The 72,089-nt window shown below is 37.8% G+C and overlaps 1 protein-coding gene and 1 long non-coding RNA gene across 2 annotated transcripts; one reads left to right on the top strand and one right to left on the bottom strand.

The window, feature by feature from the left end:
• Nucleotides 1-15,606: 15,606 nt before the first annotated feature.
• Gm42171 lies at nt 15,607-17,115 on the bottom strand. The gene is made up of 3 exons (XR_880616.1): nt 17,051-17,115; nt 16,744-16,867; nt 15,607-15,661 (listed from the first exon to the last, which is right to left on the bottom strand). It is a non-coding gene; the product is annotated as a predicted gene, 42171 (long non-coding RNA).
• Nucleotides 17,116-32,028: 14,913 nt separating this feature from the next.
• Gm2030 (predicted gene 2030) lies at nt 32,029-54,874 on the top strand. The gene is made up of 9 exons (NM_001100445.2): nt 32,029-32,165; nt 33,622-33,744; nt 39,341-39,407; nt 39,947-39,981; nt 43,046-43,171; nt 43,483-43,546; nt 51,774-51,855; nt 54,283-54,381; nt 54,701-54,874. The coding sequence occupies exons 2-9, from the start codon at nt 33,648-33,650 to the stop codon at nt 54,767-54,769; spliced, it is 639 nt and encodes a 212-aa protein (NP_001093915.1). The 5' UTR covers nt 32,029-32,165; nt 33,622-33,647; the 3' UTR covers nt 54,770-54,874.
• Nucleotides 54,875-72,089: the final 17,215 nt, after the last annotated feature.

Genomic DNA, 72,089 nt, shown 5'->3' with positions numbered 1-72,089 from the left:
TCCTTCCTCTAATTCCACCATTGGGGTCTCGACTTCAGTCCAATTTCTAGGTATAAGTATCTGCAACTGAATAATTCAGCTGCTTTTTGGGCTTCTAGGAGGCCAAACAATGCTAGGCTCCTGTCTGTCAGCACACCATTGCATCAGTAATAATGTCAGTTCTTTGATCCAGCCCTTGAGAGGAATTCCAAGTTGGGTCTTTACTGGACCACCTTTCCCTTCATCTCTTCTCCATTTTTGTACTGTTACACAGGAACAATACTGGGTCAGAAATTTTAACTGTGTTTTGGTAACCCCATCCCTCTACCTGAAGCCCTGTCTATCTACTGGAGGTGGACGCTTTTTAAGTTCCCTTTCCCCACTGTTGAGCATATCACTAAGTCCTGAGAGTCTTAACTCCAAGGTCCATGGCACTTTCTAGAGGTCCATGGTACCTCGACCCCACCCTGAAACCTGCATATTTCCACTCATTCTTCTAACACTCTGGGCTTCTTTCCTGTCCCACCTAACTGATCCTGTTCCCATTTCTGTTCCATCTCCCTACTCACACCCAGGTTGCTCCTTCCCCCTGACTCCTATGATTATTTTCTTCACCCTCAAATGTTACTGAAGTATCCTCACTTGTGCCTTTCTGTTTTTAAATTTCTTAAGTTCAGTAGGTTGTATCATAGGTATTCTGTACTTTTTGGCTAATATCCACTTACTAGTGAGTATATACTATGAATGTCCTTTTGGGTCTGAGATACTTAACTCATGATTATAATTTCCATTTCTAACCATTTGCCTGAAAAACTCATGATTTCCTCATTCTTAATAGCTGAATAATATTCCATTATGTAAAGAAACCACATTTTCTGTCTCTACTCTTCTATTGAGAGACATCTGGGTTGTTTCCAGCTATTACATGTAAGGCTACTATGAACATAGTGGAGCACATGGCCCTGTGGAATGGTGGGGCATATTTTGGATATATGCCCAAATTAGTCGAACTGGTTCTTCAGGTAGAACTATTTCCAATTTTCTGAAGAAAAGCCAGATTGTTTCCCATAGTGGTTGTACCAACCTGCAATCCCACCAGCAATAAGGGAGTGTTCCTCGGGTTCTACATTCTCACCAGCATGTGCTGTCACATGAGCTCTTGTTCTTAGGCATTCTGTTTGGTTTAGGGTGGAATCTCAGGGTTGTTTTGATTTGCAGTCCCATATAACTAAGAACTTTGAACATTTCTTTAAGTGCGACTTTGACCCCATTCAGAAATACATCAAGACTATCATCCATGATGATCAAGTAGGCTTCATCCCAGGGATGCGGGATGGCTCAATATCTGAAAACCAATCCACATAATCCACCATATCAACAAATTGAAAGAAAATATTCACATGATCATCTCATAATATGATGAAAAGGCCTTCAACAAAATTCACCACCCCTTCATGTCAAAAGTTTGAGATCAGGGATATAAGGCACATACATAAACATAATCAAAGCAGTATATGGAAAGCCAATGGACAACATAAAATTAAATGTAGAGAAACTTAAAACAGTTCCACTAAATTGGAGACAAGTGAATGCACCCCACTCACTCACTATTTATTTAATATAGTATTAAACTTTCTACCCAGAGCAATAAGTTAACTGATGGAGTTCACAGAGACACAAAGTAGAAAGGAAGAGGTCAATGTATCACTATTTGCAGATAATATTATAGTAAACATAAGCAAGCTGATAAACACCTCCAGCAAAACAGCTGAATATAAAGTTATTTCAAAAATAATACATAGCCTGCCCTCCTTTGATAAATGATAAATGGGCCAACAAATAAATTAGGAAAATACAACTCTTTACAATAGACATGAACAATATAAAATATCATTGTGTAACTCTAATCGAGCATGTATAAGAACTTCAATGAGAAGAACTTCAATTCTCTGAAGAAAGAAACTGATGAACATATCAGAAATGGAAAGATCTTCAATGCTCATGGGGCAGTAGGACTAACATATTGAAAATGATCATCTGACCAAAAGCAATTTATAGATTTAATGCAATCCCTATCAAAATTCTAACACAATTCTTTCCAGACATTGAAAGAACAATTCTAAGATTCATACAGATAAAAAACCCAGGATAGCTAAAACAATCTTAACCAATAAAAGAACTTCCAGAGGTACCACCATACCTGTCCTTGATTTATAATACAGAGAAATAATATTAAAAGCTGCATTCTATTACTATAGGAACAAACTGGTGGATCAATTAAATTGAATGGACGATCCTGAGATGGCCCCACAAACCTATGGACATTTGATTTTTGAAAAAGAATATAAAAGAATACATGGAAAAAGGAGGCATCTTCAACAAATACTGCTGGTCTAATTGGATGTCTGCATGTAGAAGAATGCAAATAGATCCACATATATCATGCACAAAACTGAAGTACAAATGGACCAAAGACCTCAACATTAATCAGATACACTTTATCTCATAGAAGAGATAGTAGGAAATAGGTTCAACACATTGGTACAGGAAACAAGTGCCTGAACAGAACACCAATACTTCAGGTTCTAAGATCAAGAACTGATAAATGGGACCTCATGAAACTGGAAAGCTTCTGTAAACCAAAGGACATAGCCCATAGTACAAATCAGAAACCTACACATTATGAAAATTTTTCACTTAACGGACATCCCATAGAGGACTAATGTCCAAAATTTACCAAAAACTCAAGAAGTTAACCTCCAAAAAACCAAATAACCTAGGTGAAAAATTAGGTACAGATAATTCACAGCAGAAGAATCTTAAATGGCCAAGAAGCACTTAAAGAAATGTTCAATGTGCTTTGTCATTAGGGAAATGCAAATTAAACAATCTCTGAGATTCTATCATACTATTGGCTATCATCACAAATTCAATTGGTAATACATGTTAGTGAGGATGTGGATCAAGGGGAACATACCTCAATTGCTGGTGGAACTGCAAACTTCTGCATAAACATTGGAAATCAATTTGGTGTTTCTTAGAAAACTGTAAATATTCTATTCAAGTTCTATTCAAGAGCCAGCTATACCACTCCTGTGCATATACCCAAAAGATACTCCACTGTCCCCAAAAGGACACTTGCTCAACCATGCTCATAGCTTTATTCATAATAGCCAGAAACTGGAAACAGCCTAGATGTCCCTCAACTGACAGATGGATAAAGAAAATGTGATACATCTACACAGTGGAGTACTATAGAGCTATTAAAAACAAACACATCATGGATTTTGTAGGAAAATAGATGGAATGGAGAATATCATCCTGAGCTAGTTAACCCAGACCCCAAAGGACATGTATGGCATGTAGTCACTTATAAATTGAAATTAGTCTTAAAATACAGGATAAACTTGCTGTACTCCACAGACCCAAGGAAGCTAAACAAGAAGAAAGGACAAAGTGAGGATGCTTGAATCTCACTTAAAAAAAATCATGAGCAGGAGATGGGCAAAATTAAGTGAGTGAGAGAAAGAATGGGTAATGACATGGCAGTGTTCAGAATCCAGTGTGAGTAGGGGCAGGGTAGATTTCTAGATGACCATGAGAATGAAGGGAAAACTGAAACTTGCAGGGGTATAGAGTGTAGGGGTGTGGCATGTTGACGATGAGACTGAGACCTGGGAAAGGGAAGGTACTCAAATATCAAAGTGGATGATATTAACTGTGACTTACAATATTGTGCTATGGAATCTGAATGGTCCACATCTTGTGTCTATGTAGGAACTCCAGTGAAGCTATCGTCACACCAACACATCTTCAAACTTTGGACCTAAATTTTATTCTGTTTATGAGAAATACATTGACAAGGGATAGAAAAAACACTAATGCAATGGCAAATCAATAACTGGCCAAACTAGTGACCCATCCCATGGGCAACAAACAATCCCTGACAGCATTAATGATACAGTGATAGGACTGCAGACAGAAGCATGTTGACCTCTAGGAGGTTCTACTCAGCAGCTGACTCAGACAGACACAGAAACCCACAGCCAAATATTGAATGGAGCTTGGGTCTCTTATGGTAGTGTTGGGCAGAAAATTGAGGGCCCCAAGGGGGATAAGAGCTCCAAAGGAATACCAACACAATCAAACAACTTGGATCACTGAGGCTCTCAGATACTGAACTAGCAACCAAGGAGCATATACAGGCTGAAGCTTGGGCTCGTACACATTTGTTGCAGAGTGCAGGTCCAACATCAGTATAGATTCCATGATGTTTATTGCAAGAAAAATCAGTGATATTATCATAGACTCAGAGGGAAGAAGAGATCATGCAAATAAATTTCTTCTCCAGTGGCAGGATGGATCATTGACATCAATTGCGAATCTGGTGTCAAAAAGGGTATTTAATTAATATGATCTGCATTGAGGGCTGCATATATGCATCAAGGAATTCACTATAGTTACTTGTGTCAGGTAGGATCTCAATAATACCTATGTATACCATCTTTTTTGCTGGTAAAATCAAGTATTATTAATATTAGTATAGCATCCAATTGTAAGTAGGAACACACACATATCTGAGGTGTAAGTCAGAACACTCCACATGAAGTAGGTAGCAGTACTGTCCATGAACTTCAAGATAGATTCTTCTGGCAGTAGGGCTCACAGACATCACCAAGCTCTTGAGAGCAAAAACTGACTAGGGATATCAACATGGTTACCAAAGGCAGCAGTATTAAGTGACATCAAGATATTTTCCTATGCAACTGAGATCAATGATATAATCAATAGGGTCCAAACTGACAGCAAGAATCCCTCATCTTCTTGTGGCTAATGGCAGCCATCATCTGAGATGAACCATGTAGTTTGTTGCTAGGAGGTATGATTGGCATGTACACAGTTTCATAGGACATATAAGACCATAGACAGTAATGTCCACTCTAGTGGCAGGATAGACTTTTGACATCAAATTGGTTAGAGCTGGCAGTACACATCATATACCTAACATGGTGTCAGATGGCAGAAGTGTGGATTGATGATATCAGTATATATTTTGGTGGCATTTGGAGTAGCTTGTATTAATGTTCCAAGTGGCATCAGAGAACATGGACATCCTGGATGATCCTGGATGATCCTGGTATCAAGGATTGTGGACATACAACAATGGTATCTTTTCCCACATTAAAACAATAAAATCAATATAACATATCTTAGAACACTTCACAACATGACCTCAAGCAGCAGTATTGACCTTAAAGTTCAGAATAGACTCTGGTTCCCACAGGGCTCCTTGATATGAACAATTCCATCAGAAGCATCACAGACGATACATTTCAATATGGATGCTAGTGCAATCATTGTTTATGGACATCAAAATACTTTCTAACAGCACTTTGAATTATTGATATTAATATGGTACTGATTTCCAAAAGGGGTCACTGAAATCAAGGTTGCCTGTGGTAGCACATATCTTGGGGGGAAAAAACATGGTTACTGTTTCCAGGTGTATCTTTGACATCAGCATAGATTCAGAACCTGGGAATAGTATTAACATAAGCGTCTTCTCCATTGCCAGGATGGATGAATGATACTGTGATCAGTTCTTCTGGTTTCAGTAAAGAGCATATAAATTATTAAAAAAAACCAGGAGGGGCTATATGCATAAATCATGGACATTTCATAGATTCCTGTGCCCCATAATATCTTGAGAGGTACAATAATCACTGTCGTGATTACTGATGTCAGAAGGCAGTCAGGTACCAAGCATGAAAACCATAACTGATTGTAACACAGTACACTTAAGTAAACATGACTTAGGCAACAGTAGTTACCAAGAATTTCAAGACAGAGTCTTCTAGCAGTAGGGATAATAGATTTTAGCAAGATCTTCATAGGCAGCACAGTCTATAGATATGAACAGAGTTACATGTAGCACTATGGATGGCTATCATCATAATTTTACTATAGGTAGTTGGGAATCACTGATATCATCATGGTCCAAAGTGGCAGCACAAATCTCTACTATGATGTTTGCTATTAGGGGTAAGAATTATAGATATAGTATGGTGTCTGCTGACAAGTGTATCACTGATATTGAAAAGATTCAATTATGGACATAAATATTTTCTCTGGTGGCAGGAGAGATCAATTACATCAAATCTCTTCTTGCAACAGCAAGGATATTACCCAAAACAAGGTCTACAAAAAGAAAATACATTCATGTATCAGATATATCAGCACAGTTTTCAGCAGCAGGTAAGCTCTCAGACATCAAGCTTATCCCCAATGCCAGCTCAGAACATTCACCTCAATGTATAACTTTGTACATCAATATGAACCTTGGAATTCAGTCTGTTCTCATGCAGCAAAACAGATCATTGACATCAATAGGGTCTTCCAAGGAATAGAAACTATGGATACCATCATGTTTTCTGTGTTTAGCATATAGCAGTGAAAGCAACATAGGTTCAGGTTATAAGTCACATCAGAGGCTTGAAACAAGTTTCCAATAGGAAAACACACTACTAACCTCATTGGGATCTTGGGTAGAAGTTCTGACCATGCATTTCATAATTGATGCTTTTGTCCACAGTGATCATAGACATTACCAAGATCTTCAGAGTCAGCACATGTGGTTACAAATGGTACAATGGGAGAGTAAAATCAACATATTTATTTTAGCAAATAGGACAATTGGTATCACAATCTGGTCCAAACTGTCAGTAGGTATCATTAACATCCTGGTTGCCTCTGGCATCAAAGTTCTTGGATATACCATGGCATCTATTGCCAGGAAGAATCAGAACATCATGATTGTTTCAGAGAGCAGGGAGAACCATGAACAGAAATCACATCTATAGTGTCAGAATGGAGCATTGACTTCAAAATTATCACAGCTAAGAGTATATATATCTCATAAAGGACATTCCCACAGGTGAGAGAAGCAAGCATCACTGACATCAGTATAGATTCCAATGACAGTTGGAATCATTCATATTAATGTGGCCCTAAATGGGAGAAGGGATCAATGACAACATTGTTGCTTGTGGTATCAAAGAGTATAGACAGATCGATTTGTCTTCCAAAGATGTATATATTAGTGAACGCATGGTCCAGAGCAGGGGCTACATGCATACATCAGGGATATCAACAGAATTTCCTGTGGCCAATAGGATCTCAGATATCAATGTGATATGCAGTGCACCTCAGATCCTGTACCTCAATATGATAACCAGTGTCAGTATGGACCATAAAATATGGAATTACCTTAAACAGCAGCAGAGATCATCCTTATGATCAGGGTTTCCATCAATTTCAGTAATAGAAACAATGGAATCCATCATTATTGCTGGCCAAACCATTCATTACCCATATCAACATAGTTTCAGGTTTTAAGTACCATCCCAGGTGTCAAAAGTATCTCCAGTAGCAGCACACAGCACTTAACTCATTATGACATTAGGCAGCAATATTGATCATGAACTTTACAATTGACTCTTTGACTAAAGGATCATAGACAGGACAGAATTCAAAGTCAGACTCTTCAAAGTCAAGTCTATCTATGATACTCAACATGTTTACCAGATGCTTTATCGATAAGTAATGTCAATACTTTTAACTTGGCATTTGGGAAGTTGGGATCTCTGATGTCATTACCTGTTCCAAAGAGGCAGTAAGAATCCCTCAGGACCTGGTTGCCAGTGGCAGCTTAGAACTTGTATATAGCACCTCGTTTGTTGTCAGGAAGTATCAAGGCCATCAAAATATTTAAGAGGACATGAATGACTATGTACAGAATCCTCTTCTCTGATGACAGGATGGATCTTTGACATAAAAATTGTTGCAGCTGAAAGCATACTTCTCATAAATAACAGCAGAAAAATTTGGATAGCTGATATCAGTAGAGATTCTATAGGCAGTTGGAGACGCTCATATTTATGTTGCCCCATAAGTTAGCAGAGATTACTGTGATCACAAGTGCTTGAGGCCTGATATGTCATGAATATAAAAATGGTATCTTTTGTCACTATGTGTCCTCAGTGTAACAGAATATGAAACTGAACATGACATGGAGAAACAGTAAGACCTACATTTTCACCTTATGTTCAGATGGTCTCAGAGATCCTGGACATTAACAGTCTCATCAGAAGTATCATGGACTGTGGGTTTAAACAAGGCCACTGAAGGCAGCATAATGGATATCATCATATTTTCTGTAGGCACTTTGAATGAGAGACATTAATATAGTTCTCAGTGGTATCAGGGATCACTAATGACAAGGTGGCCAATGACAGCATGTAACGAAGGCCATGCCATGGAATCTATTGCCATTTATATGTCAATGGCATTAGCATAGATTAAAAGGGAAGAAAAATTATGATCATACACCTCTTATCAGGAGGCACTATTTATCTTGACAGCGCAATTCCAGGGGCAGTAACAACCATGTATATTACATGGTTGATAGCAGGCAGGAAGATCAACAGAATTTCTTATGGAAGATAGAATCTTAGACAGCAATCTGATCTACTGTGTCACCTCAGAACACTTACCTCAACATGACCTCTACCATCAACATGAACATTGTAAGTCAGCAGGTTCTCAAACAATAGGAGAGATTATGGCCATCAACGGGTATTTCATCAGCAATAGAAAAAAGTGGATTCCATCATTATTGCTGGTCACAGTATGCAGCACCCACATCAAGGTATTTTCAGGTTTCAGTTAGGATTACAGGCATCAAACTACTCTCCAGTAACAGCGAACAGTACTTATCTTATTATGAACTTAGGCAGCAATACTTATCATGGACTTTACAACAGATTCTTATGGTTGATTTATCATAGACATCATGTAGCTTTTCAATGACCACACAGACTATGGGTGTCAAAGTAGTTACCAGTGTCAGCATGAATCAGTAATGTCAATATATTTTCCTTGGTAGTCAGGATCACAGATGTCATCAATATTGTCCAAAGTGGGAGTAGAAATCACGCCTAATCTGTTTGTCTATGGCAGCAGGGATCTCTGATATAACATAGTGTCCATTGCCAGTAAGTACAAGGGACATAAAAATACTTTCAGAGGGTTTCGTGTAAACAAATTTCTTTTCCAGTTGCCAGGCATATCGTTACATCAAATTGCTTATGAATGGCAAGACACTTCTGAGATTTTATACAGAAGAATAGATAACAGTCATCAGTAGTAATTCCATTGGCAGTTAATGAAAGTCAGAATTTGGGCAGAAGTGTCATCAGGGATCACTGACATATTTACTGCTAGAGGCCTGAAGTATAATGGACATACAGTGGTATCTGATGCCAATATATATATATATATATATATATATATATATATATATATATATATATATATATATATACCGCATCATAACATAACTCAGAACACGTAACTCAACATGACCTAAGATAGCATTATTGAGTGAACTTCAATGAAGATTCTGACGGTCTCAGGGATTCTTCAAATTTACAGTCCCTTCAGGAGCAACACAGACAATGGATTTCAACATGGCTACTAGAGGCAGGATGCATGATTCACATCATCCACATTTCTGTGGCACCTGTGCATTAGTGAAGTCAACATGGTTCCAGTGTCAACTAGGATCACTGACAATAATTTTGCCATTGTCAACAATATTCTCAGACAATACCACGGTGTCTGTTGCCAGGTATATATTAGTGACATCAGCATTGATTCAGAGGGCATAAAAAAAATTAGGGTCATAAAATGCTTTTCCAGGAACAAGATAGATCACTGACATCACTACCTCTTTTGGTGGTAGTAAGAATATTTTACATTTCATGGATGATAGCAGGTGCTCCATGAAAGTATCAGGGACATCAACAAAATTACCTGTGGCAGGTTGGATCTCAGGCGTCAATCTGATCTCCAGTGCTACATAAGAGCACTTACCTCAACATGACACCAAGTGTCAGTATGAATTTTGGAATTCAGTATGTTCTCTAGAAAAAGCACAGATCATAGACATCACCAAGGTTTCCATAAGCAATAAGAATTGTGTTCATCATGATTTCTGGTTGCAGAATACAACACTGACCTCAACATAGCTTCAGGTTGCAAATATGTTCAGTGGCATCAAACATGTGTCCAGTAGCAGCACACAGCACTTATATCATTATGACCTTAGGCACCAGTACTGACAATGAACTTCAGAACACATTATTCTTGTTGATTTATCACAGACATCACGACATCTTCAAAGACACTGACTGAGGATCTCAACATGGTTACCACTGGCAGCATGGATGAGTGACATCAATTTCCCAATTCCCTTGGCCAGTTTCCTTAGCATTTGGGACACTGATACCAATTTGTTCCAAAGTGTTATTAGTGATCACTCACTGCCTGGTTGCCTGTGTGAGTAGGAATCTGAAATATACCATGGTATCAGTTGCCAGGGATATCAAGAGAATTTCAAAGGTAGATATTACCATGTAAAGAAACTCCCCTAGTGGCACTTTGAATCATGATATCAAAATGTTTACTGGTAGAAGGATACTTGACATAAATTCGACAGAAGCATTGATAACAGACATCAACAATGATTCCATTGGCAGTAGGAGACAATGATTTTAATGTGGTCCCGTAAGACAGAAGGTATCACTGCCATGGCTGCTGAACGCCTGAAGTATTTATAATAAGCAACAGTGTCCATTGCCACACTATATGTGACCTCCACATAATATATCTCAGAACATGTAATTCAACATGATGTGACGCAGCAGAATTTATCTAAAACTTCACCTAAGACTCAGCTAGCCTCAGGGATCATTGGCATTAACAATAATCCAAGAAGCATCATGGACTGTGTGTTTAAACATGGCTACTTGAGGCAGAATGGATGATTGATATCACCATAATTTCTACAGGAACTATGTAACAGTGATATTAACATGGTAACCAGGGACAGCAGGGATCACTGGCAACCAGGTTGCAAATGGTAGCATGGATCTAGGGCAATCCCATGGGGTGTGTAGACAGTTATATATCAATGACATCAACCTCAATTCACAGGGCAGAATAAATCATTGTCATAATTGCCTTATTTAATTGCAGGATAAATCACTGATATCCACATTATTTCAGGTGGCAGTAAGGATCTTGCACATTACATAGTCAGCATCATGCAATGTATTCATGTATCAGTGACATCATCAGAATTTGTAGTGGCTGTTAGGATCTTAGATATCAATCTGATCTCCATTACTGAGAACACTTACCTCAATATAACCTATCATTTCACTATGGGCCTTTGAATTCATCATGTTCTCATGAAACAACACAGATCATAGCCATCACCAGGGTCTCAATTAGCAACAGGAATAAAATACCCCATCATGGTTGCTGGTCATAGCAGCATCACTGATTTCAAAATAGCTTCATGTTTCCAGCAGGATCACAAGTATCAATATTTATCACATGTTAGGTATTGTGAGCTACACATATACATGAGAAATACCAACTGTTGATCCTGTTGCAGGTAGGTTTACAGATTTTAATCTGATCTCCAGAATCAGATAAGAATACTTCCCTCAAAATAAACTTGGGCATTATTGTGGACCTTGAGGTTCATTATATTTTCAAGCAGTAGCACAGATCATAGCCACCACTAGGGTTTCCATTAGCAATAGGAATAAAATCAAACTTGGACTCCATCAAAATTGCTGGTCACAGCAAACATCACTGGCATCAACATAGTTTGTTTGTTTTTTTTTGTTACAGGAAGAATCATAATAATGAAAATACCATACATGTTTCACATCAGGAGCTACATGACTGCATCAGGGACATCAACAGAACTTCCTGTAGTGAGTAGGATCTCAGACATCAATTTTCTATTTAGTGTCAGATAACAACACTTACCTGACTATGGCATTGTGTATCAGCATTTACCTTGGCATTCAGCAGTTTTTCCAGAAGCAACACTGCTCATAACCATTACCAGGGTCTCCATTAGTAATAGGATCTTCATGTAATAGATTCCATTATGCTTGCTTATCACAGGAAACAGCAATGATATCAGCATATCTTCAGCATTCAGATGTGATCACTGACATCAAAGGGAATTTCAATAACAATACACAGCTCTTTTGTCATTATAAACTTAGGCAGCAGTACTGACAATGATGTTCACAATAGACATTTATGATTGGGGCATCTCAGATGTCATGGACCTCTTCAAAGGTAACACTTGTTGCTACACCATTCCTGCTACAAACTCTGACTATAAAGCTCAAGATGGTTACCAGTGACAACATGGATTAATGACTGTATGGCCTTTGGGGTCTCTGGTGTCATTAATTAGTCTAAAGTGGGAGCCAGATTCACTTTGCTTTGAGGTCTCTGATGTCATAAATTAGTCTAAATTGGGAGTAAGATTCACCCCTGACCTGGATGCCTATGACAACAGGCATCTGGCATACAAAGTGAAGTCTGTTGCCAAGAAGAATCACGGACATCAAGGTAATTCAAGAGGCAGGATGCATAGTGAAACCAAAATTATTATCAATGGTAAGAATCTTCGCACAAATTGAGCAGAAAAATGGATAACATACATCTGCAATAATTCCATTGACTGTTGGACACCCTCATATCAATATTGTCCCAAATGGCATCAGGTATTAATGGCATGAATGCTGGAGGCCTGAAGTAACATGAACATATACCGTTGTCTGGTGCCACAATTGATATGTTTTCAACATAACATATGCCAGAATATGTAATTCAAAATGAAAATAGGCAACACTATTGAACTTGAACTTCACATTATTCTGATGGCCTCAGGGACCCTTAGCATTAACAATACCTTCAGAAGCAATGTAGATTATATGTTTCAAGAAAGCTACTGGTGGCCTTGCTGGTCCACTCCAGCACCGGGGTTCCTTGCCCACAGAGTCTCCGGACACCTGCAAGGACCCCCACAGGATCCCACATGGGATCTTAAGACCTCTGGTGAGTGGAACACACCATCTACCCCAATCCAATCACGCGGGACCTGAGACTGCCTTAATTAGGGAAGCAGAAAAACCAGCCTGATCAAGGTCACAATTCCCTTCCAGTCCATACCAGCACCGGGGTACCTTGCTCACAGAGTCTCCGGACACCCGCAAGAACCCCCACAGGATCCCCCACGGGATCTTAAGACCTTTGGTGAGTGGAACACAGCGTCTGCTCCAATTTAATCCTGCGGGATCAGAGACTGCCTTAATTAGGGAATCAGAAAAGCCGGCAAATCAGGGTCCCAAGCCCCTTCTGATCCACACCAGCACTGGGGTTCCTTGTGTGCAGAGTATCTGGAGACCCCCAAGGTCCACACAGGACCCTCCATGGGATCTTAAGACCTTTGGTGAGTAGTACACAACTTCTGTCAGGAGGCAGGTTCGAACACCACATACCTGGGCACCTTCGCTGCAAGAAGAGAGCTTGCCTGCAGAGAATACTCTAACCACTGAAACTAAGGAGAGAGCTAGCCTTCCAGGTCTGCTAATAGAGGCTAACAGAGTCACCTGAGGAACAAACTCTAACCAGAGACAACTAAAACAGCTAGCCTCAGAGGTTACCAGATGGCGAAAGGCAAAAGTAAGAATCCTACTAACAGAAATCAGGACCACTCACCATCATCAGAAAGCAGTAATCCCACCCCACCTAGTCCTGGGCACCCCAACACAACCGAAAAGCTAGACCCAGATTTAAAAGAGTATCTCATGATGATGGTAGAGGACATCAAGAAGGACTTTAATAACTAACTTAAAGAAATACAGGAGAGCATTGCTAAAGAGTTACAAGTCTTTAAGGAAAAACAGGAAAACACAAACAAACAGGAAGAAGTCCTTATAGAAAAACAGGAAAACACATCCAAAAAAATGAGAGAAATGAACAAAACCATAGTATACCTGAAAAGGGAGGTAGACACAATAAAGAAAACCCAAAGTGAGGCAGCATTGGAGATAGAAATCCTAGGAAAGAAATCTGAAACCACAGATGTGAGAATCAGCAACAGAAGACAAGAGATGGAAGAGAGAATCTCAGGTGCAGAAGATTCCTTAGAGAACATCGGCACAACAATCAAAGAAAATAAAAAAAATGCAAAAGGATCCTAACTCAAAACATCCAGGAAATACAGGACAAAATGAGAAGACCAAACCTATGAATAATAGGATTTGATGAGAAAGAAGAATTTAAAATAAAAGGGCCAGCAAATATCTTCAACAAAATAGTAGAAGAAAACTTCCCAAACCTAAAGAAAGAGATACCCATGATCATACAAGAAGCCTACAGAACTCCAAATAGACGGGACCAGAAAAGAAATTACTCACGACACATAATAATCAGAACAACAAATGCACTAAATAAAGATAGAATATTAAATGCTGTAAGGGAGAAAGGTCAAGTAACATATAAAGTCAGGCCTATCAGAATTACACCAGACTTTTCACCAGAGTCTATGAAAGCCAGAAGAGCCTGGTCAGATGTTATACAGACACTAAGAGAACACAAATGCCAGCCCAGGCTACTATACCCGGCCAAACTCTCAATTACCATAGATGGAGAAACCAAACTATTCCACGACAAAACCAAATTCACACATTATCTTTCCATGAATCCAGCCCTTCTAAGAATAATAACAGAAAACCACAACAACAACAACAACAACAAAATACACGGACAGAAATCACACCCTAGAAAAAGCAAGAAATTAATCCCTCAACAAACCAAAAAGAAGACTGCCACAAGAACAGAATGTCAACTCTAACAACAAAAATAAAAGGAAGCAACAAGTACTTTTCCTTAATATCTCTTAATATCAATGGACTCAATTCCCCAATAAAAAGACATAGACTAACAGACTGGCTACACAAACAGGACCCAACATTCTGCTGCTTGCAGGAAACCCATCTCAGGGAAAAAGACAGACACTACCTCAGAGTGAAAGGCTGGAAAACAATTTTCCAAGCAAATGGCCTGAAGAAACAAACTGGAGTAGCCATTTTGGTATTGAATAAAATCAACTTCCAACCCAAAGTTATCAAAAAAGACAAGGAGGGGCACTTCATACTCATCAAAGGTAAAATCCTCCAAGAGGAACTCTCAATTTTGAATATCTATGCTCCAAATGCAAGGGCAGCCACGTTCATTAAAGACACTTTAGTAAAGCTCAAAGCACACATTGCACCTCACACTGTAATAATGGGAGACTTCAACACACCACTTTCATCAATGGACAGATCATGGAAACAGAAACTAAAAAGGGACACAGAGAAAGTAACAGAAGTTATGAACCTAATGGACTTGACAGATATCTACGCAACATTTTATTCTAAAACAAAAGGATATAACTTCTTCTCAGCACCTCACGGGAACTTCTCCAAAATTGACCATTGTCACTGATGAGTGACACCAATATATTTCCCTTGGCATTTGGGATCATGTCCAAAGTGGCAGTAAGGTCCAAAGTAAGGGTCACTCATGACCTTGGTGCCTATGGCAGCATTTATCTGGGTATACCATCTTGTCTTTGCCAGGAAATATCATGCACATTCAGACATTTTCAGATACCTAATAGGACCTTGTAGAGAAACCTCTTCTCTAGTGGTAGGATGCATCATGACATCAAAATGGTTAGGCTGGGAGTACACTTCATCTAAAATAGACAGGAACATGGATAATTGATGTAAGTAAATTTCCATTGATATTCAGAGACACTCATATTATTATGGTCCCACATGGGAGCAGGGATAACTGACATCATACCTGCTGGAAACCTGAAGTCTAATGGATATACAATGGTGATAGTTGCCACTATACATGTTACTCAAAATAACATCTCAGACTTCAAAAATAAAAATATTCTGAGAAAACTGTATTGTTAAATTCTCTGTGGAAGTTGCTGGCCTCCTGGATCCTTGACATTAACTATCTCCCCAGAATCATCATGTACTATGGGTTTAAACAGGGCTTCTGGATGATGATTGACATCAACATAGTTTCTGTAGGCAATTTGGATTACTGTTATTAACATGGCTCTCAGTAGCACAGTGATCACTGACAATGTATTTGCCAATGAAATCGTTCCATGGTATCTGTTGCCAAGTATACAACACTATGTTTAATATCGATTAAGAGTGCAGAAGATATTATGACCATGCACATCCAGTGGCAGGAAAGTTTTTTTTTTTTTGTTTTTTGTTTTTTGTGTTTTGTTTTGTTTTTTTTTTTTGTTTTTGTTTTTGTTTTTGTTTTTGTTTTGATTTCTTTCTTTTTTGACATCTCTGGCTCTTTTGGTAGTAGTATAGATCTTATAAATTACATGGTTAACTATGGGCCAACATGAATGTATTAGAGTCTTCAACAGAATTTCCTGTAGAATGTTTGATCTCAAACATCAATTGGATTGCAAGTGCTAGCTCAGAATACTTACCTCAATATCACCTTGAGAATCAGGATGGACTGTCAAATTCACCAGATCGCACCAACACAGATCACCACCATAAATTAGGTCTCCATAATCAATAGTAATACATTCCCTCATGATTGCCATTCCTATCATGCCACTCTGACATTAATATAGCTTCAGGTTTCAGGTAGTAACATAGACATCACAGTACATTTCATTTTAAACATCTGGGGCTATATCCATTTATCAGTAAACATAAAGAGAATTTCCTGTATCAGGTATTATCTCAGACATCAGTCTGATCTTCAGTGCCATCTAGGAAAATTTACCTCAATATGAATTCAAGCATCAGTAAGGACTTTGGAATTTATCAGATTCTCAAGCAGCAACACAGATCATAGCCATCATCAGCATCTCCATCAGCAATAGATATAATGGATTCCTGCCCAATTTCTGTTCACAAAATACATCACTGACATCAGTATAGCTGCTTCTCACAGGCCACAAACATCAAAATATATTGTTTGCTTGAAATTGAGGGTGAAATTGATAAATCAAGAACATCAACAGGATTCCTTATGATATGTAGAATCTCAGCCACTGATCTGTTATCCAGTGCTAGCTCAGAATACTTACCTCATAATGATCTTGGGTATCAGTATGGACCATGGAATTCAGCAGTTTCTCCAGAAGCAGTACAGATCATAGTCATCACCATGATCTCCATCAGAAATATTAAAAATAGACTCTATCTTGTTACTGGTGACAGCATTCAGCTGGTATGACTATGACTGAAACCTCTTGTCTAGTGAAAGAATGAAAATGGACATAAAAATGTTTATAAATGGCAGAACACTTATCATGAATGTGGCAGAATTATACATAATTGACATCAGTAATTATTCTAATGCAGTACAAGACTGTCATATTAATTTGGTCCCATAATGCAGCACGGATCACTGACATGATTGCTGCTAAAGGCCTAAAGTATCTTGGCCATACATTGTCTGTTGCCAGTATATATGTGACCTCGACAAAACATATCTCAGAACATTTAACTCAACATGACCTGAGGGAACAGTACTGACTGTGAAGTTCACTGTAAATTCTGATGGTTTCTGGGATCCTTGACATTAACAATATCTTCAGAAGCAACATGAAATGTGGGTTTCAATATGGCTACTGATGGCAGCATGAATAATTGTGATTGTCATAATTTCTGGAGACACTTTGGAGAGTCAGGTGCTAATGAGAAAGATTAATGTAGAAGGAATAGGGAAGAAGGTAAGATAAACTAAGGATATCTGCAAAAGTCATAAGAAATCTCACTACTAACTTCATAAAAACCTATACCTCAAATAAGCTATAAGTAAATGAGCATGTACAGTTTAATTAGAACTTTACAGTTTGAATTGACTTATTAAACCAATGTATGCAATTGTTTATGTATCTTTTATTTCAAATTATATAACATTTTCTATTTATATATGTTTTGCTTCAAATAATAAAATTAGGTTCATATTACTGCTAAATATTACCCAAATATGCATGATGCATTTTGATGTGGGGATTTATTGATACTGTATACATATAGGTAAAATAATAACAGTAGGTTCTCCCCTATGTCCTATCACACCCTGAGCTATTGCTTTTTGATCAATTTTGCATTAATGAGCATGGTTACTCTCCTGTGTAGTGAGCCTTGAATCTAATAAGAAGCGTAATATCTATTGACTAAAGTTACTTAATTTTCTTATTCTTAGGTCAAGGGTGTTTAGGTTCCACTCCCTGTTTTATCCTTTCTATTCCTTCCATATCCCTGCAGGAGTAAATGTCTCCTTCATATTTTATGTGTTCTTTCTGTTAAACCCAAGTATTAGTTACTTTCCAGCTGCTATGATAAAATAACATGACCAAGGCACCTTACAGAAGGAATAGATTTTGACCATAAACTTTCAGATAGAAAAGACTTCATGATGGTAGGATTGTATGTCAGCAAGTGTCAGGAATAGAATGAGGAGGAAACACTGAGCCCTCTTCTTTAACAAGCACAAAGAAGGGGACTAAATTGGAAATCCAGCAGTGTTAAGTATTCTCAATGCCTGCTTCCAGTTACACACTTCTTCAGGCATCACCATAAATAACTGCACCTTCGCAAATACCAGCACCAAAGTAGGATGAAGTATTCAAATGCCTAAGCCTATAGGAGACATTTCTCATTTAACCCACCATATTGAGGTTCTGCTGTCATTAGGTGCATGCTTCATATCCCCCCCCCAAAAAAGCTAAATTCTATCTCCCAATAGTGACCAAAAAAATTAAAAAGTGGTTAAAATTCCTTAGCCAGCAGTGGGATGTTCTAAAGATCTCACCCCTAGATGCTGGACTTTGTCTGGTTTGATGTTGAATTTGTCTTCTACATATAATTTTAGTCACTATCATTTCACGTGTACAAATGCCTTATTGTTTCTGGAAAACAGACTTTCTTTGTAGTCATTCACTACCTTTGGTTCTTGCAATCTTTCAACTATCTTCTCCATGGTGACCTCTGAACCTTGAGAGAAGAAGGTAGTGTTGTGATTTAAGTAAGAAATGTTTCCCATAATCTTTAGAATTCATACAATTGGTCCCAAATGGTTAGTGTTGCTTGCAGGTTTAGAATAGGGGTTAAGAAGGAGTACATTATTGCAGGCTGAATATCAGGGCAATTATCATCTCAGTACCACGAATGAATTCTCTCTGCTTTCTGCTTTCAGTTCATGATGTGAGCTCTCACTATCCTGATCTAACATGTATAAGCAAATGGACCTAAGAAGCAACTTGGTTTATCCATTCTAGTATCAGAGAGAGAGAGAGAGAGAGAGAGAGAGAGAGAGAGAGAGAGAGAGAGAGAGAGAGAGAGATTTCAAACCAAAATTAATTGATGCAAACACAAAAAGACACTTCATATTCATCAAAAAAAATTTTCACCAATGTAATCTTTTAATTTTTGGCATCTATGCCATAAATTCAAGGGTACTGGCATTTGTAAACAAAATGAACAGCATTAAAGCTTAAATTATACAAATTCTTATCAGACTGCTAAAGGACTGATAATGCCAATACTACAGGAATCCATTCACAAAATATAAACAGACAGAATATTTCCAAGTTCATTTTATGAGGCAACATTTATCCTGACACCTAAACCACACAAATATTTAACAAAGAAAGTATATCACAAAACAATTTCCCTCATGAACATTAATGCTTTAAATATACTCATATTAAAATACTCACAAAACAAAAAGACATTATATCACACACCATGATAAGGTACATCTCCTCCCAAAGATGCAGAGGTGGTTCAACATACAACAATCAGAAATGTAATCCATCATTTAAAATACTGAAACTGTCATGGTTCCCTGTGAAGCAGAAAAGATTCTGTAAGGCAGAGAAAAACACCGAGTGGCAAAACCGTAACCCACAGAATGGGAAAATATTTTCATCAAGCCCAAATCTGACTGAGAGCTAATGTATAAGAAACTCAAGGAACCAGATATTAAGAAACCTAATAATACAATTAAAAATGGGTTACCTTATCTAAAATGAGAATTCTCAAGAGGATATCAAGTGGCCAAGAAACACTTAAAAATTCTCAATGTCTATACCCGTCAGGAAAATGCAATTTAGAACTACTTTGTGATTCCATCTTTCAACTATCAGAATGCCTAAGTTCAAACCACAAGGAATAGCAGATGGTGGCAATCAGTTGGAATAAGGGGAATATGTCTCTATTGCTGATGGAAGAGCAAACTAGTACAGCCACTATGAAAATCAACATAATGGTTCCTCAGACTATTGGAAATTGTTTTGTCTCAAGATCCAGATAAACCTATCTTGAGCATACACCCAGAATACTCTCCATATTACCACAAGGACACTTCCTTAATCATCTTCATTGCAGCTATACTCATAGTGGCCAGAAATTGTAAACAACCTAGATGTCCCTCAACTGAATAGTAACTAAAGAAAAAGTGGTGAATATACACAATGGAATACTATTCTGTGAGGAAAAAAAAAGATACCATCCTTAAATTTGAAGACAAATGGATGGAACTAGAAAAAAATTATACTGAATGAGGTAACCCAGACACAGGAAAACACACATGGAATGTACTTATTTATATTTGAACATTCGTTTTTCTTTAAAGGAAAATAATACTACAATCCTCAGATACATCGAGCCTAAACAAAACATGAAGAGCTCAAGGAGGGGGAACTTATGGATCTGCTTAGGAAGGGAAACAAATTTTGTAGGTAGATTTGAGTCAGGTTCGGATGAAAACAGGAGGAATGAGTGAGTGCATGAGAAAGATGGAGGAACAGAGTACTAGGAGAGAAACTGATAAAAATACAAGAAAAATGAACACCATTGAAATCATTTGACAGTAATGAAAAATGAAATGTCATTAAGGTACTTTGAAAACCAAAGGATACTTAGTACTACTCTTACACTAATAAGCACTGATGGGAAAACAATTGAAGTAATATTTATCTAAATTTATTTTTTAATAAAGATATGTATCTTAAGGTAGCAGGTTCCACGAATATATAATAAATCTTATATTGGTAAACCCAAACCAACATAACATATATTATTATATTCAACATGTACATTTAAACCACGAAAAGAACTTTTGTTTGGGTTGACCACAACATAAGGAACAGTATTAAAGGATTGCCAGCATTAGGAAGGTTGAGGACAACTGCTATAAATCGTACAAATAAGCTACCAGATGCAAGGTAATAACAAGTGAGTTTATAGTAATAGTCCTCTGAAAATACTACAGGCCTTGATACAATGGTCAAGATATGATTACATATTTCCTAATAAACAGACTTGTTTTATCTAGTTGAAGTAAGACTACACACACTAACATTTTCTGTACCTTGCTTTTTGTCTTGTTGACAGTGTCCTTTGCCTTACAGAAGTTTTGCAGTTCCATGAGGTCCCATTTATGGATTGTTGGTCTTAGAGTCTCAGCTATTGGTGTGTTATATTCAGGAAATTTTTCACTATGCCAATGTATTCGAGTTTATTTTCCACTTTCTCTTCTATTAAATTCAGTGTATCTGGTTTCATGTTGAGGTCCTTGATCCACTTGAATGTAACCTTTGTGCATGGTGATAAATATGAATCAGTTTGCATTCTTCTACAGGCAGACTGCCAGTTAGACAAGCACCATTTGTTGATGCCTTATTTTTTTCCACTGTAGGGTTAGCTTTTTTTGTCAAAGATCAAGTGTCCATAGGTGTATGTGTTTATTCCTGGATTTTCATTTTTTATCTCATTGATCAACCTGTCTGTCTCTGTACCAACTCCATGTGGGTTATTATTATTATTATTACTTTTGCTTAAGTGATTCTTCTAGATATTCTTTTATTGTTCAGAATTGTTTTGGCTATTCTGGGTTTTTTGTTTTCCCATATGAAGTTGAAAATTGTTCTTTCCATGTCTGTGAGGAATTATATTGGAATAGTGATGGAAATTGTATTGAGTCTATACATTTTCAACCTAAAATTGTTCCTATATAAAAGAAATGCAGGGGGAAATGGAGTAATAACTAAAGGAATGGCAGACCAGTGACCAGCCCAACTTGGGATCTATCCCACGGGCAGGTACCAAATCCTGACAGTATTACTGATGCTCTGTTGTACTTTCAGAGAGGAGCCTAGCAAGGATGTCCTCTGAGATGCTATACCAACAACTGAATGAGACAGATGTAGATGCATATATCCAACTACTAGACTGAGGTCAGAGACATGTATGGAAGAGTTAGGGGGAGGAATGAAGGGACTGAAGGGGTTGGCAACATGGAAGACCAACAGTGTCAACTAATGTGTACCACTGGGGGCTCCCAAAGACTAGGTCACCAATCAAAGAGCCAATAAGTCTGGTCTGAGGCCACCAATATATATGTAGCAGTGGACTGCCTTGACTGGCGTTAGTGGGAGAGGTTCTGCTTAATCCTGTAAAGAGTTGCTGACCCAGGGGAGGGGGATGCCCATGGTGATACCCATCTCAGAGGCAAAGTGAGAGGGAATAAGGTGAAGAACTGCGCAAGGGGGTGCAGGAGCAGGACAATATTTGAGATGTAAATAAAACAATGATAATGGTATTAATAATAATATGCTCTTTAAATAAAGATGAAAAATAACATTTTTCTGACTTCACTGGATCTCAGAACAAAGGAAAAAAAGGACCAATTAAAAAAGAATAAGAAAATATTATGGAAACATAGAAAGACAGACTATGTGTGAAAGAGAACTTGGTTGGCACAGCTGGAGACATTGAAGTCTCAGTATATTTCTACTGTGTCATACTTGATCATTTCTTGGGGAATCTAATCTTCACCTTTATCCAACAGAGTCCTTTGAAAACATAAAAATTATGCCTTTTTTAATAATAGTAATCACATAACATATATGCACAGTGCGTGTATAAATAGAACCAGTTGATATGAAATAATGATTATTAAATTTTAGGCAGATAAGGTAACAAAAGACCAAACAGTTAAAATAGTGTGTTCCTGGAGACATAAAAGCCTGAGTATCATTGGCCTTAGGAGGATTGCATCAAAATACATTGTGACTGGTGCAAAAGCTAGAAGGGGAATTGGGGTTGGTATAAAATAAAAATAGAAGATAAAAAGATAGTAGGGGATAAAGACGGAGTATCCAAATACCACTCATGCATTTTGCTTACTGAGAGATTAGGCCATGATTGATAGAGGTCACACATGGAATGTCAATCTTCTCCAATTGTTAAAAAGCAACACAGAAAGACATAGGAATCAGTGGACTACTCATTGATAACCTGTGAGTTTGGAGATTTGATGGAATTCACTTTGGGAGTTGAATGTGTAGTGTGCACATGCTAAGTGTATAGTTCCATGATAGAGAAAACCAAATAATGCAAGAATAAAGCCAAAGCTCCTGAACAACAAACTATATTAACTATTCTGCTTCTAAGTAACTAACAAAATACACAGGCTGGATCTAGGCCTCTCAGCTTAAGGGTAGTAGATGTACAGCTTGTTCTTCATGCGGGTCCGGAAGAACTAGAGTGGGGGTTATCTCAAAAGAAACAACAATTTGAAAATTCATTGGGAGTAACAAAAAACCTAGGATAGCGAAAACTACTCTCAACAATAAAAGAACTTCTGGTGGAACCACATTCCTTGACCTCAAGTTTTATTACAGAGCAATTGTAATTAAAAAAAAAACAAACAAACAAACAAACAAACAAAAAACCTGCATGGTATTGGTAAAGAGACAGGCATGTAGATCAGTGGAATGGGATTGAGAACCAGAAATGAATCAACACACATATGGTCACTTGTTCTTTGACAAGGGTGCTAAAAATAATCCAGTATAAAAAAGTCAGCATTTTCAACAGATGGTGCTGTTTCAAGTAGAAGTTAGCTTGTAGAAAAGTGCAAATTGATCCATTCTTGCCTCCTCGTACAAAGCTCAATTCTAAATGGATCAAGGACCTCCTCATAAAAGCAGATATATTGAAACTAATAGAAAAGTAAGTGGGGAAGAGTCTTGGGCACATGGGCACAGGGGAAAATTTCCTGAACAACAAGAGTTAACAAATGGGACCTCATAAAATTGCAAAGCTTCTGTAAGGCAAAGGACACTGTCAATAGGACAAAATGGAAACCAACAGAATGGGAAAAAAATTTAACAATCCTACATCAAATAGAAACCTAAAATCCAATATATACAAAGAACTCAAGAAGTTAGATGCCAGAGAAAAAATGACCCTATTAAAAATGGGGTACAGAGCTAAACAAAGAATTCTCACCTAGGGAATATCTAGTGGCTGAGAAGCACCTAAAGAAATGTTCAACATCCTTAGTCATCAAGAATATGGAAATCAAAACAACCCTGATATTCCACCTCACACCATTCAGAATGGCTAAGATCAAAAACTCAGGTGACAGCAGATGCTGGCAAGGATGTGGAGAAAGAGAAATACTCCTCCATTGCTGGTGGGACTGCAAGCTGGTACAACCACTCTGGGAGTCATTTTGGTGGTTCCTCAGAAAATTGGACACAGTACTACCTAAGGACCCAGCTATACCACTCCTAGGCATGAACCCAGAAGATGTTCCAAGTTGTAATAATGTCACATGCTCCACTATGTTCATAGCTGTCTTATTTATAATAGCCAGAAACTGGAAAGAACCCAGATGTCCTTCAACACAGGAGTGGATAAAGAAAATGTGGTATATTTATACAATAGAGTACTACTCAACTATTAAAAATTAATTTATTAAATTCTTAGGCAAATGGATGTATCTGGAGGATAACATCTTGAGGGAGGTAACCCAATAACAAAACACATGATATACACTAACTGATGAGTAGATATTAGCCCAGAAGTTCGGAATGCCCATGAAAAAACTCACAGACCACATACGTGTAGATGAGAATGAAGAATTTCAACTTAAAGGTCCAGGAAATATCATCAAAAATATATAAGAAAACTTCCCATACCTTAAGAAAGAGATGGCCACAACCATACAAGAAGCATACAAAACACCAAATAGACTAGACCAGAATAGAAATTCCTGCTGACACATAATAATCAGAACAACAAATGCACTAAATAAAGAAAGAATATCAAAAGCAGTAAGGGGAAAAGCTCAAGTAACATATACAGGCAGAACTATTAGAATTACTCCAGACTTCTCACCAGAGACTGTGAGAGCCAGAAGATCATGGATAGATGTTATACAGACACAAAGAGAACACAAATTTTAGCCTAGGCTACTGTACCCAGCAAAACAATCAATTACCATAGATGGATTAACCCAAGTATTCCATGACAAAAACAATTTCACACAATATCTTTCCACGAATCTAGTCCTTCAAAGGATAATAATGGGAAAACACCAACACAAAGGTGGAAACTACATCCTAGAAAAAGCAAGAAAGTAATCCTTCAACAAACCTAAAAGAAGACAGCCGCAAGAACAAAATCGCAACTTTAACAACAATAATAACGGGAAGCAACAATTACTCTTCTTTAATTTCTCTTAGCATCAATGGACTCACTTCCCCAATAAAGGACATAGACTAATAGACTGGCTACAAAAACAGGACCCAACATTTTGCTGCTTGCAGTAAACCCACCTCAGGGACAAAGACAGATAGTAATTCAGTGTAAAAGGTTGGAAAATAATTTTCTAAGCAAATGGTCCCAAGAAACAAGATGGAGTATCCATTCTAATATGGAATAATATTGACTTCCAACCCAAAGTTGTCAAAAAAGACAAGGTGGTGGGAATCATACTCATAAAAGATAAAATCTACCAAGATGAAATCTCAATTTTAAATTTCTATGCTCCAAATGCAAAGGCATCCACATTCATAAAAGAAATTTTAGTAAAGCTCAAAACACACATTGCACTGCACACTATAATAGTGGAAGACTTCAACAACCCTCTCTCATCAATGGGCAGATTCTGGTAACAAAACCTAAACAGACACACAATAAAAGTAACAGAAATTATGAAACAAATGGATTTAGTTGATATCTATAGAACATTGTATCCTAAACCAAAAGGATATCCCTTCTTCTCAGCACCTCATGATGCCTTCTCCAAAATTGACCATATAATCAGTCACAAAACATGCATCAACAAATATAAAAATATTGAAATAATCCCATGCATCCTATCAGATCACCACAGACTAAGGCTGATATTCAATAAAAATATAAATAATAGAAAACCCACATACACGTGGAAGGTGAGCAACAACCTACTCTATGATAACTCTGTCAAGTAAGACATAAAGAAAGAAATTAAAGACATTTTAGAGTTTAATGAAAATGAAGCTACAACATACCCAAACTTATGGGAAACAATGAAAGCAGTCCTAAGAGTAGAACTTATAGCTTTGAATGCCTATAAAAAGAAACTGGAGAGAGGATACAGGAGAAGCTTGACAGCACAACTAAAAGCTCTAAAACAAAAGTAAGCAAATTCTCCCAATAGGAATAGAAGGCAGGAAGCAATCAAACTCAGGACTGAAATCAACCAAGTGGAAACAAAGGAACTATACAAAGAATCAACCAAACCAGGAGCTGGTTGATTTGAGAAAATCAACATGATAGACAAACCCTTAGATAGACTAACTACAGGGCACAGGGACAGTATCCAAATTATGAAAACCAGAAATGAAAAGGGAAACATACCAAAAGAAACTTAGGAAATCGAAAAAAAATCATCAGATCCTACTACAAAATCCTATACTCAACAAAACTGGAAAATCTGGATGAATTTTACAATTATCTAGACAGATATCAGGTACCTAATTAAAACCAGGATCAGATAAACCATGGAAATACTCCCATAACCCCTAAAGAGATAGAAGCAGTCATTAATAGTCTCCCAAACAGCAACAAAAAAAGCCCAGTATCTGATGGGTTTAGTATAAAATTCTATGAGCTCTTCAAAAAGACCTAATACCAATACTATTCAAAATATTATGCAAAATCAAAAGAGAAAGAACATTATTCAATTTGTTCTATGAAGCCAGAATTTCAATTATACTCTAACCATACAAAGACCCAATGAAGAAAGGAAACTTCAGACCAATTTCCCTTATGAATATCAATACAAAAATACTCAATAAAATTCTTGCAAACTGAATCCAAGAATACATCATGATCAAGTAGTAGTCTTCATCCTTGCGATGCGGGGATAGTTAAGTATACAGAAATCCACCAACTTAATCTACTAGAGAAACAAACTCAAAGACAAAAACCACATGATTATCTCATTAGATGCTGAGAAAGCATTTGACAAAATACTACACCATTTATAGTAAAAGTTGAGGAAAGATCTGGAATTCAAGGCCCATACCTAAACATAATAAAAGCAAGAGACAGCAAACCAGTAACCAACATCAAACTAAATGGTGAGAAACTTGAAGCAATCCTACTAAAATCAGGGACTAGACAAGGTTGCCCACTTTCTCCCTACCTATTCAACATAGTACTTGAAGTCCTAGCCATAACAATTCAACAACAAAAGGAGAACAAATGAATACAAATTGGGAAGATGGCAAAATATCACTATTTCCAGAAGATATGATAGCATGTATCAGTGACCCCAAAAATTACACAAGAGAATTCCTAAACTTGATACACAACTTCAGTGCAGTAGCTGAATATAAAATTAACTCAAACATGTCAGTGGCCTTTCCCTACACAAAGAATAAATAGGATGAGAAAGAAATTAGGGATACAACACACTTCACAATAGTCAAAAAATATAAAATACGGTGGTGTGACTGTAACTAAGGAAGTGAAAAGTCTGTATGACAAGAACTTCAAGTCTCTGAAGAAAGAAATTGAAGAACTCAGAAGATAAAATGATCTCCCATACTCATGGATTGGCTGGGTTAATATAGTAAAAATGTCTATTTGCCGAACAAAATCTACATATTCAATACAATACCCATCAAAATTCTAACTCAATTCTTCACTAAATTAGAAAAGGCAATTTGAAAATTCATCTGGAATAATAAAAACAAAAACAAAAAACAAACAAAAAAAGAAAAAAAAACAAAAAAACTAGGATAGCAAAAAGTATTTTCAATAATAAAAGAACCTCTGGGGGAATCACCATGGCTGACCTCAAGCTGTACCCCAGAACAATTGTGATAAAAACTGCATGGTACTGGTACAGAAACAGACAGGCAGATCAATGGAATAGAATTGAAGACACAGAAATGAATCCACCCTGAAATTCTACCTCACACCAGTCAGAATGGCTAAGATCGAAAATTCAGGTAACAGCAGATGCTGGCGAGGATGTGGAGAAAGAGGAATACTCCTCCATTGTTGGGTTTGCAAGCTTGTACAACTCTGGAAATCAGTCTGGTGGTTCCTCAGAAAATTCGACATAGTACTACCAGAGGATCATGCAATTCCTCTCCTGGGCATATATCCAGAAGATCTTCCAACCAATAAGAAGGACACATGCTCCACTATGTTCACAGAAGCCTTATTTATAATAGCCAGAAACTGGAAAGAACCCAGATGACCCTCAACAGAGGAATGGATACAGAAAATGTGGCACATTTACAAAATGGAGTACTAATCAGCTATTAAAAAGAATGAATTTATGAAAATCCTAGGCAAATGGATAGACCTGGAGGGCATCATCATGAGTGAGGTAACCCAATCACAAAAGAACTCACACAATATGTACTCACTGATAAGTGGATATTAGCCCAGAAACTTAGAATACCCAAAATATAAGATACAATTTGCGAAACACATGAAACTCAAGAAGAACGAAGACCAAAGTGTGGACACTTTGCCCCTTCTTAGAATTGGGAACAAAACACCCATGGAAGGAGTTACAGACACAAAGTGTGGAGCTGAGATGAAAGGATGGACCATCTAGAGACTGACATGCCCGGGGATCCATCCCATAATCAGCCTCCAAACACTGACACCATTGCCTACAACAGCAAGATTTTGCTGAAAGGACCCTGATATAGCTGTCTCTTGTGAGACTATCCCGGGGCCTAGCAAACACATAAATGGATGCTCACAGTCAACTATTGGATGGATCACAGGGCCACCAATGGAGGAGCTAGAGAAAGTACCCAAGGAGCTGGGGGTATCTGCAACCCTATAAGTGGAACAACAATATGAACTAACCAGTAACCCCTGGAGTTCATGTCTCTAGCTACATATGTATCAGAAGATGGCCTATTCGGCCATCAGTGGAAAGAGAGCCCATTGGTCGTGCAAACTTTATATGCCCCAGTACAGGGTAACATCAGGGCCAAGAAGTGGGAGTGGGGGAGGGGAGTGGGGGGGATTGGGTCGGGGAGCGTGTGGGGGACTGTAGGGATAGCATTGGTAATGTAAATGAAATAAATACCTAATAAAATAAAATAAAAAAAAAAGAAATGAACCCACACACCTATGGTCACTTGATCTTTGACAAGGGAGCTAAAACCATCCAGTGGAAAAAAGACAGCATTTTCAACAAATGGTGCTGGCACAACAGGTGGTTATCATGTAGAAGAATGAGAACTGATCCATTCTTATCTCCTTGTACAAAGCTTAAGTCAAGTGGATCAAAGAACTCCACATAAAATCAGAGACACTGATTTTTATAGAGGAGAAAGTGGGGAAAAGCCTCGAAGATATGGGCATAGTGGAAAATTCCTGAACAGAACAGCAATGGCTTGTGCTGTAAGATCAAGTATCAACAAATGGGACCAGATAAAATTGCAAAGATTCTGTAAGGTAAAAGACACTGTCAATAGGACAAAAAGGCCACCAACAGATTGGGAAAGGATTTTTACCAATCCTAAATCTGATATGGGATTAATATACAATATATACAAAGATCTCAAGAAGATGGACTCCAGAAATTCAAATAACCCCAAAAAATGGGGTACAGAGCTAAAAAAGAATTCTCAACTGAGGAATACCGAAGGGTTGAGAAGCACTTGAAAAAATGTTCACCATCTTTAACCATCAGGGAAATGCAAATAAAAACAACCCTAAGATTTTACCTCACACCAGTCAGAATGGCTAAGATCAAAAATTTGGGTGACAGCAGATGCTGGCGAGGATGTGGAGAAAGAGGAGCACACCTCCTTTGCTCGTGGGATTGCAAGCTTGTACAACCACACTGGAAAACAGTCAGGCAGTTTCTCAAAATATTGGACATAGTACTACCTGAACATTCAGTAATTCCTTTCCTGGGCATATACCCAGAGAAGGACACCTGCAGTAGTATGTTCATGGCAGCCTTTTTTATAATGGCTAGAAGCTGGAAAGAATCCAGATGTCCCTCAACAGGGGAATGGATACAGAAAATGTGGTACATTTACACAATGGAGTACTACTCAGCTATTAAAACAATGGATTTATGAAATTCCTAGGCAGATAGATGTATCTGGAAGATATCATCCTGAGTGAGTTAACCCAATCACAAAGAAGTCACTTGAAATGCACTCACTGATAAGTGGAAATTAGCCCAGAAACTTACAATACCCAATATACAATTTGCAAAACACAAGAAAATCAAGAAGGAAAATCAACGTATGGACACTTCATACCTCCTTAGAATAGGGAACAAAATACCCATGGAAGGAGTTACAGAGACAAAGTTTGGAGCTAAGTCGAAAGGATGGACCATCCAGAGACTACCCCACCAGGGCATCCATTCCATAATTAGCCACCAAATGCAGACACTATTGCACATGCCAGAAAGATGTTGCTGAACAGACTCTGACATAGCTGTCTTGTGTGAGGATATGCCAGTGCCTGGCAAATACAGAAGTGGATGCTCACTGTCATCTATTGGATGGAACACAGGGTCCTAATGGAGGAGCTAGAGAAAGTATTCAAGGAGCAGAAGGGGTCTGCAACCCTATAGGTAGAACAACAATATGAACTAACCAGTATCCCCAGAGCTTGTTTCTCTAGCTTCATATGTAGCAGAAGATGGCCTAGTCAGCCATCACTGGGAAGAGAGGACCGTTGGTCTTGCCAACTTTATATGCTGCAGTACAGGGGAGTGCCAGAGCCAAGAAATATGAGTGGATGGGTAAGGGAACAGGATGGGGAGGGGGAACTTATAGGGGACTTTCAGGATAGCATTTGAAATGTTAATTAAAAAAATATCTAGTAAAAAAATTGAAAAAAAAAACAAAGAAAAGGAATACACCTCACAAGGGAGTTGTACAAGGCATGAAATAGGACAAAAGGAGTTATAGAGAAATATGCAAATTAAAAAAATATCAGTGGATTTTGTGTGTGTGTGTGTGTGTGTGTGTTTTTGTGTGTGTGTGTGTTAGGTCAACATTAATTTAAACACACCAGATGCATGCCTGGTACCTGAAGAGGCCATAGGAGTGCAAATAAGTGCACAAAACAGTGGTTGGAAAAATGACTCATCTGTTAAAATCACCTGTTCTATGCAGATGACCGGGCACAAAACACCCATATCGTGGCTCACAATTTATGCACAGCTAAAGTTTCAGAGAATTAGTGCACACTTCTAGCCTCTGTAGGCAACAGAGACATAAGTGATAGAGAGGGCCAGAAGGGTCTAGCACATTCTTATAATCAAGGTCAGTACTAGGAAGGTGGAGACAGGAGGGTACCAGGGGATATAGGGGATCTGGATGCTCCCTTCTAATCTCTTAGGACAGAATAAACTCTTGTGGTGTGCGTATGTACATTCAGAAAGAGTCCACACACATTCAATGTTACGCACATGAATAAATACAAACCAAAATTGCATGCAAGAGCCTCTACAGTTGAAATAAAGTAGTGCCGTTTGCAGTGTTTCATATGTTTCACGTTTGTTCAAGTTTTTCAAGTATGTAAGGGCTTATAAACCAAGAAATTGTCTTAAAGTCAGTAGTAGCTCATTCCTACCTCCTGAAAACTCCCTTTGAAGCAATGGTGCCTGGTACTCCATGTACACAAGAGCAGGATATATTCAGCCAACCAGCTCAGACCTGATTTCTCCAGCTTTCATCACAAAGGGTCCTCAGAATCCTCAGTCCAGGAATCTCTGCTGACAACGGTTTTTTACCATTGAGGAGTTGAGCACTGAAGGGTGCAGTTGTGAAGGTGTTCACCTCTGAGATAACCTGTAAGTGATAATCGGCTCTGCTCAGGGTTGTTGGACAGTTAATCGAGGTGTGACAGGGTGGTCCATTTCAGGCCCAGGTGGCCACTAGGTGAGGAAATGCCTCATGATCTCCATTTCCTATGGCTTCTGATTGTTAACTGATATGGTGGAGGACCATATTCATGACAGAGGATTGAACAGGTCAGGGCCTTAGAAGATTATGAACTCTTGGAGGACACAATCATGGGGCCTTGGGATAGGATCAGAGAGCTGGCTGCAGGATTGAAGGTCGGGGGATCATGGGGCTGTTAGTGAGGAGCCTTGGCGCTTGTCCTGTGTGCTGTAAGGAGCCTTAGGGTCCAACTTGGCGCTTGTCCTGTGTGCTGTCCGGGATCCATTAGAAACACACTGAGGATTCCTCCCTCTTCATTGTCTTCTCTACGGTGTGTTCCTTTGGTATAGACTGTATGGACACTGCAGAGAGGGGAGTGGCGTAGGAAGAATGAATGAAAAGAAGAAGAGGAGACTTTACAAGAGATTAACAAGTAATCTGGGAAGGAGTCTGAACACGGATCCTCCTGTCTAATCGCCCATGTATTGGGATTAAAGACTTGGACCACCAAGTTCAGCTTTTCCTCTCAGTTTTAGTTCTGTAGGATGGGATCTTCCTTTGTAGCTCAGGCTGGTCTGGCTTGGGCTGGCCTTTAACTTACAATCTTCAGATGTTTGAAATCCTCGGCTTCCCTCAATCCCAAATTTCTCCAATATAAGGATTTTCTGTGTGCATAGTGGTGGTGAGTGTTTGTTGTAGACTGAGCATTGGGTCTTCTTGACATGAATATATAGTTACCATGTTCATCATCTTTCTGGATAGTACTATGAATTTACTTTAAAACAGATATACTGAAAATCGGAATTGCTGATGTTTTGTTTAAAAAGAATCTTTGGGAGATAGGACCAAAATTCAGATGCCTCAAAGTTTAAATGCAAACACATTTTGCTCATCATTTTTGGTGAGAAAGGGAGGACTCACGTATTAAAGGCTGGCCTGTTTTTGCCTTTTTTAAACTGAGAAATGGCAGATTGTTAACTTGGGTTCTAAAGAAGGATTTAAAATAAGTAAGTTAAAGAAGATTTTAAAACAAAGTTGGGAGGGAGAGGGACATGATAAATGGGATACATGAAGGAAAGTATAAGGGGAAGCATATATATATGTGTGTGTGTGTGTGTGTGTGTATGTGTATACATACATACACATATACACATACACATACATATACACATACACATACACACACACACATACACATATACATGTGTGACCATATTGAATATGTATGCAAAAATATCTGTTAAAGACAAATTACTAAAAATATAAGTGTTAAAAAACAAAAGAAATAATCTTTCAATGAGCTAAGATAATTATTTGACTTTTTGACATTTTTAACTATTTACATGATACCTTTGGATTTAGATAACTGCTTTTTTTTCTTTTTTTCTTTTTATTTTTATTTTTTAATTAAGAAGACAACTGAGCGCTTAAGAGAAAAATGTCTATTAAGAAACTGCGGGTGATACCAAAGGAAGGTTACTTATTACTTCTTGACTTTGATTCAGATGAAGAAGAAGAGCAGGCTCATTCTGAAGGTATCCAGTCTTCAGTATTGATTGTGTCCTGCAGTTCATTAGACTTTTCCCAACTCGCCTGCAATGGAAGAAGTCTTTTCTAAGTTTTCATATACTTCATTTCTAATTTTACCTATATCTATATATTCCTATACCTGAGTTTTAGCAGTGCATATACCTACTCTTGGCACTGTAGACATAATATGTTGAGAAACAATAACTTGCTATGATTTTACCCCAGAAAAAGACCTGAACAGTGTTCCTATATGGTAGCAAAACATGAATTTATTTCATAAAACCTGCAAATAAATTATTTCATTCCTTTTTTCTATTATATATTTTCTTTATTTACATTTCAAATATTATCCCCTTTTCTATTTCCCCTATGCAAATCCCCTCTCCTCTCACCTCTCCACCTGCCCCCAACACACCCACCCCCAATTCCTGGCCCAGGCATTCCTTAATACTGGGGCATAGGACCTTTACAGTACCAAGGGTCTCTCCTCCCGTTGATGACATACTAGGACATCCTCTCCTACATATGCAGGTGGAGCCATAAGTCCCACCATCTGTTTTATTTGATTGGTGCTTTAGTCCCAGGGAACTCTGGGGGTACTGGTTAGTTCATATTGTTCATCCTCCTATGGGGATGCAAACCCCTTATGATCCTTGGGTACTTTCTCTAGCTCCATCATTGGGGACCCTGTGCTCAGTACAATGGATGTCTGTGAGCATTCACTTCTGTATTTGTCAGGCACTGACAGATCCTCTCAGGAGACAGCTATATCAGTCTCCTGTCCCCAAGCTCTTGTTGGCATCTGCCATAGTGTCTGGGTTTGTTGGTTATTTATTGGATTGATCCCTGAGTGAGGCAGTCTCTGGATTCATTCAGTCTCAGCTGCAAACTTTGTCTCTATAACTCCTTCCATAGGCATTTTGTTTCCCATTCTAATAAGGAATGACGTATCCACACTTTGGTCTTCCTTCTTCTTGAGTTTCATGGGTTTTGCAGATTGTATCTTGGTTATTCTGAGCTTCTGGGATAATATCCACTTATCAGTGAATGCATATCATGTGTGTTCTTTTGTGATTGGGTTATCTCCCTTAGGAAGATTTCATACAGATCCATCCATTTGTCTAAGAATTTCATGAATTCATTGTTTTTAATAGCTGTGTAGTATTTCATTATGCAAATGTACCACATTTTCTGTAACCATTCCACTGAAGAGAGACATCTGGGTTGTTTTCAGCTTCTTGCTATTATAAATAAGGATGCTATGAACATAGTGAAGCATGTCATTATTACAAGTTGGAATATCTTCTGAGAATATGCCCAGGAGGAGTATTGCTGGATCTTCCAGTAGAACTATGTCCAATTTTCTGAGGAAACACCAGACTGACTTCCAGAGTGGTTTTACCAGCTTGCAATCTCACCAGCAATGGAGGAGTGTTCCTATTTCACCACATTCTTGCCAGCATCTGCTGTCATCTGAGTTTTAGATCTGAGCCATTCTGGCTGGTATGAGGTGGAATCTCAGGTTTATTTTGACATGCACTTCCCTGATAATTAAGGATGATGAACAGTTTTTAGGTGCTTCTCAGCCATTCGGTTTTCCTTAGTTGAAAATTCTTTGTTTATCTCTGTCCCCATTTTTTAATGGGGTTATTTGATTTTCTGGTGTCCAGATTCTTGAGCTCTTTATATATATTGGATATTAGTCCCCATCTGATTTAGGATTGGTAAAGATTTTTTTCCCATCTATTGGTTGCTGTTTTGTCCTATTGACAGTGTCCTTTGACTTATAGAAGCTTTGCAATTTTATAAGGTCACATTTGTCTATTCTTAATCTTACAGCACAAGCCATTGCTGTTCTGTTCAGGAAATTTTCCCCGGTGCCCATGTCTTCGAAGCTCTTCCCCACTTCCTCCTCTATAAGTTTCAGTGTCTCTGGTTTTATGTGGAGTTCCTTGATCTACCTAGACTTGAGCATTGTACAAGGAGATGAAAATAGATCAATTTGCATTCTTCTACATGCTAACTGCTAATTGAGCCAGCACCATTTGTTGAAAATGTTGTCTTTTTTTTTCCACTGGATGGTTTTTGCTCCTTTGTCAATGATAGGTGTGTGGGTTCATTTCTGTGTCTTCAGTTCTATTCCATTTATCTACCTGTCTATCAGTATACCTGTACCATGCAGTTTTTATCACAATTGCTGTATAGTACAGCTTGAGGTCAGACATGGTGATTCCAGTAGAGATTCTTTTATTGTTGAGAATAGTTTTTGTATCCTAGGTTTTGTTCTTATTCCAGATGAATTTGCAAATAGCCCTTTATAACTCAGTTAAGAATTGTGTTGGAATTTTCATGGGGATTGCATTAAATCTGTAGATTGCTTTCGGCAAGATAGCCATTTTTACTACATTAATCCTGCCAATCCATGAGCATGGGAGATCTTTCCATCTTCTGAGATTTTCTTTGATTTTTCTTCAGAGACTTGACATTTTTATCATACAGATCCTTCTTTCACTTACTCAGTTAGAGTCACACCAACGTATTTTATATTATTTGTGACTATTTTGAAGGGTGTTGTTTCCCTAATTTCTTTTCCATCCTGTTTATTCTTTTTGTAGAGAAAGGCCACTGATATGTTTGAGTTAATTTTGTATTCAGCTACTGCACTGAAGCTGTGTATCAGATTTAGGATTTCTCTGGTGTAATTTTTGGGGTCACTTATATATACTATCATATCTTCTGGAAATAGTGATATTTTGCCTTCTTCCTTTCCAATTTGTATTCATTTGTTCTCCTTTTGTTGTCTAATTGCTCTGACTAGGACTTCAATAACTATGTTGAATAGGTAGGGAGAAAGTGGGCAGCCTTGTTTAGTCCCTGATTTTAGTGGGATTGTCTCCAGTTTCTCACCATTTAGTTTGATGTTGAACTCTGGTTTGCTGTCTATTGTTTTAATTTTGTTTAGGTATGGGCTTTGAATTCCTGATCTATCCTGGACTTTTACTATGAATGGGTGCTGAATTTTGTCAAACGTTTTCTCAGGATCTAATGAAATGATCATGTGATTTTTGTCTTTGAGTTTGTTTCTATAGTGTATTAAGATGATGGATTTCTGTATATTAAACCATCCCTCATCACAGGGATCAAGTGTACTTGATCATGATGGATGATCATTTTTATGTATTCTTGGATTCAGTTTGCAAGGCTTTTATTGAATATTTTTGCATCAATTTTCATAAGGGAAATTGGTCTGAAGTTTCCTTTCTTCATTGGATCTTTGTATGGTTTGAGTATAATTGTAATTCTGGCTTCATAGAACAAATTGAATAATGTTCCTTCTCTTTAGATTTTGCATAATGGTTTGAAGAGTATTGGTATTAGGTCTTCATGAAGATCTGATAGAATTCTGTACTAAACCCATCAGATCCTGGGCTTTTTTGTTTGGGAGACTATTAATGACTGCTTCTATTTCTTTAGGTGTTATGGGAGTATTTCTAGGGTTTATCTGATCCTGAATTATATTTGGTACCTGATATCTGTCTAGAAATGTGTCCATTTCATCCAGATTTTCCAGTTTTGTTGAGTATAGGTTTTTGTAGTAGGATCTGATGATTTTTTGGATTTCCTAAGTTTCTGTTGTTATGTCTCCCTTTTCATTTCTGGTTTTGTTAATTAGGATGATGTCTCGGTTTCCTTTAGTGAGTCTGGCTAAGGGTTTACCTATCATGTTGATTTTCTCAAACAACCAGCTCCTGGTTTGGTTGATTCTTTGTATAGTTCCTTTGTTTCCAATTGGTTGATTTCATTCCTGAGTTTGATTGTTTCCTGCCTTCTATTCCTCTTGTGAGAATTTGCTTCCTTTTGTTCTAGAGCTTTTAGTTGTGCTGTCAAGCTGCTCCTGCTTCCTCTATCCTGTTTCTTTTTAGAGGCATTCAGAGCTGTGAATTTTTCTCTTATTACTGTTTTCATTGTGTACCATATGTCTGGTTATGTTGTAGCTTCATTTTCATTAAACTCTAAAAAGTCTTTAATTTCCTTCTTTATTCCTTCCTTGACCAAGTTATCATTGAGTAGGTTGTTGTTCACCTTCTACATATATGTGGATTTTCTATTATTTATATTATTATTGAAGATCAGCATTAGTCTGTGGTGATCTGATAGGATGCATGGGATTATTTCAATATTTTTATATCTGTTGAGGCATGTTTTGTGACTGATTATATGGTCAGTTTTGGAGAAGGCCTCATGAGGTACTGAGAAGAAGGGATATCCTTTCGATTTAGGATACAGTGTTCTATAGATATCAACTAAATCCATTTGTTTCATAACTCCTGTTGGTTTCACTGTGTCTGTTTTTAGTTTTTGTTTCCAGGATGTGTCCATTGATGAGAGAGGGGTGTGTCTTCCACTATTATAGTGTGCAGTGCAATGTGTATTTTGAGGTTTACTAAAGTTTCTTTTATGAATGTGGCTGCCCTTGCATTTGGAGCATAGATGTTCAGAATTGGGAGTTCCTCTTGGTAAATTTAATTTTGATGAATATGAAGTGTTCCTCCTTGTCTTTTTTGATGACTTTGGGTTGAAAGTCAATTTTATTTGATATTAGAATGCCTACTCCAGCCTGTTTCTTGTGACCATCTGCTTGGAAAATTGTTTTCTAGCCTTTTACTCTGAGGTAATATCTGTCTTTGTCTGTGAGGTTTGTTTCTTGTATGAAACAAAATGCTGGGTCATGCTTACACATTAAGTCTATTAGTCTATGTCTTTTTATTGTGTATTTGAGTCCACTGATATTAAGAGATATTAAGGAAAAGTCGTTGTTGGTTCCTGTTATATTTGTTTTTAGAGATGGAATTTTGTTCATGTGGCCATCTTCTTTTGGGTTTGCTGCAAGATTACTTTCTTGCTTTTTCTAGAATGTAATTTCCCTCCTTGTTTTGGTGTTTTCCCTTCATTATCCTTTGAAGGGCATGATTTGTTGGAAGATATTGTGTAATTTTGGTTTTGTCATAGAATACCTTGGTTTCACCATCTATGATAAAAGAGTGTTACTGTGTATAGTAGCCTTGGCTGGCATTTGTGCTCTCTTAGGGTCTGTATGACAACTGTCCTGGATCATCTGGCTTTCATAGTCTCTGGGGAGAAGTTAGGTGAAATTCTGATAGGTCTGCCTTTATATGTTACTTGAACTGTTTTCCCTTACTGCTTTTAATATTCTCTTTTTTGTGTGCATTTGGTGTATTGATTATTATGTGATGGCAGGAATGTCTTTTCTGGTCTAAAGTATTTGGGGATCTGTAGGCTTCTTTTATGTTCATGGGCATCTCTTTCTTTAGGTTAGGGAAGTTTTCTTCTATAATTTTGTTGAAGATATTCACTGGCCCTTTAAGTCTGAAATCTTACTTCTCATCTATACCTATTATCCTTAAGTTTTGTTTTCTCCTTGTATCCTCAATATCCTTGATGTAATTATTTCATTTATAAAAGCTGTTTGAAAAACTCACGTGGGCAGTTTTTCCAGAGAAATGCAAATTGAAAATACTTTATTAACTATTACTTATATAGCATACTTTCAAATGTTTCCATTTTCTATTGTCAATATAGTAAAGAGGCCAGCATTTGGCAAACATGAGAATATGCTGCCTCACGTAGAAGCAGGTGAAGATATAAGGTAATATTTTCAATTTTTCCCAGTTCAATAGAGTACTTCAAAAGTAGTGTTTGTGATCCCTTCACTGGAGGAGTAGATTCAGGAAAGTCAACAATTCATGGTCAGATGCAGCTATATATTGAGTTCAAGCCCAGCTTGGGGTCCTTAAGTCCTTGTCATCACAAACACATAGCAACTAGGACAATATACCCACCTGCATGGGATCTTCCCAGATATACACACAAACAAAAGGAGAAACATAATAAAAATAAGAGGGGGACCATCTGGGAAGAAGAAGGGTCTCAGCAAGTGTGGGAGAGTTATGAATAAACTACTGTGGGGTGTAAATGTATGAATTGTTAAAAGTAAATAATTCAGGTTCACTTTGGTTGTCTGCCATGTATTTTATATGCATATGACATTTGTTCCAAACCAAACATTATATATTTATTCTAAATAATTAAAAGAAGTTCCTGTGTAAAGTTTTGTGTGTGCTAGGCAAATGCTCTACCAGTCCACTATATTTCTGGCTTTAAAATTTTATTGTACTTTCTTCACAGAGATGAACAAGACAGCATGTTGGATAAATCTGGAGGTAGGAGTTTTTGGAGATATTTGCCTGTTGTTTGAAGAGGACAGAAGAGGGCACCAGATCTCTATAAACCCTATAGCATAGGAGGATAATTTTAGGTTTCACAGTAATTGTAGTTTTCTTTAAAACACGTACAGATGACTACTCACCCAACATTCAGAAACAAAGATTAGCTGAAGGTGTACCTCAGTGGTACAGCACCATGTAAAAGCTATGAGTTTTATCTTCAGTGGTGAAAAAAAACAAAACAAAACAAAACCCAACCAACACATGAAATTAACAAAACACCTACCAAACAAACAAAACACAGTAATAAGCCTCGCAAATGAAATGTTAGTTTTTCCAGTTTGCCCAATTAACTGTAAAGTGAGCAAGAAATGCAATTGGCTATTATAAGGAAACAAACAAAACCAGCATTAAGCATTTTAGGAACCTAAATTTAGGCATGATTAGAGAAATACACCCCCCCGCCCCCAAAAAAAAGACAGTGGCTACAGCAATATAACAAATCTTGCAGAGGGGCTAGAATTATGGCTCACTTGGTAAAGTGCTTTCCTTGAAAATATATGGACTTAAGGTGGGGGCCTAGAATCCACTTTAAAAATGCAGGCTGCAGTCCATTCCTGAGTAGGTAGAGATAGCTAGCTGGCTAGCCAGGCTAGTGAAGTTAGTGAGCTGCAGATTCAGAGAGACCCTGTCTCTGAAGATTTAAGTTGGATCAGGCAGTGGTGGCGCATGCCTTTAATCCCAGCGTTTCGGAGGCAGAAGCAGGGGGATTTCTATGTTTGAGGCAACCCTGGTCTACAGGTTGAGTTCCAGAACAACCAGGGCTATACAGAGAAACCCTGTCTGGAAAAACAAACAAACAAAAAATGTAAGTTGGAATATGATTGAGGATACAGCCTTCTTCTGCACACATATACTGAAATGTATACACATCATTTTTGCTGAACCTCTTTTTATGATTTACAGAATCCTTTAAAATTATGTTTTTTTTTCTTTTTCTGGAAATAGACAATATTAGGAAAGTGTCATATTTCTATAATCTCCACTGTATATTAAAAATAAACATCTATCGCGAGAAATGATCCAGCATACCTTAAAACACACACAGGACAGGGATGGAAAGATAGCTTTCAAATTAAGACCACTTGTTGCTCGAAAACCAAGGTTTAGTTCCTAGGACCCATATAATGGCTCACAACCATTTGTAATTCTAGATCCAGGGGAATTGGCATCCTATTCTAGTTTCTATGAGCACCAGACATGCATGTTGAACAAATACAAACATGCAAAAGCACGTTAGTTAAATAAATAAAACAAATCCGAAATACACATAACAGCCCCTTCAACTGAAACAAAGTAGGAGAGTCTTCTTTGGGGTTCATTTTATTTTAACTTTCAAGTTAGTATTGCAAACTTGGAAAATGGAAAGCTTCTGGGTAGTAGTGGCAGCTAAAATACTACCTCTTTTTTGCTGCTTGGATGACAGATGACTGATAGAGCCTCTCTCACTTTTGTAAGCATGTGCAAACACGGCCAGTCAGCAAGGGGCGTGGCTGAGATTGTTTTACAGCTGCCCAAACCCTGTTACCCAGTATGCTTTGTGGTGGCCACGAAGCTGAGTTCTTGAGGAAGGGAAGTTTCTTGAGGAAGCATGGTAGGGGGAAGTCTCTGTGGAGGTAGTCAGTGACCTGTTGAAAGATGGTTAATAATGGTTCAGGTGGGGGTCCGGGTGGGGTGAAGGTGGCGGGGCAGAGGTGTTACTTCCAGAGTAAGGAGAGGAGGTGAACCTCCCTGGACTCCGGATAGCACTGCTGCTGGGTTCACAATCGACTTTACCCACTTAGACCTCTGCGGTGAAAAACGGAGAACTTCACTAAGGGCAGGAGTTTGAAAAGCCTAGCATCTAGCAGAGAGCAGGAAGGCCAGGGAATTGGAGACCCCGAAAGTCTTCCTTGGGCCTGGGGATGTGAAGTGTGAGTAAACTGGAGGTCAGTTAGTGGCAGAAACAGACTAGAACCTTTTCTGTGCTGCTGCTACCCGACAGAAATTCATTAAAAACAAACTGAAGACGAGTCTTCATTTTCTACCTGGTTTTGAAAGGCCAGATTGCCGAAATTTGTATATATAGGATCCAAACGGTCTCAAAATCCCGAGGCTCCTCTCAGCCTCTGAAGTGCTGGGACTTCAGACATACTTCAGGCCAGGCTGTATTTATTTATGTGTTGTTTTGGTTTAGGGAAGTAAGCTCTAACTCTGTATCTCAGGAGTGTCTGAAACCTCATGTGCAGCTTGAACTGGCCTTGAAACTGAAGTCCTCAGCCTTACAAATGTACTGGGGCCTGAGGAAACATGCTTGTTTTATTTTTTATTTTTAAAATTTGTGGGGTTTTTTCATAGTTGAAGATTGAACCCAGAGCTTCTTGCTGTAGCAGTGAAATATATGTCCAGCCAGACAGAACTTTATAATTTAGATTTGTATTTCAATGAAAAAGATTGAGGAGCTTGGTTGTGATAATAGCAACTATGATTTTATTTGGAGATTGAGATGCAGACACATTTGTTCTAACTCATCAAAAACCTTGCAGGAATGGGACCAACATGCAGATTCTCCTATGTTTAGATATAAACCCACTTGAAGTCACAGTTAAAGCCATCATAGTGTGTGTGTGTGTGTGTGTGTGTGTGTGTGTGTGTAAGAGAGAGAGAGAGAGAGAGAGAGAGAGAGAGAGAGAGAGAGAGAGAGAGTTTTAAACTAAAAAATAACAAACTCTTATTCTTTTATAGTAAGGAAGACCAAGATACTTCATTCAACTTAAATAATTCTTTTTTAAAATGTGTACATATTATATTGTGTTCCATGTTTAAATACTAAAGTCTTTAGTATTAAATCAGAGGGTAATAGAAATATGGTTTTATCTTTAAACCCTTCATGCAATTATGAAGTGGTGTTTTTGTAAAAATCATTCCTTAATGTTATTTTAAATTTCAATTTTATTAGTTTAATTGATTTTTTTTTATTCAAATGGCTTGAGAAATTTTCTTTTTTTTTATTTTAAATCAGAAAACATAAGTTTCTCAGTGGAATGGCAGCGTTTTGCACGTTCTGTAGAGACACCAATGGAAAACTGGAATATGTTAAGTGGTGAACAGCAAGTTAGGAATGCTTCAGAATTGGACCTTATGGAAGGTAACAGATATTTAATGATGGGCATTGATGTTACACTTCCTTTTTTCTCAGTTGTTCTTCTTAGGCTTGTAAAGGAGATCAAAAATCTCATATTGTATCTCTTTTCTTTAATCGCAACATATAAATAAATAGCTTAAAACATATTTTTAGATGACAATTAGACATTACTTGATTTTGTTTAACTTCTAGGCAAATAATAGATCTGCTTTAAAACCTAATGTTGGCACTATGCCTGAATGATCACAAAGTATTTCATTAAAATTTGCAAAATAACATAATTGTTTTAATATCTTGTTTTATTACGAACCCAGTACAGAATCCAGTAACTCATGATGATGGGAATGCAAATCCTGAAGAAGAAGTTGGAGATACACGGTAATATGTTCAAACTTATTATTTCCTTCTTAGTTTAAGTACTTCCAGAAAAGTTTAATTGATTGTATAGCAAGTAATCTATATTAATAATTGGAATATGATATATACTATAAACAATATTTCTATACGATTAATCCTTAATTTGAATGGTTTTCTTGGAGGGTGTAATGTTGTGGGTCAAACTCTCATCGTCCTGCTTGTAGGACTAAAGCTGAGCCATCAAACTGTATCCCCAGCATCCTTACTTTTTAAAGCTTTAATTACTTCACAGATCTCCAGTACAAAATATACTGGGAAATTTTGAAGGTACATTTTTGGATATATAATTTGTTTAAAACTATATAGTATTAACATAATTTATATATTAGGAAATATTGATTAATATACTATATGACATCTTAATGACCTATTCCTATTTATATGTAGTATTTTGTGAATATGTTTATTTTATTTTAATTTATTTATTATTCGATATTATCTTTATTTTCATTTCAAATAATAGCCCTTTCCTGGTTTCACCCCAGAAACTCCCTATTCCATTACCCCTCCCTGTGCTTCTATGAGGGTATTACCCCACCCACTCACTCCCACTTCCCCACCCGGGCATTTGCCTACATTGGAGCATTAAACCTTCACAGGACCAAGCACCTCTCCTCCCACTGATGTCTGACAAGGCCATCCTCTGCTATATATGCACTGGAGCCATGGGAACCCCCTCTTCTGTTGATGGCTTAGTCCCTGGGTGCTCTGGGAGGTCTGGTTCGTTCATATTGTTGTTCTTCCTATAAGGTTGCAAACCCCTTCAAATCCTTCAGTCCTTCCTCTAACTCCTCCACTGGGAACCCTATGATCAGTCTGATGGTTGGCTGTGAGCATCAACCTCTGTTCTTGCCAAGCTCTGACAGAGCCTCTCAGGAGGAAGTCATATTAGGCTCCTGTCAGCAAGCAATTGTTGGCATCCACAATCGTGACTGGGTTTGGTGTCTGCATATGGGATGGATACACAGTTTGGGCAGACTCTAGATGGTCATTCCTTCAGTCTCTGCTCTGTACTTTGTCTCCATGTTTCCTCCCAGGATTATTTTGTTCCCCATTCTAAGAAGGACTGAAACACGCACACTTTTGTCTTCCTTCTTCTTGAGCTTCATGTGGTCTGTGGATTACATTTTGGGTATTCTGAGCTTTTAGACTAATATCCACTTATCAGTGAGTGCATACCATGTTTGTTCTATTGGGATTGGGTTACCTCACACAGGATTATATATTTTAGATCCATCCATTTGCCTGTGAATTTCATGAAGTAATTGTATCTGTACCATTACCATACATTTTGATCATTATTTCTCTATAATACAGCTTGAGGTCGGGAATGATTCCCCCTGAAGTTTTTATTGTTGAGAATATTTTTTGATATACTAGATTTCTGTTATTCCAAATGATTTTTCAAATTGCTCTTTCTATCTCTATGAAGAATTGAGTTTGAATTTTGATGGAGATTGCATTGAATCTGTTGATTGCTTTTGGCAAGATGGCCATTTTTACTAAATTAATTGTGCCAATCTATGAGCATGGGAGATCTTTCCATCTTTTGAGATTTTCAATTTCTTTCTTCAGGGACTTGAAGTTCTTATCATACAGATCTTTTGCTTGCTTGGTTCGAGTCACACCAATGTATTATAATTTGTGAGTATTGTGAAGGGTGTTGTATCCATAATTTCTTTTTCAGCCTGTTTATCCTTTGAGTAGAGGAAAGCTACTGATTTGCTTGAATTAATTTTATATCCAACCACTTTGCTGAATTTGTTTATCAGGTTTAGGAGTTCTCTGTTGGAATTTTGGGGGTCACTTACGTATACTTTCATATCATCTGCAAATAGTGATATTTTGAATTCTTCCTTTCCAATTTTTATCCCTTTGACCTCTTTTTGTTGTATAGTTGCTATGGATAGAACTTCTAGTACTATAAAATACTACTATATTATATACTACTGTGAATAGGTAGGAAGAGAGTGGTCTTGTCTTGTCTGATATTAGTGGGATTGCATCAAGTTTCTCTCCATTTATTTTGATGTTGGATACTGGTTTGCTGTATATTGCTTTTACTATGTTTAGGTATGGGCCTTGACTTCTTGATCTTTCCAAGAATTTTATCATGAAGGGTTGTTGAATTTTTGCAAATGATTTCTCAGCATCTAATGAGATAATACTGTTTTTTTTCCCTCAAGATTGTTTACATAGTGGATTATGCTGATGGATTTCCATATATTGAACCATCCCTGTATCCCTGGGATGAAGAACATTTGATCATGAAGGATGATCATTTTAACGTGTTCTTTGTTTGGGTTTACCAGAATTTTATTGAGTATTTTTGCATCAATATTCATAAGTGAAACTGGTCTCAAGTTTCCTTTCTTCATTTGGGTCTTTGTATGTTTTGGGTATAAGTGTAATTGTGGCTTCATAGAAAATTGAATAGTGTTCCTTCTCTTTTGATTTTGCATAAAAGTTTGAAGAGTATTGGTATTAGGTCTTCCTTGAAGGTCTGATAGAATTCTGTACTAAACCCATCTGATCCTGGGCTTTTATTTTTTGTGAGGGGGTTGGGAGCCTATTAATGACTGCTTCTATTTCTTTAGGGGTTATAGGAGTGTTTACAGGGTCTATTTGATCCTGATTTAAATTGGTACCTGATATCTGTCTAGACAGTTGTCCATTTCATCCAAATTTTCCAGTTTTGTTAAGTATAGGCTCTTATAGTAGGATCTGATAATTTTTTTTTTGGGGGGGTTCCTAAGTTTCTGTTGTTATGTCTCTCTTTTCATTTCTGGTTTTGTTAATTTGGATACTGACTCTGTGCGCTCTCTTTAGTCTGGCTGAGGGTTTATCTATTTTGTTGATTTTTTCAAAGAACCAGCTCTTGGTTTGGTTGATTCTTTGTATAGTTCTTTTTGTTTCCACTTGTTTGATTTCAGCCCTGAGTTTGATTATTTCCTGCCTTCTACTCCTCTTGGGTGAATTTGCTTCCTTTTGTTCTTGAGCTTTTAACTGTGCTGCCAGGCTGCTAGTGTATGTTCTCTCCAGTTTCTTTTTTGGAGGCACTCAGAGCTATTAGTTTTTCTCTTAGGAATGCTTTCATTGTGTCCCATAAGTTTGGATATGTTGTAGCTTCATTTTCATTAAACTCTAAAAGTCTTTAATTTCTTCCATGACCGAGTTATCGTTGATTAGACTGATGTTCACCTACCACGTGTAAATATATGGGTTTTCTATTATTTATATTATTATTGTTATTGTTATTATTATTATTATTATTATTATTATTATTATTATTATTTGGGGGGTTAAGACAGGGTTTTTCTGTGTATCCCTGGCTGTCCTGGAACTCACTTTGTAGACCAGCCTGGCCTTGAACTCAGAAATCCACCTGCCTCTGTGTCCCGAGTGCTGGGATTAAAGGTATGTGCCCCCATGCCTGGCTTATTTATATTATTATTGAAGAGAGCCTTATTCCGTGGTGACTTGATAGGATGCATGGGATTATTTAAATATTTTATATCTGTTGAAGCCTGTTTTGTGACCCATTATATGGTCAGTATTGGAGAAGGCAACATGAGGTGTGGAGAAGAATGCACATTCTTTTGTTTTATGATAAAATGTTCTATGATATCTATAGATATAGATATCTGTTAAATCCATTTGTTTCATAACTTCTGTTAGTTTCACATTGTCTCTGTTTTGTTACTGTTTCCAGGATCTGTCCGTTGCTGAGAGTGGGGTGTTGAAGTTTCCCACTATTATTATGTAGGGTACAATATATACTTTGAGCTTTAGTAAAGTTTCATTTATGAATTTGGTTGCCCTTGCATTTGGAGCATAGATGTTCAGAATTGTGAGTTCATCTTTGTTGATTCACCCTTTGACAAGTATAGTGACTGTCCTTATCTTTAAAAAACAAAAACAAAAACAAAAAAATAATAACAAAAAAAACAATAACAAAAACCTTTTGTTTGTTAAGTTGATTTTATTCCATAGTAGAATGGCTATTCCATCTTGTTTCCTGGAAATATTTGCTTGCAAAGTTTTTTCCAGACTTTTCCTCTGAGGTAGTGTCTGTCTTTGTCACTAAGGAGGGTTTCCTGTATGCAGCAAAATCCTGGGTTCTGTTTATGTATCCAGTCTATTACTCTATGTCTTTTATTGGGGAATTGAATCCATTGCTATTAAGAAATATTAATGACCAGTGACTGTTGGTTGTTTCCTGTTACTTTTGTTGTTTGAGGTGGAATTATGTTTATATTGCTATCTTCTTTGGGGTTTGTTGAAAGAAGATTTCTTTCTTGATTTTTGTATGGTGTAGTGTTTCCCTCCTTGTATTGTAGTTTTCCATCTATTTTTTGAAGGTTTGGATTCGTGGAAAGATATTGTGTGAATTTGGTTTTATCATGGAATACTTTGGTTTCTCCAACTATGGTAATTGAGAGTTTTGCTGGGTATAGTAGCCTGGGCTGGCATTTGTGTTCTCTCAGGGTCTATATAACATCTGTCCAGAATCTTCTGGCTTTTATAGTCTCTGGTGAGAAGTCTGGTGTATTTCTAACAGGTGTGCCTTTTTATGTTATTTGACTTTTTTCCCTTACTGCTTTTAATATTTTATCTTTAGTGCATTTGTTGTTCTGATTATTATGTGTCGGCAGGAATTTCTTTTCTGGTCCAGTTTATTTGGAGTTCTCTAGGCTTCTTGTATGTTCATGTGCATCTTTCTTTAGGTTTGGGAAGTTTTCTTCTATAATTTTGTTGAAGATATTTGCTGGCCCTTTGACTTGGGAATCTTCTCTCTCTTCTATACCTATTTTCCTTAGGTTTTGTCTTCTCATTGTTTCCTGGATTTCCTGGATGTTTAGGTTTAGGAGATTTTTGCATTTTGCATTTTTTTCACTGTTGTGTCAATGTTTTCTATGGTATCTTCTGTACCTGAGATTCTCTATTCTATCTCTTGTATTCTGTTGGAGATACTTGCATCTATGTCTCCTTGGTTTTCTTTCTCCAGGTTCATCTCTCTTTGTGAGTTTTTATTCTGTATTTCCATTTTTAGATCTAGATGGTATTTGTTCAATTCCTTCACCTGTTTGATTGTGTTTTCTTTAACTCTTTAAGGGATTTTTGTGTTTCCTCTTTAAGGTCTTCTAGCTGTTTTCCTGTATTTCTTTAATGGAACTATTTTTGTTCTTAAAGACCTCTATCATCATCATGAGATGTGATTTTGAATCTGAATCTTTCTTTTCCAATATGTTGAGGTATTCAAGACATGCTCTGGTGGCCAAACTGGGTTATGATGATGCCGACTAGTCTTGGTTGCTATTGCTTATATTCTTGCACTTACCTAGTGCCATCTCATTTTCTTTGGTGCTACCTTCCCTTGCTGTCTCTATCTGGAGCCTGTCCCTCCTGTAATCCTAGTTGTGTCAGAACTCATAGGAGTCCAGCTGTCTCTGAGATCTTGGGATCCTGGGATCCTGATATTTTGGGGGTGTCTGAGCTCCTGGAAGTCATGCTGCCTCTTGGATCTTGAAATCCTGGTGTGACCAATCTCCTGAGATCCTGCTGTGTCAGAGCTCCTGGGGTTTAAACGTTTTCTTGGTGTTGCAAGATTTGGTGGGGTGCCAGAGCCCTAGGTTTTCTCTAGACACAGTTGCATACTGCAAGGAACCTGTGCCTCTGGCCAGGAGGATGATTTTGTTTCCCTGGTTCTTGTGGGGGTCCCAGATACACAGGGTGTTGGGAAAGATGTTGTGCCCTCAGCTGTGCTCTTCTGTCAGAACTCCAGTGTTCCTGGGTGTGTCTGATCTCCTGGGAGTCGAGCTTCCTCTGTGATCCTGTGATCTTGGGCATTTCAGAATACCTGGGAGTCATGCTCCCTATGGGTGTTTTAAGAGTGGGTGCAGAGCCAGTACCCCAGGTCTGATCCAGGTGCAGTTTCAGACCAGAAGGAATCCATGCCACTGGCAAGGCAGGAGTTCCTGTGTCCCTGGATCCTTAGGGACTCAGTTACTCCTGATGTTGGGGCCATTCCTGTGATCCTGGTAGTGTTAGTGCACCTGGGATTTGAGCTTACTAGGGGTATTGTGGGACTAGGTCAGCACCCAAGATCTACTCATGACACGGACTCTTGCAAATATTTTTGATTTAGCATCATGGACTTATTTTTGCCTGTGGTACAGAAGTGAAAATGGTGCTTTTTCAACAGGTGTGACATTAATTAAACTTAATTTTTATTTTTTCGTATGTTTGCGTCTGTGGTGCATATATACACATGTGGAGGGCAGAGGAGGATGTTGGGTTTTGCTCTATTTCTTTCCACCTTATTCCCTTAAGACCTGCTCTTTCACTGAACATGCAGCTAGATAAGCAGCCAGCAAGTCATAGCAATTCTCACTCTGCCTACCACAGTGCTGCTATTGTAGAAGCAACCATCCATGGTTAGTTTTCTAAATGGGTACTAGAATCAAACTTGCGAACCTCTTCCTTTCACATTAAACCCTATTTATTACTGAGGCATCTTCGTAACTGCATTGAAGGGATTTTTAGAGGAAAAAAATGATGTAAACTTTTCTAAATTCCATGTATTCAAAGCTAAGTGATACGTATACAAAATTCTGTACATGCAACAATTTTTTGTTTACTCAGTATTAATTTTATATTAAGTCAGTTTCTTTTCTAAAACTCCTGTGTGCTTTTCTTTATATGGCACAATGGAAAAATGAATTCTTTAATATAACCCTTATTACTTTTTTTTAAAATTTCATTTTATGGGTCTGTTTATTTTGCTTGCATGTGTGTATGTACGCAGCTTGTATGTCTTGTACCTGAGGAGGCCAGATGAAGGCATTGAATTCCCTGGAACTGGAGTTATAGGTTGTGAGCAACCTTGTGGATGCTGGGAATCCATTCTCAGATCTCTGGAAGGCAACCAGTGCTCTTAACTGATGAATCATCTCACCAATCCCCTCACTGATTTTTATAAAATGAATTATGTAACTGAAAGTGAAAGACAAATTTACTAACCAGTGAGGGAATGAAACTCAGATCCCAAAGAATCTATTTTAAATTATATGTAATTGAATGTTGCATGAGCTTTCTTAGAGGACAATAATTTGTCTTTGATATATAGTCTCACTACGTATGTCAGGCTGGGTGGAATTTTCCTATGTAACCTATGTTGTCCTTTACACTGGAAATCTCCTGCTAAGCTTCCTAGACTAGGATCATAGACCCAAAACGTCTTACATGGCTTAAGAAACAATGCTCTTAATACCTATTTTTCAGACATATTTGTGTATTAGTGTTTTGCTTACAGGTATATATGTGCACCACATATGTGCCTGTTGCCCATAGATATAAGATGATTATTTCAGAAACCTTTTACCTGGAGTCACATAAAGAGAAAACACATGGAAACTTATATCAAAGATTCTTTCAAAAAAAAAAGCAACCAGAAATTAGAATGACTTTGGCAAATGAACAAATGGGAGAGGTAGAGTTGTTAGTTTTGTAGGGTCACATTTGTATCATTAAAAAAATTATATGTGGCTGAAGTTTAAAAAAAATCCATTACTGAGCTTTTAGTAAAAATGTGTGTCTTTGATTTTGTCTAAGCAGTTAACCCTATAACTTCATGCCTTCAAGGAAACTAAATCTAATTCTTAGAAATCTGTGAAAATTTTTATTTTCTACTTTAAGTACCTGTTAATGAGATTTTAAAATTTGATTTACATTCATTGTGGAAACACAGAAGTCTTGCACAAAATATTAGAAATGTAATTTGCTGTTTACTATGTTTAACAATATGGAAAAAATCAATTACATATGCAGACAATTTGTATATTTTAATTGACTTATGTTTTTCACTAAGTTTTAACTGAATCAATATAGGAAAATAAATTAGACGTTATATTTGATAGAAAGTAATGAAAAAATACTTTGAAATACAATTAATTTTCTAAAATATGATATATATGTATTAAAACTTCTTTAATTTTTGAAAAGCTAAAACATAAAAGAAGACTTCTCTGATAATCTTTCAGGGAAAAAAACTATAATGATTTCCCATTAGATAATATTTTACTGCTCTTTTTCTTTTTATAGTATGAAATGGTCAATTTAATTTGTTTTGAGTGTTCTTTTTCATATTGGTATGAAATGTGACTGCTTTTATTACTGTGCTTTACAGAAAGAAGATCAACAACAAATTGTGTGAGCAGAAGTTTGATATGGATATACAGAAATTCAATGAAGAACAAGAAAAATCAGTGGTTAGTATCATAACTAACTTTATAATTAACCTAGTATAACTAAGTATCAAGTAGGAATGGAGAAACTAGCCTTGTGTTGGGCACATGAAACTAAATTAAGTTTCATTATCTATCTACCCCTGGTTCTGTTCTAGTCCTACTGAATTGTAAAGCAGAGAAGTATGGTCACATACTATATCAATGAAAACCACTAGGTATTTTCTGGTAGACCAGATTATAAATTTTCAAGAGGCAGACATTTGCTGAAAGATGAAGAGAGGATTACTAGTTTCTACAAAAGGAAGCACACTATGTCAGCCTCAGGTACAGTTGAAAGGAGAGAGAAAGCTTACTTACTGGTGTCATCTGGACTCTCTTGTTAATATTCGAAAGCCAACTCAAACTGGCAAATCAGTTCTTACAATCCTAAACGTAGTACAAATTTAGTAACAACAGTGGATGAAAACAACCTTTCTCAACAGCCCTGGCAGAATATTCCTGTGGAAGAATATCACCAAACTATTTTAGATCATCTCTCTATTACTGTACCAATGACTGTAGTCATCACATAGTTTCCAAGTAAGATCTGAGATGATGACCATATTAACTATTTTTTATTTCATTGGTTATTAGTTTGAGAAGTATTCAATTTGAAATGAACAGGAGATCCATTCCTGCCTGGGAAGGCATTGAGGAAGCCGCCATTATGAGTCAATTCTGGAAAGAGATAGGGACTAAAGATAAAAAGTAAATAAATACTCCAATTGAAGGCAATTTTTAAACCTTGAACCCTGGATGAAATTTCAAGGGGGAGTGATCATCCATGTAAATGAGGAGTCTAAAGACAGACTCCCAGAGTACTTCAATATTTGTAATTCTGCATGAGGTGGGGGTGGGGGGGGTGAGAGGGAACCAGTAAGGGAAGAGAACAATTGGTACAAAGAAAACTACCATGAGTGAAGGAAAACATTTAAGGAAGAAAAGTTCACTAACTGTGTCATATGCTGCTAATGGGCCAAATAAAATAGATTTGCAGGGCTAGAAGATGGTTTATTTGGTAATCTTTCTCACTGTAGGCATGGAGACTCGAGTTTATATTCCCTGAGTAAGCATGCACGCAAACACCTCCACCAACAACACCACCACCAACAAAACAAACTAGCAAAACTAAAAACAAACCACCACAACAATAAAAGTTGGTGTGGTGGTGAGCATTTTAGAACCACCAAACTCAGATTCAGTTCAGAGATAAGAAGATTCCTAATAGTAGCCTAATGGATGAGCTCTAGGTTCATTGAGACCCTGTCTCCCAAACAGTGGGATGCAACCAAAGAAGACACCCAATATTAATCCTTTGTCTCCATATGTATGCACGTGTACATTTTTTTAAAGGGAAACTTCACAAAGTGGAGGTCATTGTACTTAATCAGGATGATTTGAGTGGAAATGTGAGGTACAAAACTGATCACAGTGAATAAAGGACAAAATAGGAATGTAGTAGCCCAAGGAGAAAAGGTGTAAAGGGCTTGTCTTAATTTTTTTAAATGCAAATTACCATGGTTGTCTGCCAACATAAAGAATACAAAGAGAAATTTATATTACTACTTCCATGTGTTACTTGAGATTGGAACCTAGAGAAAACAAATCTACCACTAAACTTTGTCCCCAGACACCTTTTTACACTTTATTTTGAGGCAGGGTATCTTTAAGTGATCAAGACTATTCATGATCTTGTGATCATTCTAACTCAAACTTTATAAAATTTAGTTTTATAGGCATTACACTGACGACCAGCTAAAGTCATAAATTTAAAATGACAGTTACAATTGCTGAAACTCTTGACAATAGTTGAGAAAAGTGAAGATGTTGGACTTAGTAAAGAATAAGTATAAGGCATCCTTAAGAAAGGAAGAGAAAGTAGATGACATGGCACATACACCTTAGGTGGGGGCTAGATACAGAGATGAGGTAGTGAACCACCTTCTGGGATTACTTCTGCTGGTTAGAAAAAGGAGGCCACCATATGGTAAAAGCATTAACACTAGCTAGAGTTAAGCTTCCAGGGCTAGGATTTTACCAAGTTCATGTTTACATGGTGCATGCCTATAAACTTATTTACTTGAGAGGCTAAGGCCAGTCTCTGCAGCATAGCAAACACTTTCTCATAAAAAAAAAAAAAAGTTTTATTAACCCACAATTGGTAGTATAATTGTATTTCATGTCACTTAAAAATATAAGTATATTTAGTCATAATAGTTGTTAAAATGTTAAATCACTTGGAAAACTATTTCTTTTACGTTTCATATGGAATTATTTTTGCTCACGTAAACATTTTAGTATTGGAAATACATTAAGTGGTTGGTTGTTAGCCTATCATTCATGCTGCATGGCAGTAACAACAAAAATGAACAGAATTGTTACAGTAATGTTTTCCTTTTACATTTGTAGAACAATTATCAAAAAGAACAAGAAGCATTAAAACTGTCCGAATGTAGTCAGAGTCAGACCCTGGAAGCAATTGAAGACATGCATGAGAAGTCCATGGAGGTATGTTGCACATGGCCCATAAAATGTCCTTAGGAAACGAAATATGTTTTAGGAATCAAAAAGTTTAACTACTTGTTATTTTGAATTATTTCTTACTGAAGTGACTGATATTATCTATAAAATCCTAATGACTTTGTAGGAATTATTCAAGACATGAAATGATAAATTGGGAATTTGAACTCAGATGTACCTCATAGTTTATTAACACTATAATTATCCTGCTTAACTAAACATAGCACATATATACATCATTTGCACCGAATCTTCCATATTTGTATCCTTGGGAGTTTGTTTAGTAAGAAGTGCTTTTCTGTTTTAGGGTTTGATGAACATGGAGACCAACAACTACGATATGCTTTTTGATGTAGATGGTGAAGAGACATTATGAAGCATACTCTGAAGTACTCTTCTCCTTTCCCATCTTCAGACTAATGAAGCATACATATTTCTCACTTGCTGGTACATTTGTAACCAAATAAAAAATTCACTAACATTTTTGTCTCCTATGAAACAGAGTTTGAAAGGCTCTTTAATCCTTGTAATTCTGATGATTCTAAGAAGGAAGTTAACCCCCATGAAGTGATTACAAAGTTAACTAGGAGGTATACCTTTAGAATCAAAATAGAACTCCTTTATTTTTAAACATCTTTAATCATTTTCTTGTTTAAGTGTAAGAGCCTCTTTATATTAACTTCTAAACAAAATCTAAATGAATAAGTGAGTGGCAAATAGTCCTTTGTACCGAACTTCCACACACTAATGTAGTGAATTATTTAAAATTTATTCCTTAGTCTTTTTTTTAAAGTCCAGACTTTATCCCCCTCCTTGTCCACCCTCTGATTGTTCCACATCCCATACCTCCTTGCCTCATGCTCCCACACCCCCACTCCCCATCTCTAAGAGGATGTCCCCACCATCCTACCCCCACCCCACCAGACCTCCCTACTCCCTGTGGCCTCAAGTCTCTTGAGAGTTAAATGCACCTTCTCTAACTGAGTCCAGACCTGGCAGTCCTCTGCTGTATATGTGGTGGGGGCTTCATATTAGCTGGTGTATGCTGCCTGGTTAGTGGCTCAGTGTCTGAGAGATCCTGGGAGTTCCAGGTTATTTGAGACTGTTGGTCCTCCTCCTTCAACACCTCTTCCTCAGCTTCTTCTAGCTTTTCCCTAATTCAACCACAGGGGTTCCCAGCTTCTGTCCATTGGTTGCATGTAAATTTATGCATCTGACTTTTTCACCTGCTGGTTCGGTCTTTAAGAGAGCAGTCATGATAGGCCCATTTTTGTGATCATACCATAGCATCAGTAATAGTGTCAGGCCTTGATGCCTCTCCTTGAGCTGGATCCCAATTTGGGCCTGTCACTGGATCTCCTTTTCCTTAGGCTTTACTACATTTTTTCCCTGTAGTTCTTTCAGACAGAAACAATTCTGGGTTAGAGCTTTTGACTGTGGGATGGCAACCCCATCTTTCCACTTGATGTCCTGTCTCTCCTCTGGAGGAGGACTCTACAAGTTCCCTCTCCCCACTGCAGGGCATTTCATCTAAGGTCCCTCCCTTTGAGTCCTGAGAGTCTCTCACCTCCCAGGTCTGTTGTACATTCTAGAGGGTTTTCTAACCTCCTACATATCAAAGATGCCTGTTTCCATTATTCTTGCTGGTCCTCAGTGCTTCAGTCCTTTTCCCCACCCCCACAATACCTGATCATGTTCCTCTCCTCTTCTCCTTTTCTGCTTTCCCACCCAGGAACCCTCCCCCTCCCTGTAGTGATTTTTTTAACCTTCTTAACATTTCTAAATATTTTTATTCATAAAGATTATTGAAATTTATTTTTGATTCATTATCTTATTAGTTCACGAAGGTACAAGATACAAATATAGAAGGCACTTTGGTTTGGTTTTATTTCATTTATTTTATTTTTGAGATAGGCACTTAGCATGTTTTGTATGTCTAGTAAGGTCAAGAATGTTTAGGTTCAGCCTTCCCTGTAGGTGCTATACAGGTATGTGACAACATACCTGGCTTACACTGTTCTTAAGAAAATAGTCCCAAAAAATCTCCTATAAACACTATAAAATTAACACTGTCAGCTCTGAGAGATGAAAATATTTCCTGTTCACTTACAAAATTCATTGACAGAAAGTATATTTGTTTCTTGAAACAAACTAAACTGCTAACTGTGAGGCAGGGTAAAAGAACTGATTAGCCCCATCTCACTGTTCCAGGCCCAGCCCCTTCTCTCTGTTCCCATTGTTCTTGTTTCTGAGCTCTCTGTCTCTGTTTTTGTTCTCAGCTTCCCCTCTATCTGTTCTCTGCCCTACTTTTTCTGACCTAATGACTTTGCTTCTTCTGTCTGTCTGCCTCTATCCTTTCGCAGTTCCTCACTCTTCTCCCCTTCCACAATAAATCCATTTTATACCAGGTCTGTTGCATGGTATAATTCTCAGGGGCATACCTTGCATGAGCCCACCAAATGTACTCCCTTTCCATGTTATATTTCATAGCACTAACACATTAAATGCAACTGACAAAATTTATAAATATTAGTTTGAGACATGGATTTATGTATTCTCATCAAGTCATCAAAACCTCATTTCATTGTGCTTGGCCTTCAGATAAATGACACATAACCTTACCTAATGCTTAAGAATGCTTCACATGTGTCTTCAAACATAGGTAATCAAGAATGCCTTCTATTTTCATGTTCAGCAAACATATAGAAGTTTGATTTTTAGATTCATTCTTTTTTTTAGTATTAGTATTTTATTTATTCAGGCAGATTCAACATCTTGCAAAGTTTATATGTTTCAGTATGGGGGAACGCCAGGGCCAAGAAGTGGGAGTAGGTGGGTAGGGGAGTGGGGGGAGGGTCTAGGGGATTTTGGGGATAGCATTTGAAATGTAAATGAAGAAAATACCTAATTTAAAAGAAGAAATAATTCTGATAGGCCTGACATTATATGTTACTTGACATTTCTCCCTTACATCTTTTAATATTCTATCTTTATTTAGTGCATTTGTTTTTCTGATGATTATGTGTCGGGAGTAATTTCTTTTCTGGTCTAGTCTATTTGGAGTTCTGTAGGCTTCTTGTATGATCATGGGCATCTCTTTCTATAGGTTTGGGAAGTTTTCTTCTATGATTTTGTTGAAGATATTTGCTGGCCCTTTAAGTTGAAAATCTTCATTCTCATCAACTCCTATTATCCATAGGTTTGGTCTTCTCATTTTGTCCTGTATTTCCTGGGTGTTTTGAGTTAGGATCCTTTTGCATTTTGTATTTTCTTTGATTGTTGTGCCGATGTTCTCTAAGGAATCTTCTGCACCTGAGTTTCTCTCTTCCATCTCTTGTATTCTGTTGCTGATGCTCACATCTATGGTTTCAGATTTCTTTCCTAGGGTTTCTATCTCCAACGTTGCCTCACTTTGGGTTTTTTTTTTTTTTATTGTGTCTACCTCCCTTTTTAGGTCTAGTATAGTTTTGTTCATTTCCATCACCTTTTTGGATGTGTTTTCCTGTTTTTCTATAAGGACTTCTACCTGGTTTTTTTTTTTTTTTTTTTTTTTTTTTTTTTTTTTTTTTTTTTTTTTTGTGTTTTCCTTTTTTTTCTTTAAGGACTTGTAACTCTTTAGCAGTGCTCTCCTGTATTTCTTTAAATGAGTTATTGAAGTCCTTCTTGATGTCCTCTACCATCATCATGAGATACGCTTTGAAATCTGGGTCTAGCTTTTCGGTTGTGTTGGGGTGCCCAGGATCAGTTAGGGTGGGATTGCTGTGTTCTGATGATGTTGAGTGATCTTGATTTCTGTTAGTAGGATTCTTTTTTTTTTAATTAGGTATTTTCCTCGTTTACATTTTCAATGCTATCCCAAAGGTCCCCCATACCCACCCCCCCAACCCCCTACCCACCCACTCCCTCTTTTTGGCCCTGGCGTTCCCCTGTACTGGGGCATATAAAGTTTGCAAGTCCAATGGGACTCTCTTTGCAGTGATGGCCGACTAGGCCATCTTTTGATACATATGCAGCTAAAGACAAGAGCTCCCGGGTACTGGTTAGTTCATATTGTTGTTCCACCTATAGGGTTGCAGTACCCTTTAGCTCCTTGGGTAATTTCTCTAGCTCCTCCATTAGGGGCTGTGTGACCCATCCAATAGCTGACTGTGATCCTCCACTTCTGTGTTTGCTAGGCCCCGGCATAGTCTCACAAGAGAGAGCTATATCTGGGTCCTTTCAGGGAAAACTTGCTAGTGTATGCAATGGTGTCAGCATTTGGAAGCTGATTATGGGATGGATCCCTGCATATGGTAATCACTAGATGGTCCATCCTTTTGTCACAGCTCCAAATTTTGTCTCTGTAACTCCTTCTATGGGTGTTTTGTTCCCATTTCTAAGAAAGGGTAAAGTGTCCACACTTTGGTCTTCGTTCTTCTTGAATTTCATGCGTTTGGCAAGTTTTATATTATATCTTGGGTATCCTAAGTTTCTGGGCTAATATCCACTTATCAGTGAGTACATATTGTGCGAGTTCCTTTGTGATTGGCTTACTTCACTCAGGATGATACCCTTCAGGTCCATCCATTTGCCTAGGAATTTCATAAATTCATTTTTTTAATAGCTGAGTAGTATTCCATTGTGTAAATGTCCCACATTTTCTGTATCCATTCCTCTGTTGAAGGTCATCTGGGTTCTTTCCAGCTTCTGGCTATTATAAACAAGGCTGCTATGAACATAGTGGAGCATGTGTTCTTCTTACCAGTTGGGACATCTTCTGGATATATGTCCAGGAGAGGTATTGCGGGATCCTCCAGTAGTACTATGTCCAATTTTCTGAGGAACCGCCAGACTGATTTCCAGAGTGTTTGTACAAGCTTGCAATCACACCAAAAATGGAGGAGTGTTCCCCTTTCTCCACATCCGAGCCAGCATCTGCTGTCACCTGAGTTTTTCATCTTAGCCATTCTGACTGGAGTGAAGTGGAATCTCAGTGTTGTTTTGATTTGCATTTCCCTAATGATTAAGGATGTTGAACATTGTTTCAGGTGCTTCTCTGCCATTCGGTATTCCTCAGGTGAGAATTCTTTGTTCAGCTCTGAGCCCCATTTTTTAATGGGGTTATTTGATTTTCTGGAGTCCACCTTCTTGAATTCTTTATATATATTGGATATTAGTACCCTATCCGATTTGGGATAGGTAAAGATCCTTTCCCAATCTGTTGGTGGACTTTTTGTTTTATTGACCGTGTCTTTTGATTTGCAGAAGCTTTGCAATTTTATGAGGTCCCATTTATCAATTCTTGATCTTATAGCAGAAGCCATTGCTGTTCTATTCAGGAATTTTTCCCCTGTACCCATATCTTTGAGGCTTTTCCCTACTTTCTCCTCTATAAGTTTCAGTGTCTCTGCTTTTATGTGGAGTTCCTTAATCCACTTAGATTTGACCTTAGTACAAGGAGATAGAAATGGATCAATTCACATTCTTCTACATGATAACAGCCAGTTGTGCCAGCACCATTTGTTGAAAATGCTGTCTTTTTTCCACTGGATGGTTTTAGCTCCCTTGTCAAAGATCAAGTGACCATAGGTGTGTAGTTTCATGTCTGGGTCTTCAATTCTGTTCCATTGGTCTACTTGTCTGTCACTATACCAGTATCATGCAGTTTTTATCACAATTGCTCTGTAGTACAGTTTTAGGTCCGGCATGGTGATTCCACCAGAGGTTCTTTCATCCTTGAGAAGAGTTTTTGGTATCCTCGGTTTTTTGTTATTCCAGATGAATCTGCCGCTTGCCCTTTCTAATTCGTTGAAAAATTGAGTTGGAATTTTGATGGGGATTGCATTGAATCTGTAGAATGATTTTGGCAAGATAGCCATTTTTACAATGTTGATCCTGCCAATCCATGAGCATGGGAGATCTTCCATCTTCTGTGATCTTCTTTAATTTCTTTCTTTAGAGACTTGAAGTTCTTATCATACAGATCTTTCACTTCCTTAGTTAGAGTCACGACAAGGTATTTATATTATTTGTGATTATTGAGAAGGGTGTTGTTTCCCTAATTTCTTTTTCAGCCTGTTTATCCTTTGTTTACAGAAAGGCCATTGACTTGTTTGAGTTAATTTTATATCCATCTACTTCATTGAAGCTGTTTATCAGCCTTAGGAGTTCTCTGGTGAAATTTTTAGGGTCACATATATATACTATCATATCATCTGCAAAAAGTGATATTTTGACTTCTTCCTTTCCAATTGGTATCCCCTTGATCTCCTTTTGTTGTCTAATTGCTTTGGCTAGGACTTCAAGTACAATGTTGAATAGGTAGGGCGAGAGTGGACAGCCTTGTCTATTCCCTGATTTTAGTGGGATTGCTTCCAGCTTCTCACCATTTACTTTGATGTTGGCTATTGGTTTGCTGTAGATTGCTTTTATCTTGTTTAGGTATGGGCCTTGAATTCCTGATCTTTCCAAAACTTTTATCATGAATGGGTGTTGGATTTTGTCGAATGCTTTCTCAGCATCTAACGAGATGATCATGTGGTTTTTGCCTTTGAGTTTGTTTATATACTGGATTACATTGATGGATTTCCGTATATTAAACCATCCCTGCATCCCTGGGATGAAACCTACTCGGTCAAGATGGATGATTGTTTTGATGTGTTCTTGGATTCGGTTAGCAAGAACTTTATTGAGGATTTTTGCATCGATATTCATAAATGAAATTGGTCTGAAGTTCTCTATCTTTGTTGGGTCTTTTTGTTGTTTAGGTATCAGAGTAATTGTGGCTTTGTAGAATGAGTTGGGTACAGTACCTTCCGTTCCTATTTTGTGGAATAGTTTGTAAAGAACTGGAATTAGGTCTTCTTTGAAGGTCTGATAGAACTCTGCACTAAACCCATCTGGTCCTGGGCTTTTTTTGGCTGGGAGACTATTAATAACTGCTTTTATTTCTTTAGGGGATATGGGACTGTTTAGATGGTCAACTTGATCCTGATTCAACTTTGGTACCTGGTATCTGTCCAGAAATTTGTCCATTTCGTCCAGGTTTTCCAGTTTTGTTGAGTATAGCCTTTTGTAGAAGGATCTGATGGTGTTTTGGATTTCTTCAGGATCTGTTGTTATGTCTCCCTTTTCATTTCTGATTTTGTTAATTAGGATTTTGTCCCTGTGCCCTCTAGTGTGTCTAGCTAAGGGTTTATCTATCTTGTTGATTTTCCCAAAGAACCAACTCCTCGTTTGGTTAATTCTTTGAATAGTTCTTCTTGTTTCCACTTGGTTGATTTCACCCCTGAATTTGATTATTTCCTGCCTTCTACTCCTCTTGTGTGAATTTGCTTCCTTTTCTTCTAGACCTTTTAGGTGTGTTGTCAAGCTGAAATCAAGTGTGCTCTCTCTAGTTTCGTTTTGGAGGCACTCAGAGCTATGATTTTTCCTCTTAGGAATGCTTTCATTGTGTCCCATAAGTTTGGGTATGTTGTGGCTTCATTTTCAATAAACTCCAAAAAGTCCTTAATTTCTTTCTTTATTCCTTCCTTGACCAAGTTATCATTGAGTAGAACACAACAGTGCCCCTCCTTGTCTTTTTTGATGAATTTGGGTTGGAAGTCAATCTTATCAGATATTAGGATGGCTACTGCAGCTTGTTTCTTCATACCATTTGCTTGGAAAATTGTTTTCCAGCCTTTCATTCTGAGGTAGTGTCTATCTTTTTCTCTGAGATGAGTTTCCTGTAAGCAGGAAAATGTTGGGTCTTGTTTGTGTAGCCAGTTTGTTAGTCTATGTCTTTTTATTGGGGAGTTGAGACCATTGATATTAAGAGATATTAAGGAAAAGTATTTGTTGCTTCCTGTTATTTTTGTTGTTAAAGTTGGCATTCTGTTCTTGTGGTTGTCTTCTTTTTGTTTTGTTGAGGGATTATCTTCTTGTTTTTTCTAGGGCGTGGTTCCCATACTTGTATCATGAGATATGCTTTTAAATCTGGGTCTAGCTTTTCTGTTGGGTTGGGGTGCCCAGGACTAGGTGGGGTGGAAGTGCTGCGTTCTGATGATGGTAAGTGGTCTTTATTTCTGTTAGTAGGATTCTTACGTTTGCCTTTCGCCATCTGGTAACCTCTGAGGCTAGCTGTGATAGTTGTCTCTGGTTAGAGCTTGTTCCTCAGGTGACTCTGTTAGCCTCTATCAGCAGACCTGGAAGGCTAGTTCTCTCCTTAGTTTCAGTGGTTAGAGTATTCTCTGCAGGCAAGCTCTCTTCTTGCAGGGAAGGTGCCCAGGTATCAGGTGTTTGAACCTGCCTCCTGACAGAAGTTGTGTTCTACTCACCAAAGGTCTTAAGATCCCATGGAGGGTCCTGTGCGGACCTTGGGGATCTCCAGAAACTCTGCGCACAAGGGGGACTTTTGGTATAGCATTGGAAATGTAAATGAGCTAAATACCTAATAAAAAATGGAAAAAAAAAATCCCGTGGGGGTTCCTTTGGGGGTCCTTGCGGGTGTCCGGAGACTCTGTGAGCAAGATACCCCGTGCTGGTATGGACTGGAAGGGAATTGTGACCCTGATCAGGCTGGTTTTTCTGCTTCCCTAATTAAGGCAGTCTCATGTCCTGCGTGATTGGATTGGAGTACATGGTGTGTTCCACTCACCAGAGGTCTTAAGATCCCATGGGGGATCCTGTGGGGGTACTTGCAGGTGTCCAGAGACTCTGTGGGCAAGGAACCACAGTGTTGGAGTGGACCAGCAAGGCCACAAGTAGCTTTCGTGAAACATATGACCTACATTGCTTCTGGAGGTATTGTTAATGCTAAGGGTCCCTGAAACCATCAGAATAATGTGAAGTTCAAGTTAAATAGTGTTGCCTATTTTCATGTTGAATTACATATTCTGGCATATGTTATGTTGAAAACATATCAATTGTGGTACCAGACACCGGTATATGTCCATGTTACTTCAGGCCTCCAGCATTCTTGATGCCAATTCGGACAATATTGATATGAGGGTGTCAGACATTCAATGGAATTATTACAGATGTATGTTATCCATTTTTCTGCTCAATTTGTGCGAAGATTCTTACCATCTATAATAATTTTGATGTCACTATGCATCCTGCCTCTTGAATTACCTTGATGTCCCTTATTCTTCTTGGCAACAGACTTTACTTTGTATGCCAGATACCTGGTGTCATAGGCATCCAGGTCAGGGGTGAATCTTACTCCCACTTTAGACTAATTAATGACACCAGAGACCCCAAAGCAAAGTGAAGCTTGCTCTTAGTTTGGACTAATTAATGACATCAGAGGTCCCAAAGGCCATGTATTCATTCATCCATGATGTCACTGGTAACCATGTTGAGATTTATAGTCAGAGTTTGTAGCAGGAATGGTGTTTCAACAATTGTTACCTTTGAAGAGGTCCATGACATCTGAGATGCCCCAATCATAAATATCTATTGTGAACATCATTGTCAGTACTGCTGCCTAAGTTTATAATGACAAAAGAGTTGTGTACTGTTATTGAAGTTCCCTTTGATGTCAGTGATCACATCTGAATGTTGAAGCTATGCTGATATCATTGCTGTTTGCTGTGATAAGTAAGCATAATGGTATCTATTACATGAAGTTCCTATTACTAATGGAGACCCTGATAATGGTTATGAGCAGTGTTGCTTCTGGAGAAAATGCTGAATTCCAAGGTAAATACTGATACACAATGCCATATTGAGGTAAGTGTTGTTATCTGACACTGGATAGAAAATTGATGTCTGAGATCCTACCCACCACAGGAAGTTCTGTTGATGTCCCTGATGCATTCATGTAGCTCCTGATGTGAAACATGTATGGTATTTTCATTATTATGATTCTACGTGAAACAACAACAACAACAAAAAACTATGATGATGCCAGTGATGTATGCTGTGACCAGCAATTTTGATAGAGTCCAAGTTTGATTTTATTCCTATTGCTAATGGAAACCCTAGTGGTGTCTATGATCTGTGCTACTGCTTGAAAATATAATGAACCTCAAGGTCCACAATAATGCCCAAGTTTATTTTGAGGGAAGTATTCTTATCTGGTTCTGGAGATCAGATTAAAATCTGGAAACCTACCTGCCACAGGATCATCAGTTGGTATTTCTCATGTATGTGTATAGCTCACAATATCTAACATGTGATAAATATTGATAATTGTTATCCTGCTGGAAACCTGAAGCTATTTTGAAGTCAGTGATGCAGCTATGACCAGCAATCATGGTGGGGTCTTTTATTCCTGTTGCTAATTGAGACCCTGGTGATGGCTATGATCTGTGTTGTTTCTTGAGAACCTGATGAATTCAAAGGCCCATAGTGAAATGATAGGTTATATTGAGGTAAGTGTTCTCAGTAATGGAGATCAGATTGATATCTAACATCCTAATAGCCACTACAAATTCTGATGATGTCACTGATACATGAATACATTGCATGATGTTGACTAAGTAATGTGCAAGATCCTTACTGCCATCTGAAATAATGTGAATATCAGTGATTTATCCTGCAACTAAATGAGGCAATTATGACAATGATTTATTCTGCCCTGTGAAGTGAGGTTGATGTCATTGATATATAACTGTCTTCACACCCCATGGGATTGCCCTAGGTCCATGTTACCATTCGCAACCTGGTTGCCAGTGATCCCTGCTGTCCCTGGTTACCATGTTAATATCACTATTACATAGTTCCTGTAGAAACTATGGTGATATCAATCATCCATTCTGCCTCAAGTAGCCATGTTTAAACCCTCAGTCCATGATGCTTCTTGGATTATTGTTAATGTCAAGGATCCCTGAGGCTAGCAGAGACTTAGGTGAAGTTTTAGATAAATTCTGCTGAGTCACATCATGTTGAATTACATGTTCTGAGATATATTATGTGGAGGTCACATATATTGTGGCAATGTACACTGTTGCCTTTTACATATACTTCAGGCATCTAGCAGCCATGGCAGTGATACCTTCTGCCTTATGGGACCACATTAATATCACTGTCTCCTACTGCCAATGGAATCATTGTTGATGTCTGTTATCAATGCTTCTGTCAAATTTATGTCAAGTATCCTTCTACCTGTAAACATTTTGATATCATGATTCAAAGTGCCACTAGGGGAGTTTCTTTACATGGACATATCTACCTTTGAAACTCTCTTGATATCCCTGGCAACTGATACCATGGTATATTTCAGATTCCTACTGACACAGGCAACCAGGCAGTGAGTGATCACTACTAACACTTTGGAACAAATTTATATCAGTGATCCCAAATGCTAGGGAAACTGGCCAAGGGAATTGGGAAATTGATGTCACTCATCCATGCTGCCAGTGGTAACCATGTTGAGATCCTCAGTCAGTGTCTTTGAAGATGTCATGATGTCTGTGATAACTCAACAAGAATAATGTGTTGTGAAGTTCATTGTCAGTACTGTTGTCTAAGGTCATAATGATATAAGTGCAGTGTGCTGCTACTGGACACATGTTTGATGCCACTGAACATATTTGCAACCTGAAGCTATGTTGAGGTCAGTGTTGTATTCTGCAACCGGAAATCATGATGAACTCAATTCTTATTGCTTATGGAAACCTTGGTGATGTCTATGATCTGTGCTTTTTCTAGAGAACATACTGAATTCCAAAATTCATACTGACACTTGATGTCATGTTGAGGTAAGTGTTCTTATGTAGCACTGAATATCAGATTGAAGCCTCATATCCCACCTGCCACAGGTAATTTTGTTGATGCCCCTGATACTTTCATGTAGCAAATGCTATCATGCATGAAATGGACAATATTCTTACTACCACCAAAAGAGGTAGTGATCTCAGTAATCTATCTTGTTCCTGGAAAAGCGTTTTATGACCCTAATTTTTTTATGCCCCCTAAATCAATGCTGATGTCACTAATATATACCTGGCAACAGACCCCATGGTATTGTCTGAGAATATTGTTGACAATGGCAAAATTATTGCCAGTGATCCTAGCTGACACTGGAACCATGTTGACTTCACTAATGCACAGGTGCCACAGAAATGTGGATGATGTGAATCATGCATCCTGCCTCTAGTATCCATGTTGAAATCCATTGTATGTGTTGCTCCTGAAGGGACTGTAAATGTGAAGAATCCCTGAGACCGTCAGAATCTTCAATGAAGTTCAGTCAGTAATGCTATCTTAGGTCATGTTGAGTTACATGTTCTGAGGAATGTTATGATGATGTATATATATATAGTGGCATCAGATACCACTGTATGACCATGATACTTCAGGCCTCTAGCAGAAAATATGTCAGTGATCCCTGAAGACTCTTCTGCCCAAATTATGACCTTCATTAACTGCCAATGGAATTACTACTGATGACTGTTATCTATTCCTCTGTCTAAAATCCCAGAAGTGTCTTGCCATTCATAAGCAATTTGATGTAACAATGCACCTGGCAACTGGAAAAGAGATTTGTTTATATGAAACCCTCTGAAAGTATTTTTATGTCCCTTGTACTTACTGGCAATGGACACTATGTTATATCAGAGATCCCTGCTGCCATAGACAGATTAGGCGTGTTTTCTACTCCCAATTTGGACAATATTGATGACATCTGTGATCCTGACTACCAAGGAAAATATATTGACATTACTGATTCATGCTGACACTGGTAACTACTTTGACACCCATAGTCTGTGTGGTCATTGAAAAGCTACATGATGTCTATGATAAATCAACCATAAGAATCTGTTGTAAAGTCCATGGTAAGTATTGCTGCCTAAGTTCATAATGAGCTAAGTACTGTTAGCTGTTACTGGAGAGTAGTTTGATGCCTGTAATCCTAACTGAAACCTGAAAATACCTTGATGTGAGTGCTGCATGCTGTGATCAGCAATAATGATGGAATCCTTTTTTTTTTTTTTCTATTGTTGATGAAAAACCCGGTGATGGCCATAATCTCTCCTATTGTTTGAGAACCTGCTGACTTACAAGGTTCATGTTGATGGTAGAGGTCATGTTGAGGTAAGTGTTCTGAGGTGACACAGTAGATCAGATTGATGTCTGAGATTCTATCTTCCATAAGAAATTCTGTTGATGTTCCTGCCTGCTATCAACCATGTAATGTACATGGTTGTTACTGCCCCTGGAATTGCGCTGTCAAGATAAATATTGCCACCTGATAAGAGGTTTATAATCATAATTTTTCTTCCATTTTAATCTTTGCTAATGCCATTCACATATAAATGGCAATAGATTCCATGGTATGGCCTTCGTTACATGCTGTCATTGGCCACCTTGTCATTAGTGATCCCTGATACCTCTGAGAACTATATTAATGTCACTCATTCAAAGTGCCTAAAGAAAATATGATAATATCCATTATGCTGCCTTCAGTGGCCTTGTTTAAACCCACAGTCCATGATGCTTCTGATGAGACTGTTAATGTCCAGGATCTATGAGACCATCTGAACATAAGGTGAAAATTTAGGTCTTACTGTTTCTCCATGTCATGTTCAGTTTCATATTCTGTTACACTGAGGACACATAGTGACAAAAGATACCACTTTTATATTCATGACATTTCAGGCCTCAAGCAGCTGTGATCACAGTAATCTCTGCTAACTTATGGGGCAACATAAATATGAGCGTCTCCAACTGCCTATAGAATCTCTACTGATATCAGCTATCCAAATTTTTCTGCTGTTATTTATGAGAAGTATGCTTTCAGCTGCAACAATTTTTATGTCAAAGATCCATCCTTTCATCAGAGAAGAGGATTATTTACATAGTCATTCATGCCCTCTTAAATATTTTGATGGCCTTGATACTTCCTGACATCAAACAAGGTGGTATATACCAGTTCTAAGCTGCCACTGGCAACCAGGTCCTGAGGGATTCTTACTGCCTCTTTGGAACAGGTAATGACATCAGAGATCCCAACTTCCCAATTGCCAAGTTAAAAGTATTGACATTACTTATCAATAAAGCATCTGGTAAACATGTTGAGATTCATAGATAGTCTTGACTTTGAAGACTCTGACGTTGAATTCTGTCCTGTCTATGATCCTTTAGTCAAAGAGTCTATTGTAAAGTTCATGATCACTATTGCTGCCTAATGTCATAATGAGGTAAGTGCTTTGTGCTGCTACTGGAGATACTTTTGACACCTGGGATGGTACTTGAAACCTGAAACTATGTTGATGTGGGTAATGAATGTTTTGACCAGCAATCATGATGGATTCCATTGTTTCTATTACTGAAATTGATGGAAACCCTGATCATAAGGATGATCTCTGCTGCTGTTTAAGGTAATTCCATATTTTATGGTCCATACTGACACTGGTTATCATATTGAGGTACAGGATCTGAGGTGCACTGGATATCACATTGATATCTAAGATCCTATTGGCCACAGAAATTCTGTTGATATCCCTGATATATGCATGTAGCCCCTGCTCTGGACCATGAGTTCACTAATATATACATCATGGGAAGACAAATCGTTCTATGTCTATACTCTTTGATACCACAAGCAACAATATTGTCATTGATCCTTTCTCGCATTTAGGGCCACATTAATCTGAGTGATTCCAACTGTCATTGGAATTTATACTGATATCAGTGATACATGTTTCTCTCACCTGTGTGAATGTCATTTATGATATATATATATATATATATATATATATATATATATATATATATATATATATACTCTTAGCTGTGATAATTTTGAAGTCAATGCTCCATTCTGACACTATAGATGTGATTTCTGTTCATGGTTCTCCCTGCTCTCTGAAACAATCACGATGTTCTGATTCTTCCTGGCAATAGACGCCATGGTATATCCAAGAACTTTGATGCCAGAGGCAACCAGGATGTTAATAATACCTACTGACAGTTTGGACCAGATTGTGATACCAATTGTCCTATTTGCTAAGATAAATATGTTGATTTTACTCTCCCATTGTACCATTTGTAACCACATGTGCTGACTCTGAAGATCTTGGTAATGTCTATGATCACTGTGGACAAAAGCATCAATTATGAAATGCATGGTCAGAACTTCTGCCCAAGATCCCAATGAGGTTAATAATGTGTTTTCCTATTGGAAACTTGTTTCAAGCTTCTGATGTGACTTACAACCTGAACCTATGTTGCTGTCACTGCTATATGCTGAACCCAGGAAACATGATGGTATCCATAGTTTCAATTACTTGGAAGGCCCTATTGAAGTCAATGATCTGTTTTGCTTCATGAAAACAGACTGAATTCCAAGGTTCATATTGATGTACAAAGTTATACATTGAGGTGAATGTTCTGAGCTGGCATTGGGGATAAGCTTGATGTCTGAGAGCTTACCTGCTGCTGAAAACTGTGCTGATATATCTGATGCATGAATGTATTTTCTTTTTGTAGACCTTGTTGTGGGTAATATTCTTGCTGCTGCAAGAAGAGATTTGATGTAATTGATCCCTCCTTCCACCAGAGAAAAGATTTATGTCCATAATTGAATCTTTTCAATATTAGTGATACACTTGTCAGCAGACACCAAACTATATCTACAATTCTTACCCGCAATAGCAAACATCATATTAGAGATTTGTGCTGCCACTTTGGACCATGATGATATCAGTGATTCCCAACTACCTATAGTAAAATTATGATGATAGCCATCCATAGTGCTACATGTAACTCTGTTCATATCTATAGACAGTGCTGCCTCTGAAGATCTTGCTAAAATCTATTATCCCTACTGCTAGAAGACTCTGTCTTGAAATTCTTGGTAAATACTGTTGCCTAAGTCATGTTTACTTAAGTGTACTGTGTTACAATCAGTTATGATTTTCATGCCTGTGACCTGACTGCCTTCTGAGATCGGTAATCACGACAGTGATTATTGTTCCTCTCAAGATATTATGGGGCACAGGAATCTATGAAATGTCCATGATTTATGCATATAGCCCCTCCTGGTTTTTTTTTTAAATAATTTATACGCTCTTTACTGCAACTAGAAGAACAGATCACAGTATCATTGATCCATCCTGGCAATGGAGAAGACGCTTATGTTAATACTATTTCCAGGTTCTGAATCTATGCTGATGTCAAAGATACACCTGGAAACAGTAACTATGTTTTTTTTCCTTCAAGATCTGTGCTACCACAGGCAAACTTGATTTCAGTGACCCCTGTTGCAAATGAGTACCATATTAATATCAATAATTCAAAGTGCAGTTAGAAAGTATTTTGATGTCCATAACCAATGATGGCACTAGCATCTATATTGAAATGTATGGTCTGTGTTGCTTCTGATGGAATTGTTCATATCAAGGAGCCCTTTGGCCACCAGAGTCTATTCTGAAGTTTAAGGTCAATACTGTAGCTTGAGGTCATGTTGTGAAGTGTTCTAAGATATGTTATATTGATTTCATTGATATAATGTGGGAAAAGATATCATTGTTTTATGTCCACAATCCTTGATACCAGGATCATCCAGGATCATCCAGAATGCCCATGTTCTCTGATGCCACTTGGAACATTAATACAAGCTACTCCAAATGCCACCAAAATATATACTGATATCATCAATCCACACTTCTGCCATCTGACACCATGTTAGGTATATGATGTGTACTGCCAGCTCTAACCAATTTGATGTCAAAAGTCTATCCTGCCACTAGAGTGGACATTACTGTCTATGGTCTTATATGTCCTCTGAAACTGTGTACATGCCAATGATACCTCCTGGCAACAAACAACATGGTTCATCTCAGATGATGGCTGCCATTAGCCACAAGAAGATTAGGAATTCTAGCTGTCAGTTTGGACCCTATTGATTATATCATTGATCTCAGGTGCATAGGAAAATATCTTGATGTCACTTAATCCTGCTGCCTGTGGTAACCATGTTGATATCCCTAGTCAGTTTTTGCTCTCAAGAGCTTGGTGATGTCTGTGAGCCCTATTGGCAGAAGAATCTAACTTGAAGTTCATGGACAGTGCTGCAACCTACTTCATGTGGAGTGTTCTGAGTTCCACCTCAGAGATGTGTGTGATCCTACTTGCAACTTGAAGCTCTATACTGATATTAATAACACCTGCTTTTACCAGCAAAAAAGATGGTGTACATAGGTATTATTGAGATCCTACCTGCCACAAGTAACTACAGTGAATTCTTTGATGCATGTATGCAGCCCTCAATGCAGATCATATTAATTAAATACCCTTTTTGACAGCAGATTCGCTATTGATGTCAATGATCCATCTTGCCACTGGAGAAGAAATTTATTTGCATGATCTCTTCTTCCCTCTGAGTCTACGATGATATCACTGATTTATCTTGCAATAAACACCATGGAATCTATACTGATGTTGGACCTGGACTCTGCAACAAATGTGTGCGAGCCCCAGTTTCAGCCTGTGTATGCTCCTTAGTTACTAGTTCAGCATCTGAGAGCCTCAGTGATCCAAGTTGTTTGATTGTGTTGGCATTCCTTTGGAGTTCTTATCCCCCTTGGGGCCCTCAATTTTCTGCGCAACTCTACCATAAGAGACCCAAGCTCCATTCAATATTTACCTGTGGGTGTCTGTGTCTGTCTGAGTCAGCTGCTGAGTACAGACTCCTAGAGGTCAACATGCTTCTGTCTGCAATCCTATCACTGTATCATTAATGCTGTCAGGGATTGGTTGTTGCCCATGGGATGGGTCTCTAGTTT

Source organism: Mus musculus, chromosome X (genome assembly GCF_000001635.26).
Source record: "Mus musculus strain C57BL/6J chromosome X, GRCm38.p6 C57BL/6J".
Classification (NCBI taxonomy): domain Eukaryota; kingdom Metazoa; phylum Chordata; class Mammalia; order Rodentia; family Muridae; genus Mus; species Mus musculus.
This window is presented reverse-complemented; position numbering and strand designations above follow the sequence as displayed.

Excerpts from the sequence above, each read along its gene's own strand:
- Gm2030 (NM_001100445.2), top strand. The coding sequence starts at position 33,648 with ATGTCTATTAAGAAACTGCGGGTGATACCAAAGGAAGGTTACTTATTA. Across the intron at positions 33,745-39,340 it reads AGAGCAGGCTCATTCTGAAG|TAAAGAGGCCAGCATTTGGC; the intron begins GTATCCAGTCTT and ends TTGTCAATATAG. Across the intron at positions 39,982-43,045 it reads CATGTTGGATAAATCTGGAG|AAAACATAAGTTTCTCAGTG; the intron begins GTAGGAGTTTTT and ends ATTTTAAATCAG.